The sequence below is a fragment of the Bos javanicus genome, chromosome 15 (assembly GCF_032452875.1).
Source record: "Bos javanicus breed banteng chromosome 15, ARS-OSU_banteng_1.0, whole genome shotgun sequence".
Lineage (NCBI taxonomy): Eukaryota > Metazoa > Chordata > Mammalia > Artiodactyla > Bovidae > Bos > Bos javanicus.
The window spans coordinates 24,510,584-24,581,954 of NC_083882.1; the positions used below are offsets into that span (position 1 = coordinate 24,510,584).

The 71,371-nt window shown below is 45.8% G+C and overlaps 2 protein-coding genes and 1 non-coding gene across 3 annotated transcripts in view; all 3 read left to right on the forward strand.

Annotated features, from left to right (window-relative positions):
• Positions 1-2,086: 2,086 nt before the first annotated feature.
• Positions 2,087-38,211, forward strand: HTR3B (5-hydroxytryptamine receptor 3B). The gene is made up of 8 exons (XM_061440359.1): positions 2,087-2,244; positions 20,789-20,833; positions 21,300-21,409; positions 23,767-23,936; positions 24,446-24,603; positions 35,388-35,598; positions 35,986-36,168; positions 37,603-38,211. The coding sequence occupies exons 1-8, from the start codon at positions 2,101-2,103 to the stop codon at positions 37,833-37,835; spliced, it is 1,254 nt and encodes a 417-aa protein (XP_061296343.1). The 5' UTR covers positions 2,087-2,100; the 3' UTR covers positions 37,836-38,211.
• On the forward strand, positions 36,519-36,622 carry LOC133227231 (U6 spliceosomal RNA). The gene has a single exon (XR_009729783.1). It is a non-coding gene; the product is annotated as a U6 spliceosomal RNA (small nuclear RNA).
• A 22,461-nt stretch (positions 38,212-60,672) lies between the features above and the next one.
• HTR3A (5-hydroxytryptamine receptor 3A) overlaps positions 60,673-71,371 on the forward strand; it is a 13,518-nt gene continuing 2,819 nt past the window's right edge. The window contains exons 1-8 of the mRNA XM_061440360.1: positions 60,673-60,865; positions 63,148-63,314; positions 64,699-64,743; positions 65,871-65,980; positions 67,398-67,567; positions 70,364-70,524; positions 70,832-71,042; positions 71,145-71,366. Coding sequence (XP_061296344.1) covers positions 60,796-60,865; positions 63,148-63,314; positions 64,699-64,743; positions 65,871-65,980; positions 67,398-67,567; positions 70,364-70,524; positions 70,832-71,042; positions 71,145-71,366 — 1,156 coding nt within the window. The 5' untranslated portion in view covers positions 60,673-60,795. The remainder of the gene's footprint in view (positions 60,866-63,147; positions 63,315-64,698; positions 64,744-65,870; positions 65,981-67,397; positions 67,568-70,363; positions 70,525-70,831; positions 71,043-71,144; positions 71,367-71,371) is intronic.

Sequence of the window (71,371 nt, forward strand, 5' to 3'; positions counted from 1 at the left end):
GCCACCCACCTTAGTTCCCGCATGCCTAAAGAGCAGCTGCCTCTTCTGGCGTCTTGTTGGATGAATAGTTAGGGAGTTTAAAACGCTCATTAGATTCCCGGCTCGGATGGTAATGAAAGTGAATATTCCACTGCCCACAATGAGTCTGGAACGTCCCCTCCAGCACCGTCGTTAGCATTTTGGTCACACTGACACTGATAAATCATAGAAATTGCTGCCTGTGGCGGCAAGTGACACGGCATCATTCATAAAGAGATGGGTATAAACAGGATTGTCGCACAGGGGGAAGGTACCTCATTTCCAGTTTCCTGCTGGAGCCTGCGTACCTTCAGCAGCTCATCAAAATAACCATCAAAACCGCTGAGAGTCGCGGTGAATTCACGCGCAGGACACCATGGATAGAGTTCGCCCGCGCTGTGGTGGGGGGTGTACAATTTGCTTCAGTCCAATGACTGAGGGAAGCTTTGAATCCCCCAGGGGCCAACAAAGCTGGTGAACAAAATATCTTTTTGCAATTTCGAGAAAGCTCTCACAGATTTGTCACTTCCAATTGCTGGTGCTCATTTCTCTTGCTTGCTTCCCCCTGGCCTCTCCAGCCTCGACACTCATCACAGTTCCTCCACAAATCAAGATTCCTGGGTCACAGGAAATGGTTGTTCCCTGGAACCTCAGAGAATTTTCCCAAAATGAAGATCTCGTTTTCTGACAAGTGCATTTTAAGACAGACTGAGTGAGAGAACAAATATGAGTTTTGAGGAGAAAAATATGAATAGGATTCTCCTTGATCCATTATTTAGAAATCCACACAGCTCTTTGGATTCAAGTGGTTTGTCCATGTTTCTGCTTAGATTTTTTATGTGATTTTTGAATTATAAATGGAAAAATCAAAAGAAAAATCCAAGGAGGAAGCTGGTTAAGTGCATCAGAAGCTTTCTCCTGTGTACCAGGAGGGGGTGATACAGGAATAAAGAAAAGATGCTGTCTTCAAGATGCAAGATAGCTGTAAAAATGGAAACGTAGAGCAAGTTTGCATCCTCAGAGATGGAGTTGATTTATTTATCTTTACAGTGAGATTTCTCCATTGGGCATTTAGGCCATCAGCTGACTTAATTGTTTATTCTTTATTGAAGTATAGTGATTTACAGTGTTCAGGTGTGCAATAAAGTGACACATTTACACACACACACACACACACACACACACACATGTACAGGCTTTCCAGGTGGCACTAGTGGTAAAGAATCCACCTGCCACTGCAGTGGACACAAGAGATTTGATCCCTGGGTTGGGAAGATCCCCTGGAGTAGGGAATAGCAACCCACTCCAGTATGCTTGCTTTGAAAATTCCGTGGACAGAGGAGCCTAGCAGGCTACAGTCCATGAAGCTGTAAAGAGCTGGACACGACTGAGCACTTTTACTTACACATATATATTCTTTTTCAGTTTCTTTTCCATTGTAAGTTATGATAAGATGTTGAATATAGTTCCCTGAGCTGTATTGTAGGTCCTTGGGCTTTTTTTTTTTTTTAACCTATTTTATATACTGTGTATCTGTTAATCCCTAATTCCCAACTTATCCCAACCCCCTCTTTCCTCAGAGAAGGTGATGGCAACCCACTCCAGTACTCTTGCCTGGAAAATCCCATGGACGGAGGAGCCTGGCAGGCTGCAGTCCATGGGGTCGCGAAGGGTCGGACACGACTGAGCGACTTCACTTTCACTTTTCCCTTTCACGCATTGGAGAAGGAAATGGCAACCCACTCCAGTGTTCTTGCCTGGAGAATCCCAGGGATGGGGGAGCCTGGTGGGCAGCCGTCTATGGGGTCGCACAGAGTCGGACATGACTGAAGCAACTTAGCAGCAGCCTCTTTCCCATTTGGTCACTGTAAATTTGTTTTCTGTATCATCAGTGTATTTTAAATGTGTCTGACAAAATGTCCATGAGTTGGTTGTGAACTTCAGCAGATTGGGGTGAGCTAAAAACTGTATTCTTCCAGGAGCGACCAAGCCCTGGGCAGTCTGAAGTCTCCTGAAGATGCTAAGTTCTTATTTTCACCCTCACAGTGATAGCTTTCTTTTTCAGGAATCCTGGCCATAGGTATGCCTCATTCCAGGAGTCCTGCTCTGCATCATCTCACCAAGCAGCTATTACAGACGTATCGGAAGGAAGTAAGGCCAGTTCACAACTGGACCCAGGCCACCACTGTGTATTTGGATGTATCTGTTCACGCCGTGCTGGATGTGGTAAGGACCATCCCACCGTCTCCTAGTCCCATGATTCTTTTGTAAAACTACCAGCTATTTATGCAAGAGAAGTTTTTTCTTGAGACTCTCATTGAGCCGATAGAGAAGTTAGTGTTAGATTCATCTTAGCAGTGAGCCTGGGGTATCTATTTATTAGGCAAATCATGCTGACTCGCCCCAAACTTACACTGTGAGGGGCAGATAGTCTAGAAATAGGAATTTCACAGAATTAAGATGCTTTCAGAATTGTGGGCATAGGTCACACACATATTTTATGAGTATTGCTGCAACCAGAAATGGTAATAGATATTATTTTCTGTGGTTCGCATTTCTTAGTGGTAACAGTAGGTTTATGAAAACAACTTCTACAACTTACTGCTTGCAATTTTAAAATGAGGGGAAAAAAATGTCTTGGTTTCCTGAGTTTTTAAGGGACTTTATACCTAAGACATTTGCTAAGGGTGGTAGAAAGATTTGTTTATTAAAGTGTGTCTTTCCTACTATGGCTTAAAAATAGGTTATTGTGGGAATTAAATGAGAAAATGCATGTAGTTACTAGAGATCTTAGTAAACCCTCGGTAGATGATAGACTGTATAATTATCTCTGCTTCTTCCTTCTCCTTTTTCTTCATTACAAAGTCTTCAATATTAATAGATTCTATATTTACTTTGATTTCTTTTAAAATCAGACTTTACTGAGCTTGTTTGTTAACATGGTTTAAAATTTTTTTCAATTTACTTTTCAAAACCTTTTTCCAGTTGAGAAGTAATATACAGATATTGAAATGCACAAATGTTAACTGTACAGTTCAATGAGTTTTGATAATTGCATGCACCCACATAATTCATATCCCTATCCATATATCAAACGTTTCCATCACCTTACAAAGATCCCCCATTTCTTTTCCAATCACCATCCCCTCCATCTGCAGGGAAAACCACCATTCTGATATCGGTCATCATAGATTATTTTTGCCAATTCTGGAACTTCATAAGAATGAAAATTTACTGTATGTACTTTCTTGTGTCTAGATTTTTCATTCAGCATAATTTTGTTCCCTGTGTTTATTTATTTTTTAATATTTTTTATTGTGGTAGAAGCCAAGTAATATAAAACATACTATTTTAATGATATTTAACTGTACAGTTCAGTAGCACTAAGGACATTCACACTATTATGCAACTTTCATCATCATCCATCTCTGAAATTTTTCACCTTCCTAAACTGGGACTCTGTCCTCATCAAACGCTAACTCCCCATATACCTTCCCCACCCCACCCCACCCCACCCCCTGGCCCCTAGCGTCTACCAGTGTACTTTTTGACTCTCTGAATTTGGCTATTCTGGGTACCTCATATAAGTGGAATCAAACAATATTGGTCTGAACCTAATGTATATTGAAATGTTTTTCGAGGTTCATTCATGTTGTACATAGTAGCTTTTCTTTTTTATTGATAGGTATTATTTGGTTATGGCTATACCGTGATTTGTTTATCCACTCTCCTGTTGATAAGCATTTGTGTTGTTTCCAGTTTTAGTATATTATGAATAAAGCTATGAATGTTTCTGTACAAGTATTTTGCTGTACATATGCAAAACTTAGACGTGGAATAACCACCACTTCTCATAGAATAGATGTATATTTAATGAGAAACTGCCAGATTGTTTTAGAAAGTGATTGTACCTTATACCTCCCACCCGTCAGCTATGAGAATTCCCATTTCCCCACATCTTCACCAGCATCAGGTATTATCGGTTTTGTTTAACTTTAGCCATTATGGTAAACATGTAGGAGTATTTCACTGTGGTTGTGGTTTTTTATACATCCCATAACTAATAAATAGGGACTCTTTTCTAATGTGCTTATTGACCACTTGTGTATCTTTCCTTGTGAAGTATCTGTTTAAGTCTTTTCCTCTTTTTTATAGTGTTGGTTGTTGTTTTTTTTATTATAGATGAATAGCAATTGCTTGTGTATTCTGAATACAAGTCCTTTGTCATCTATGTATTGTGAATGTTTATTCTCACTCTGGCTTGCCTACACATTTCCCTAATGGAGCTTATGATGAACAAAATTTTAAAATTTAATGAAGTCCAATTTTACCAGTTCCTTTATTTATGGTAGTGTTTTCTGGATATTGTCTTAAGAAATCTACTCCACGTTCATCAAAACATTTCCTATATTTTCTTTCAGAAGATTTATGGTTTTTAGTTCCTTATATTTAATTCTATGATATGTTGAGAATTAATTTGTATAATGGTGTGAAGTATAGGTCAGGGTTTTCATTGTTGCTGATGTGTGTTTTGTTTTTGCATTTAGAATTTGTTCCAGCACCATTTTTTTAAAAGTTTCCCTTTTTCCATTGAATTGCTTTGGTATCTTGACTGAAAATTAAGTTAACTGAGAAGTGTCAGATTATTTGTTATCTTGAAATCAGATAGTATGTGTCCTTGAACTTTATTCTTCATTTTTAAGATAGTTTGACTTCTTAGGACCTTTGTACTTCCAAATAAATTTTATATTCAACTTATCACATTTTACTTAAAAAAACCTGCTGGGAGTTTGTTTGGAATGCTGTGAAATCCACAGAGAAATTTAAGGAGAGAATTGATATTTTAACAATATTGAGTTTTCCAATTGTTGAATATGGTATTTCTCTCCATTTATTTGGGTCTTCAGCAGTGTATTATTTTTAATGTAGAAGTTTCGTACATGTTTCTATTAAACTTTTTCCATAGTATTTTTGATGCTGTTATAAATATTACTTAAAATTTTAAATGTTCTATTTATTTGTTGCTATTATAAAGAAACTGGATTAATTTTGTATGTTGACTTTGTATCCTGGGACTTTGCAAAATTCACTTACTAATCCAGTAGTTCTTTTAAAATTAATATTTTCTATATATGCAATCATTTCATTTGCTAATAGTTTTACTACTTCCTTTTTTAATCTGTGTGCCCTTTATTCTTCTTATCTTGTCTTACTGCATTGTCCAAGACCTCTACCAGTGTTAATGGGAGGGACAAGAGCAGATATCTGTAATCTGTTCCATCCTCAGGGAAAAATCTTTCACCATTAAATATGGTGTTAGTTATAGATTTTTCCTAAATGATCTTTATCAAGTTGAAGAAGTCCCCTCCTATTTTTGTACACTGAGAGATATTTTTAAAATCATGAATGTTATGAATTACACCAATATTTTTCTCAATCAATTTGAATGGTCATATGATTTTTATTTTATGCAGTTAATATGGTAAATTATTTTTGATTGATTTTCAAATGGTAAACCACTCCTGCATTCCTAGAATAAACTTTACTTGATACTGATATGTTAACCTTTTTATATATTTCTGAATTTGAATTCCTACTTATGATAGGTTGCATCTATGTTAATGAGGAGTATTGGGCTATGGTTTTATTTCTTGTAATGTAGTTGTCTGTTTTTGGTGTTGGTTTTATAAAACCAGATGAAAAGTGTTCCCTCCTCAGTTTCCTGAAGGAATTGTGTTAATACAGATAATTTTTTTTCCCTAATGTTTGATAGAATTCACCAGTAAAACCATCTAGGGCTGGAGTTTTCTTTGTGGGAAGGTTTTTAAATATAAATTCAATTTCACTAACAATATACAATTTTTCAAATTTTCTATTCTTGTGTCACTTTCGGAATTTATATTTTTCAAGGAATTTGTCTGTTTTATCAGAGTTGTAAACTTATTTTCTCATAATATTCCCTTTTAATTCTTTTAATGTCCAAAGGATCATCAGTGATGTTACCTCTTTCATTCCTCATATTAGCAGTTTGTGTTTTCTCTTATTTCCCTTGACCAATATTGTCAAATTGTTTATCAATTTCTTTCTTTAAAGAACCAAATGTTGCTTTTGATTTTTCGTTTCAGTTTCTATTTCACTTCTATCTACTCTTATGTTTATTTCCTTTCTTCTGCTTGCTGGGCACTTAATTTGTCCTTCTTTGTCTACTTTCTTAAAATGGAAAGTTGTATTATTGAGTTTAAACCTATTTTCATTCCTACTTTTAGCATTTAAAGTTATAAGTTTTCCTCCAAACACGAATTTAACTGCATCTTATGAAATTTTGATGCATTTCAAAATTTGAGGTATAAATTATACAGACTGAAACTCATCTTTTTAAAGCCAATCCCTTCCCCCGCTGACCCCAGTCTCTGGCAACCACAGATTTTTTTTTTCTCCCTATGTTTTTGCCTTTCTCGTATACATGGAATCATATTGTGTTTTCCTCTTTGTCCTTTGGCTTCTGTCACTTAGAATAACGCCTTTGAGATCCATCCACGTTGTGTTGTATGTGTGTGTGATCCATGTATCAGTAGTAGTATTCCATTGTGCAAATGGACTGCAATTTGTTTATGTGTTTACCAGTTGTTTGACATGTGAGTTATTTCTGAGCTCGAGCAATTTTGAATAAAATCACTATAAATATTTGCATATGTTTTTACTTCTGTTGGATAAATACTTGCGAGTGGGATTGTTGAGTTGTATAAGGCAATTTTAACTTTACAAATAAAACTGTCAAACTGCTTTCCACAGTGGCTGGACATTGTACATTCCACCTGCAAATTATGAGCATTTCAGTTCCTCCACATGATTACCACACTTGATATTGTCAATCTCTTTAAACGGTAACCATTCTGTTAGGTTTGTGGTGGTATCTCAATGTGGTTTTAAACTCATTTCACTAAAGACTAATGATGTTGAACATCTCTCTGTGTGCTTATTTGTCAACTATCTATCTTTTAAAATGAAGTATTCACTCAAACCTTTTACCTTTTTTTCAAATCTTTTACTTTTTAAAAAAAAAAAGTTGTTTGCTTTCTTATTATTGAGTTGCAAGAGTTCTTTGTAGAGTGTTAGTCTATTTCTGGATTCTATTCTGTCCAGCTAGTCAATATATTTCTCCTTACTTACATCAATATATTGTGTCAATTATTTTTTTTTCTAATTTTATTTTATTTTTAAACTTTACATAATTGTATTAGTTTTGCCATATATCAAAATGAATCCGCCACAGGTATACATGTGTTCCCCATCCCGAACCCTCCTCCCTCCTCCCTCCCCATACCATCCCTCTGGGCCGTCCCAGTGCACCAGCCCCAAGCATCCAGCATCGTGCATCGAACCTGGACTGGCAACTCGTTTCCTACATGATATTTTACATGTTTCATTGCCATTCTCCCAAATCTTCCCACCCTCTCCCTCTCCCACAGAGTCCATAAGACTGTTCTATACATCAGTGTCTCTTTTGCTGTCTCGTACACCGGATTATTGTTACAGAAGTCTTGAAATCAGGTGGTGTGAGTCTTCCAAACATAATTTTCTGTTTTAAAATTGTTTTGACTCTTCAAGGTACTTCGCATTTCCATACACACTTAAGAATGTATGTTCACTCATTTACTTAGTTCACTCATTCACTTAGTTCACTCATTTCTGTTTTTAAGACTGACATATTTTTTATTGAGGTTACATGAAATCTATAGATCAATTAAAGGAGAGTCAGAATCTTAACTTCTAATCCATGACAACACTGTATCTCTCCATTTGTTTAGTTCTTTAATTCTTTGTGTAATGTTTAGCATTTTTCAGTTTTGTACTGTTGCTGCTGCTGCTAAGTCGCTTCAGTTGTGTCCAACTCTGTGCGACTCCATAGCCGGCAGCCCACAAGGCTCCCCCATCCCTGGGATTCTCCAGGCAAGAACACTGGAGTGGGTTGCCATTTCCTTCTCCAATGCGTGAAAGTGAAGTCACTGAGTCTTGTCCGACTCTTAGCGACCCCATGGACAGCAGCCCACCAGGCTCCTCCGTCCATGAGATTTTCCAGGCAAGAGTGCTGGAGTGGGGTGCCATTGCCTTCTCCATCAGTTTTGTACATATCTGGTTAAATTTAATCTCTAAGTAATGCACATTTTTGATGCTATCATAAATGATATTTTAATTGTAGGTTTCTGTTTCTTGCTAGTATACAAAATATAAATGATGTCTATATATTGGCCTTAACCCTGCCATTACATTAAATTTTGAGCCTTTTTGTAGATTTTTTTTCAGATTTCCTATGTAGAAGATCATGTTGCCTGTAGATAATGAAAGTTGTACTTCTTTCTTTCCAATCTTTATACCTTTTCTTTTATTGCTTATTGCACTGGCTCAAACCTCTAGTACAATGTTGAATAGAAGGGGTACACTGTTCTATAAATATAAATTCAATAAACATGTTTACAGTATTGCTAAGGGTTCTTAAAACTTCAGTGTTTTTTGTTGTTGTTCTATTAATTCATGGAGAGGTGTGTAAAAATCCCCAACTATAATTGTGGTTTGTCCCTTTCTGTCATGTTATTAGATGCATATACATTTAAGATTATGTCTTCTTGACAAATAGAACCTTTTACCATTATGAAATGCCCTTCTTTACCTCTGGTAATACTTTTTTTCTTGAAGCTTTTTTTTTATGCTTACTTTTTGCATGGCATATATTTTGCCTTCCTTTTATTTTCAGTATCTGTGGCACTGTATTTAAAGTCATTTCTTAGAGCAAGTAGTTTGGTCTTGCTTTTTCCCAACTTTTTATTTTTAAATAATTATAAATTTATTGGAAGTTGCAAGTAAATTTATAGACAGGTTCTGTCCACCCTTCACCCAATGCCCGCTGTATTTATCTTACATAAATTTGGTATAGCAGCAATACTAGAAAATTGACATTGGTGCTTATTCTGATTTCTCTAGTCTTACATATACTTCTTTGTGTGTATGTGTATTTGTGTGTGTGTTTCTCTGTAATTTATTATACATGTAGCTTTGTGTAACCTCCACTACCACCACATCCATCTACATGATCTTCACCACAGGGTTCCCTGATGCTGCTCACTTACAGACACAATCCTTTCTTCTGACAACTCCTGGCAACCCATGGGTCTCTCCTCCATCTTTATAATTGTGTTATTTGAAGACTACTATATAAGTGGAACCACATAGTATGTTCCCTTTGAGGTTGCCTTCTTTCATTCAGTAGAATTCCCTTCAGGTTCACCCAGGTCTCTGTGTGTATATCAATTGTTCACTCCTTTTTGTTGCTGAGTTCCAGGGTACTGCTGTTTTAACCTGTCAATCTGTGCATTTTAATTGGAGTGTTTTATCCATTTATGAATACCATCTTGCTATTTGTTTTCTAGCTGTCTCATCTGTTTTCTGCTCCTCTTATCCTGCCTTATTTGGGATAAACTAAATATTTTTTAATATTTGATTTTAGTTCCTGTAAAATCAAATTGACTTTTTTGCAGTCCCTCTGTGTATTATTTTTAGATGTTATTTTAGGGGTTTCCATACCGATCATTAACTTAATATAATGTACTTAGAATTAATGTTATTATAGTTCATAAAATACACAAAACTTACAACAGTAAAATTCCACATACCTGTTCCCTTTACATTTGCATACATAATGTATCCTACAATACAATGTTATTATTTTAATGTAGTTTGTTAAAATAATTCAATAATTTCTCTTTAATTTATTTTAATGGAGGTGGTTTTCTACGTTAATATTTGAGTGCTATGCTATGAATTACAGACTCTGATTTTTTGACTGAGATTCAGGTATTGAAATAGATGGAAAATAGTTTAAAGTAAAAGTATAAATTATCTGTTATAACAGGGTTCAAATTATTTTTTATCTGATGTAAGTTATTTTAGCATAATTTTTCTCTAGCTTAGATAAACCCCTACTCATTAGTTCCTCATAAGCACGTGCATTTAAATGGAGCACACACAAAAAAATCCCCCATTTAGCAAACAGTTTCACTTTATCCAGCTTTACTTTCCCATTCGCACTAGTAAAAGCACTATATCCAGGATCCTAGAAAATACTTTTTAATCAAATGGCAGAAAATGCCCACTCTTACTCTCCACAATGTAGTCTTACACAATGCTCCAATAGAAAACTCCTTTAAATCTCTTTTATATTTTGATGTTGATCTAGAATTTTAGAGACAATTTTATGGGGCTGCATCTTCACTTACTTAAGAGATATTCAGTTCAGTTCAGTCGCTCAGTCATATCTGACTCTTTGCGACTCCATGAATTGCAGCATGCCAGGCCTCCTTGTCCATCACCAATTCCTGGAGTTCACTCAAACTCATGTCCATCGAGTCAGTGATGCCATCCAGCCATCTCATCCTCTGTCATCCCCTTCTCCTCCTGCCCCCAATCCCTCCCAGCATCAGGGTCTTTTCCAACGAGTCAACTGTTTGCATGAGGTGGCCAAAGTATTGGAGTTTCAGCTTCAGCATCATTCCTTCCAATGAGCACCCAGGACTGATCTCCTTTAGGATGGACTGGTTGAATCTCCTTGCAGTCCAAGGGACTCTCAAGAGTCTTCTCCAACACTACAGTTCAAAAGCATCAATTCTTCAGTGCTCAGCTTTCTTCACAGTCCAACTCTCACATTCATACATGACCACTGGAAAAACCATAGCCTTGACTAGATGGACCTTTGCTAGCAAGGTAACATCTCTGCTTTTGAATATGCTATCTAGGTTGGTCATAACTTTCTTTCCAAGGAGTAAGCATCTTTTAACTTCATGGCTGCAATCACCATCTGCAGTGATTTTGGAGCCCCCCAAAATAAAGTCAGCCACTGTTTCCACTGTTTCCCCATCTATTTCCCATGAAGTGATGGGACCAGATGCCATGAGCTTCGTTTTCTGAATGTTGAGCTTTAAGCCAACTTTTTCACTTTCCTCTTTCACTTTCCTCAAGAGGCTTTTGAGTTCCTCTTCACTTTCTGCCATAAGGGTGGTGTCATCTGCATATCTGAGGTTATTGATATTTCTCCCAGCAATCTTGATTCCAGCTTGTGCTTCTTCCAGCCCAGCGTTTCTCATGATATACTCTGCATATAAGTTAAATAAGCAGGGTGACAATATATAGCCTTGATGTACTCCTTTTCCTATTTGGAACCAGTCTGTTGTTCCATGTCCAGTTCTAACTGTTGCTTCCTGACCTGTATATAGGTTTCTCAAGAGATATGTCAGGTGGTCTGGTATTCCCATCTCTTTCAGAATTTTCCACAGTTTATTATGATCCACACAGTCAAAGACTTTGGCGTAGTTCATTAGTCCTTGCTATTTAGTTGTCAGTAGGTTATTATGTCTGTATTGTTTATTGGACATTGTCCAATGGGAGAAGCATGATTTGAAAAAGACATGATATGAACCATGTTACATGAAACTCCAACACGGGGATAACATCAGCTTTGAGTAAGAGACGAAGACAGGTTTCTAGGTCTTTCCTCATCCTTCTACTTTCTGACTTCATATTGATGAAGGTAAAGTAGAATTGCTCAGACTTTGCTTTACAGGCTTATTTTGAAATAAGGGAAAGGAGTAAAGTCGTTATATTAATATTTTCCCTTGGAACAACCATATCAAATTGAGTTTTGTTTTGTTTTTTTTTTTTAGAAGTTTAGTGTTTATTAAAAAAAAAACAATAATCACCAAAAGAATTACTGAAAACCAGGGCAAATTAGTTAACATTCACCAAATAATTTGACACCCTTAAAGCTTGGGATTATCATTGCTGTAAACTATAAAAACACTAGGCCTCTGCAAGAACTTAATGCATCACTCCATCAATGACAGTGAACTTGGAGCTTCTGGTCTGGCAATGCTTAGCTGCCCACATGACATCTGGAATCCAAATCTGTCCACATAAGTGCAAAGAAATGCCCTGTAGGCCAAAGCTTCGAGAACAGTACAATTCATGCCACTCCACTCCTTGTTGCCTACCCAATACCTCAGGGCAACTGACAATTTTAGATCGCTTACATGACAATCACATCAAGAGATGAGAATTATTAATATCTTTTGAAATAGTGGTTTTTAAAAAAATGTTTCACTTGTCTGAACTAGTTGAAGGTATCGAATTTGAATTTTTGGTCTAACTCTTCCTACCCTAATAAGAGAAAACAAATCATATCCATTATGATAGGTAAGGAGAACACTATTATTTTTCCAAAGATAATGCTTTACTCCACTGTTGTGAAATATACTATTTTTTACAAGAATATGTTAGACATATCCTTTTACTGGATATGGAAAACTTGTCTTCTGAAATATGGAAAAATCTTACATTCCACCCCTCTAGTTTCTTCCCTATCTCCTGTCTTGACTTTATCATTCTACGTGTACTCAATGTTACAATGAACCTGAACTTCTCGGATCCTGTCTGTATGCTGTTCATTCTGCTGTTTCCTCAACTGAATGTGTCTTCTTTATCATTCTCCATCTACAAAAGATTAGAACCCTCAAATCTCAGCTCCTAAAAGAGATTTTACTCAGTTCTCCAATCTGGCAGCAATGTCTCCTTCCTTTGAATACAGTGAAGTATGTGTATTTCTCCATGCACATGGTTGACTGTTAAAATGACACATACTATGCTGCTGCTGTTTCATCACTAAGTTGTGTCCAGCTCTTTGCGACACCATGAACTGCAGCCCACCAGCCTCCTCTGTCCTTGGAATTTTCCAGGCAACAACACTAGAGTGGGTTGCCATTTCCTTCTCCAGGGGATCTTATCAACCCAGGGATTGAACCACCATCTCCTGCATGGCAGGCGGATTCTTTACCACTGAGCCATCTGGCAAGCCCAAAATGTCTCACACCCTAATGTATTAATAGCTACTTGAGGGACTTCCCTGGTGATGCAGTGGTTCAGACTTCACCTTCCAATGCAGGGGGTGCCAGTTCAATACCTGGAGGAGCTAAGATCCACGTGCCTCGTGGCCAAAAAAAGACGTAAAACAGAAGCAATATTGTAGCAAATTCAATAAAGATTTAAACATAACCTATATCAACAGTAATAATAATAATAATAATAACACTATTTAAAACTAGCTACTGGAGGGAAGGGTTTTCAAACTCATGATCCTATTTACCACAATATCCAGGACAATATATCTTACTTCGGGCTTCCCAGGTGGCTCAGTGGTAAAGAGCCTGCCTGCCAAGGCAGGAGACATAAGAGATGCCAGTTCAATCCCTGGGTCAGGAAGATCCCCTGGAGAAGGGCATGGCAACCCACTCTAGTATTCTTGCCTGGAGAATCCCATGGACAGAGGCGCCTGGTGGGCTACAGTCCATAGGGTCACAAAGAGTTGGAAATGACTGAAGTGACTTCACTCACACACACACACACACACACACACACACACACACACACACACATCTTCCTTCAAAGCTAGCTGTGTAGATATTTGCTTAATCAGTTAATTAGGATATGTGAATTCAATTCTAGAATCATCTTTATGAATGACTTAGTCTAATATGCTTTGCAAATATCTATATTACATTCAGGTGGGCTGATCCTAAGGTTCATTCCAGAGGCATGACTGATTTGAAGAACTTGATGAAAATTGCTCACAGATTCTGCTCAGGCAAGGACATTCCCAATGTGAATAGATAACTTGCTGGATGCATCTGCCAGCAGCTGAACTGCTGGCAACTTTTGTTTAGAGTGAAGAGCTTTCAGCCCAGCTTTCATCACTGCACCTCACTTCCATTATAATGTTTTGCCTCCTGTTTTATTTACATGAAAGACTACAGTCTCGTCTTAGAATTTCTGGGTATTATGAGTACCTTAGGGAAATCTGATTATAGAGATAATCTACTCAACAGTGAAGAGTTTCCATTTGTTTCTATTGAGTTTTGTCAATTCCGAATCACAGATACCTTTGTATTCCAGTCCATTGACTAGAGCCTCCCAGCCAGACGTTGAGGCATCTGTTTCTATAGTCTTCAGAACTGGGAAAGATAAATAAGAATGTGCGGGAATTATCTGTATATTTGCTAACCACCAATTTAGATCTAAATAGACTCCCTCTGTTAGGAAGACTAATGAATTCCAATTCTCTGAAATATCCTTTGCTTTTAACAAGCAGGATGGAAGGTATCTAAAGAAAAAAAAAGAGAGAGATACACAGAGGGAAAAGCTGTGAATAATGCCACCAGAGAACCAATTATGTTCACCAGCTGGCATTGAGAAACTTGTGTCTCTTGACAAAAAAAAAAAAAAAAAGACTTCAGTTTTAGCCTCAAACTTCTTTTTGACATTGTGTTCTTTAGGGCTGAATAACCAATCCTCCCAGACACCCCCTCTAAGATGTTAGGAAAAAAAATCCTTAACACTATTATTATGTGTAACATGACAAAGGGCTGGACAGGAAGAGAAAAACAAGCAAAGGCATCAACATGGCAGTTAACAAGAACCAAACTGGGTACAATGACAGTGGAAAGGAAACATTAGGATATGGAGACCTTCCTCTCCAGCCGTGTGACTGAGTCAACAAGACATACAGTGGGGAAGAAACTGGTCCCGACACTTCCTAGATGTAAAAGTGTATTTGTTAGGAGAGAGTAGTGAAAAGCTGTATTACTTGGTAATGGAAACTACATTTCGGACTTTTTCTCCCTATGATGATTTCTCCCTGGTTGATTGGAACTAAGCCTATATACTCTCAGACACTCAGTAGTGTCCAACTCTTTCAGACTCCCTCGGCAAGAATACTGCAGTGGGTTGCCATTTTTCTCCTCCAGGGCATCTTCCCGACCCAGGGATCAAACCCGTGTCTCCTGGATTGGCAAGAGGATTCTTTACCACTGAGCCACGTAGGAAGCAACTAAGCCTAGAACGAAGTCTTTTTGTGCTTTTGTGGGTGAGACATGATCTATTTCAGGCTGTCTCAGCCAGTGGAACTTGGAAGAAAGAGGTGTGCCCAACCCGGAGCTCTCACTAGAGGTCTTATTTTTTTTAAGTCTTTATTGAATTTGTTTCAATGTTGCTCCTGTTTTATGTTTTGATTCTTTGGCCACAGGTAAGCTCTCCACCCTGAGCCTCACAGAGCTGATATTGTCTGGGAGTCCCCTCTGTCCCTCTTCCAAGCTGTTTCTTGGGGAAATGCTGTGAATTCAGTGCTTTCACTTTGTACAATCAGTCCTCCATATCTTTGGAGATTGCAGATATTTGTGGATTGAACCAACTCTGCATCAAAAATATTTTTATTTATTTATTTAGCCGTGCCCAGCAGCTTGTGGGATCTTAGTTCCCTGACAGGGATTGAATGTGGGCCCTCCGAAGTGAAAGCATGGAGTCCTAACCGTTAGACCAAAAATATACATATTTTTTAAATTCCAGAAAGTTCCAGCAAATAAAACTTGAATTTGCCTGCCGTGCACTGACAACTATTTACATGGCATTTATATTGTATTGGGTAATTATGGGTATTCTAGAGACGATTTGGGCTTCCCAGGCGGTGCTAGTGGTAAAGAACCCATCTGCCAGTGCAAGAGACACAAGAGACGTGGGTTCAATCCCTGGGTCAGAAAGATCCCCTGGAGGAGGGCATGGCAACCCATGCCAGTATTCTTGCCTGGAGAGTCTCATGGACAGAGGAGCCTGGTGAGCTACAGCCCATGGGGTCGCAAAGAGTCGGACACAACCAAAGCAAATAAGCAATTACAGCACAGAGATGATTTAAAGTATACAGGAGAATGTGTGGAGGTTATATGCAAATACTTCTCCATTTTACACATAAGGAACTTGAGTATCTGTAGATTGTGATAACCAAGAAGGTTTTGGAGCCACTGGAGCCAATCCCCCATGGATACTGAGGGATAACTGTATACCATTTTAAAACCTGCCTTTCCCAAGTATCTGTTTGAAGTTCATAAAAATCTGTAGAGTAAGTTCACTCAGGCTAGCCTTTGTTGAACAACTATAACAGGGTTACTGTATCTTTGAACCATCCTTTTTTTCTAAAGGTACCTAGAAATATTTATGCAATAACAACTTGCTTTCTTGATTGTAGAAAGGGGGAACTTTAAAAGTTTATTGTTTCTCTTTCAAACTATGCCACCCCCTGTGCACACCTATATAGTATTGAGTATTGCACAATTCCAGGTGCACCCCCTCCAAAGAGCGGAGAAGGTGATGGCACCCCACTCCAGTACTCTTGCCTGGAAAATCCCATGGATGGAGGAGCCTTGTAGGCTGCAGTCCATGGGGTCACGAAAAGTCGGACATGACTGAGCAATTTCCCTTTCACTTTTCACTTTCATGCTTTGGAGAAGGAAATGGCAACCCACTCCAGTGTTCTTGCCTGGAGAATCCCAGGGACAGGGAGGCCTGGTGGGCTGCCATCTATGGGATCGCACAGAGTCAGACATGATTGAAGCGACTTAGCAGCAGCAGCAGCAGCCCCACCCAGCCTGGATTGAGGACAGTGGTAGTCTTGGCCCCATGCACAAACATCATCTATCTTTGATGTGGTTGGATAATTCACTGGATAATTAATTTAATGTATCTTGTTCTAGGGAAGAAAATGGACCTGTTATTTGCTTTCATGCCATAACTCCCCAGCTCCATTGTTTTACTGAAATTGATATTATACTTAATATTACAGAAGTACAAATGTTAGTTAAATGACTCTATACCTTTGAACCCAAATCAGCAGAAGCGTTTCACATTTTATTTTACATATTTTCATCTTGGATTTTCTATATCTCTATTCTCTTTGAATGATGCAACTTTTAATGATGGATTATGAAAGTGAAAAAGTTGCTCATTCGTGTCCAACTCTTTGGGAGCCCGTGGACTATACAGTTCATGAATTCTCCAGGCCAGAATACTGGAGTGGGTAGCCTTTCCCTTCTCCAGGGGATCTTCCCCATCCAGGGATCAAACCCAGGTCTCCTGCATTGCAGGTGACTTCTTTACCAGCACAAGGGAAGCCCAAGAATACTGGAGTGTGTACCGTGTCCCGTCTCCAGGGAATCTACCTGACCCAGGAATCGACCTGGGGTCTCCTGCATTGCAGGCAGATTCTTTACCAACTGAGCTATCAGGGAAGCCCATGGGAAGAAATGGATTTATCTGCAGTCTATATCAGCCTCCTTACTTATACATTCCCTGGAAATGTTTTCAAAGATGGTTTCCTTTTTCTCTATTCATACATTTTTTAAATGGCAGCTCTATTGATGTACAACCCAACTACGAAATGCATGTATTTAAAGTATACAATTCAGTGGTTTTAGTATATTCACAGAGCTGTGCAACCATCACCACTATCTAACTTCAGAGCATTTCATCACTTCAAAAAGAGCCTTCATACCGTTAGCAGTCACACCCTGCATCCCATCCCCACCAGCCCTAGGCAAACACTAATCTAATTTTTACCTCTATAGATCTGCCCATTCTAGACATTTCATATAAATGGTATCCTACAATAAATGGCCTCTTGTGACCGAATTCTTTCATTTAGCATAATGTCTTCAAGGTTCATCTATATCGTAGCATATATCATATTTCATTACTTTTTAGTGCTGGAAAATATTCTATTGAATGGATATATACTAATTTTGTTTATCCATTCATCAGTTGATGGGCATTGGCTTATTTTTACTTTTTAACTGCTGTGAACATTCCTGTACAGGTTTGCTTTTTTTTTTTCTGTACAGGTATTTTTGAGTGTGTGGACTTGCTTTCAAGTCTCTTGATTATTCACTTAGGAGTGGAATTGCTAGGTCATATGGTAACTCTATATTTAACATTTTAAGGAACTACCATATTATTTTGCAAAGTGGCTGCACAACTTTAAAATCCCACTAACAATGTATGAGGGCTCCAATTTTCAACATTCTTCCTAACACTTGTTATTTTAATTTTATTCCTCCTAATGGGGTAGAGTGGTATCTCATTGTGGTTTTGAATTGCATTTCCCTAATAACTAATGATGTTGAGCATCTTTTCAAGTGCTAATTGGCCACATTTGTATATCTCTTTTGGAGAAATATCTATTCAAGTCCTTTGCTCATTTTTTTTTTCAAATTTGTATTGGAGTATAGTTGATTTACAATATTATATTCGTTTCAGGTATACAGCAAAACGGTTCAGCTATACATATACATACCTATTCTTTTTCAGATGCTTTTCCCATTTAGGTCATTACAGAACATTGAGTAGTCATTTGAAAAATTTTTTTGGCCGCACAGCATGTGGGATCTTCGTTCCCTGTTCATTCAAAACCATACCTCCTGCTTTGGAAGTTCAGAGTCTTAATCACTAGACTGCTAGAGAAGTCCCTAAATTATTATTTTTGTTGTGGTAAAATACACATAATATAAAATTTACCATCTTAATCATTTTTTAAGTGTACAGTTCAATGGCACTAAGTACATGCTCATTGTTTTGCAATCATCACCACCGTCCATCTCCAGAACTCTTCATCTTCTGAAACTGAAACTTTATACCCATTAAACACTAACTCCCCGTTTCCCAGCCCCTGGGAAACACTCCATCATTCTACTTTCTGTCTCTCTGAATTTGACTGGTTTAAGTACCTAGTGTATAGTGGAATCACCTTGTCCTTCTGTGACTGGCTTACTTCGTGACTCAGCATAAAGTCTTCAAGTTTCATCCATATTGTAGCATGTGTCAGAATTTCCTTTCTTTTAAAGACTGAGTAAATATTACATTGTATGTATGCACTACTTTTTGTTCATTTATTCCTCCATTGATGGACACTTGTGTTGCTTCCACCCCTTGGCAACTGTGAATAATGCTGCCGTGAACACGGATGTGCAAATATCTGACCTAGTTCTTGTTTTCAGTTCTTTTGGGTAAACGCCAAGGAGTGGAATTGCTGGACCATGTAGTAGTCCTATTTTTAAGTTTTTACGAACAGCACACTGTTGTCCACAGCAGCTGCACCATTTTACATTCCCAACAACAGTGCACAAGAATTCCAATTATCCTCACCAACACTTATTTTCTGCTTAAAAAACAAAGTAGCCATCCTAATGAGAGTGAAATGGTATTTCATTGTGGGTTTCAATTTGTATTTCCCTAGTGATTAGAGATTATATAAGCCAGCTCTGACTCTGACTGCCATAACAAATATCATAGACATGGTGACTGAGACAACAGAAATTTATTTCTCACAGTTTGGGAATCTGGGAAGTTCAAGATCAAAGTTCTGGCCAGTTTGGTTCCTAGTAAAAGTTGTCTTTCCGGCTTGCAGATGGCTGCCTTCTCACTGTGTCTTCATATGGAGGAAAAAGAGATCATTCTCTCTTCCTCTTTCTCTAAGGCCACCAAGCCTCTTGCATGAGGGCCCACCCTTGTGACCTCATTTTACCTTAGTTATCTTCTGAGAGTCCTGTCTCCAAATACAGCCACATATGAATTTTGGAAGAACACAGTTTGGTCCATAGCCGTGATGCTGAGCATATTTTCCTGTGTTTATTGGCATTTGAATATCTACTTTGGACAAATGTCTGTTCAAGTCTTTTGTCCATTCTTAAATAAGGATTTTGGTTTTGAGTTGTAGAAGTTCTTTAATATTTGGGATAATAACCCTTTATCAGCTATATGATTCACAAATATTTTCTCACATTCCATGAGTTTCCTTCTCACTATATTATGTTCTTTGATGCTTGTTTTAAATTTTGGTTACTTATCTTTATTGTTGAGTTGTAAGAGTTCTTTATATATTCTAGATACAAACCTCTTACTAGCTGTGTGATTTGCAAGTATTTTCTCCCACACTGTGGGTTGTCATCGACTTCCTGTCATTTGACTTTAAAGCACAAAAGTTCTAAATTTTGATGAAGTCCCATTTACTTCTTCTTCTGTTGCTTGTGCTTATGGTGTCTTATCTAAGAAATTATTGCCTAATTCAAAGTCATGAATATTTACTCCTATGTTTTGTTCTAAGAGTTTTGTAGTTTTAGCTCTTACATTTAGGTTTATGATCCATTTTGAGTTAATGTTTGAATGTGGTATGAAATATTCCTTTTAATCCCTAAGAACATAGTAACTATAGCATGTTTTGGTTTTTTTACTAGGTTCAATATGAAAAAAATTTAATGAAGAGGATTTTTTTTTTGTTTGGGGGGGTGGTCTTTGCTTTTTTAATCACTGATTCATTGCAGAATGGGGAATCACATCTATTTATATCATCAAAAATATACCTCACTTGGATTAAGCTCATTCAATCTGTTATATAAGCAGAGAAATCTAAACATAAGGTAACAACAGGAAAGGCTGCCAATGGCAATTGAAATATTAATAATACTCATTCGAAATTAGGAATAACATCTTAATTACAGATAAGAGCTTGGTCTCATCTTTTTAGTCCAGAATTGGCTATGACTATATATCATGTTTTAGTCTGATTAATGGCAGAGTAACTATTAAAGTAGGAAAGAGATTAGCAAATCATTTAACATGTCAAGTGTGGTTAAAGCATCATTTTGTCATAGATAATACAGTAAAGCTTATAGCAACAGGTGTATGTAATAAATAACTGGGAATACTCAGATCTTAAAGAGTCAAGGTGATGTTTTTAAAATCAGCATTATTTACCTGGATGCAATTTTCTTCCTCTGAATTGTCATACTGTTGAATTGGGCTTTGATTTACTGACTCTCTAAGATTTGCTGTGTATTTAATTTTTGCTTTGCAGGATACACAGAATCAAAAATTAAAGACAAGCATATGGTATCGTGAGGTAAATGATTATTTTTTTTCCTTCTATGCATGCTGGACTCCTGAAATTGATCTGCTGAAAAATGTAATTATTTGAAAGGATAGATATTATCCTTTTTTTTCTTTTTTTGGCTGCACCATGTGGCATGTGGGGTCTTATTTCCCTGACCAGGGATCAAACTCATGCCCCCTGCAGTGAAAGCTCTAAGTCTTAACCACTGGATTGCCAGCGAAGTCCCAGGAATAAATATTATCTTTCCTTTTAAATTTCCTTACATCTGCAGCAGACCTGATTTATTAGAATCCAAGTAAGATATATGGCTGTTGTTTCTGATTAGGGCAAACATCTTTAGGAGTTGGATGAGAAGTCCTCTCCCCTAACAGATAGTAGCAACAGGCTGATCAATTGAGTTACTCATCTAAATTCCTCTTCAGTTCTTTGATGGGGCTGACATTACCTCTTTGTGACATTTTCTTTTTGGCTACAGGTTTGGGATGATGAGTTTTTATCCTGGAACTCCAGCATGTTTGATGAGATTAGAGAGATCTCTCTACCTCTAAGTGCCATCTGGGCCCCTGATATCATCATAAATGAGTAGTAAGTGTGTTCGGGTGTGTCTCTGTGGGGTGTAGACTGCTTAGAATACTCAAGCCAGTTGCTGCTTCCTTTCAGACATTGTTATTATTTTTTGTCTCTCAACTTGAAGAGGAGCTGTATTGTTGGGAGCATTCAGGTTAGCAGTATCAAAACCGTGAGTTGACATCATTTAAAATACAGTGTGTACATGCATGCTAAGTCCCTTCAGTCGTGTCCAACTCTTTGCAATCCCATGGACTGTAGCCCACCAGGCTCCTCTGTCCATGGAATTCTCCATGCAAGAGTACTGGAGTGGGTTGCCATGCCCTCCTCCAGGGGATCTTCCCAACCCGGAAATTGAACCTGAATCTCTTCCATTTCCTGCATTGGCAAGCAGGTTCTTTACCAATAGCGCCACCTGGGAAGCCCTTTAAGATAAAGATTTGATTGCTAATGCTTGATGTTACCCATGGATTATGTCTATGTTTTAACAGTAGCAAGTGAGTTGACCCATGAGGCTGTCATCGCTGAACCCACATTTGCCAGGTAGGACTGTCTCATGGACAATGTGATTCAGTCTTTGCACTTCTGGGCTAGTCTAGGATGATATATGGTCACTACCGGAAACCAGATGATATATGGTCCATACTGGAGAAATGGTATGGACCTAACAGAAGCAGATGATATTAAAAAGAGGTGGCAAGAATACACAGAAGAACTGTACAAAAAACATCTTCACAACCAAGATAATCACGATGGTATGATCACTCACCTAGAGCCAGACATCCTGAAATGTGAAGTCAAGTGGGCATTAGAAAGCATCACTACGAACAAAGCTAGTGGAGGTGATGAAATTCCAGTTGAGCTATTTCAAATCCTGAAAGATGATGCTGTGAAAGTGCTGCACTCAATATGCCAGCAAATTTGGAAAACTCAGCAGTGGCCACAGAACTGGAAAAGGTCAATTTTCATTCCAATCCCAAAGAAAGGCAATGCCAAAGAATGCTCAAACTACTGCACAATTGCACTCATCTCACACACTAGTAAGGCAATGCTCAAAATTCTCTAAGCCAGGCTTCAGCAATATGTGAACCATGAACTTCCAGATGTTCAAGCTGGTTTTAGAAAAGGCAGAGGAACCAGAGATCAAATTGGCAACATCCGCTGGATCATGGAAAAAGCAAGAGAGTTCCAGAAAAACATCTATTTCTGCTTTATTGACTATGCCAAAGCCTTTGACTGTGTGGATCACAATAAACTGTGGGAAATTCTGAAAGAGATGGGAATACCAGACCACCTGATCTGCCTCTTGAGAAACCTATATGCAGATCAGGAAACAACAGTTAGAACTGGACATGGAACAACAGACTGGTTCCAAATAGGAAAAGGAGTACATCAAGGCTGTATACTGTCACCCTGCTTATTTTACTTATATGCAGAGTACATCATGAGAAAGGCTGGGCTGGAAGAAGCATAAGCTGGAATCAAGATTGCTGGGAGAAATATCAATAACCTCAGATATGCAGATGACACCACCCTTATGGCAGAAAGTGAAGAGGAACTCTAAAGCCTCTTGATGAAAGTGAAAGAGGAGAGTGAAAAGGTTGGCTTAAAGCTCAACATTCAGAAAACGAAGATCATGGCATCTGGTCCCATCACTTCATGGGAAATAGATGGGGAAACAGTGGAAACAGTGGGAGACTTTATTTTGGGGGCCTCCAAAATCACTGCAGAAGATGATTGTAGCCATGAAATTAAAAGATGCTTACTCCTTGGAAGGAAAGTTATGACCAACCTAGATAGCATATTGAAAAGCAGAGACATTACTTTGCCAACAGAGGTCCATCTAGTCAAGGCTATGGTTTATCCAATGGTCATGTACGGATGTGAGAGTTGAACTGTGAAGAAAGCTGAGCGCCGAAGAATTGATGCTTTTGAACTGTGGTGTTGGAGAAGACTCTTGAGAGTCCCTTGGACTGCAAGGAGATCTAGCCAGTCCATTCTAAAGGAGATCAGCCCTTGGTGTTCTTTGGAAGGAATGATGATAAGCTGAAACTCTAGTACTTTGGCCACCTCATGTGAAGAGTTGACTCATTGGAAAAGACTCTGATGCTGGGAGGGATTGGGGGCAGGAGGAGAAGGGGACGACAGAGGATGAGATGGCTGGATGTCATCACTCAATGGGCGTGAGTTTGAGTGATCTCCGGGAGTTGGTGATGGACAGGGAGGCCTGGCATGCTGCGATTCACTGGGTCGCAAAGAGTCGGACACGATTGAGCGACTGCACTGAACTGAACCATCTCATGATCAGTTCTGTTTATGTATTAGAATGATGAAAGCTCACTCTGTAACCACAAGATCTCTTGTGTTTCTCACAGTGTGGACATTGAAAGATCACCTGACCTTCCCTATGTCTATGTGAACTCATCTGGGACCATTAAACACTCCAAGCCCATCCAGGTGGTCTCTGCATGCAATTTGGAGACATATGCTTTTCCATTTGATGTCCAGAATTGCAGCCTAACCTTCAGTAGCATTCTGCACACAGGTAAGTCATGAGAGGTGTAGTCTGCTAGTGGGCAAATACACTTGTGCTGGGTGGGCACGCAAAGGTGAAATTATGTTATGTGGTCCCTCAATTGATTTTATTTTTGCACATAACTGATTTTTTATAAATCTAAAATCTTCTTGCAGTTATTTGGCTCCTGGTGCAATTCAGACTAACCACAATATTGTGCCCAGAGATAGGGCCCTTTGCTGCTGTTGATTTGAAAACACAATATTAGGCCTCCATTGCCATTGAGAACATTATAGAATTCTCATTCTATAGAATGGAGTGCAAACCCTAAGTTCATAGCTGCTTTTTTTTTTCATGACCAGAAAGTTTTTGTTCCTCATCATTACCCCTAATTCAAAATGGTATATTGAACCCCATCTCAGTAAGACTGTCCATATGGGAGCAAGAATTAAAAGGAAGGGTTTTAATTGGGAATTAGAAAAGTGGGCTGTCTTTGGTGCCTGTTTCTATGGGAAATCAACTGTTTCTGTTATTTTCAGTGGAAGATGTAGACCTGGCCTTCCTGAGAAGCACAGAAGACATTACACATGACCAAAAGGCATTTTTGAATGACAGTGAGTGGGAACTTCTTTCTGTGTCCTCAACCTACAGCATCCTGCAGAACAGCGCTGGAGATTTTGCACAGATTCAGTTCAATGTAGGTTCCACCCCCTTCCTGTCCCCATTGCCTGCTTCTCTGCAGTCTTTCACCTTCCCTATCAGGCTGAGCAATCTCTGCTCTCCTGCATCTTCTCATTCGTATCCCCTAAGCACAGCTGATTCAGATGGCTCCAGACATCCGTTTGCATCTGAGACCAGAGGTTCAGCCGTAGATCCTGGACTCCTGCTGGAGTGGTTCCATACATGAACATAAAGAGGATGGTTTTCAGACACAGAGCCCCGAACCAGCCACTGCAGCAGGAGTCCTCACACCTTTCAGCACATATAACATTCTCACTTCTAATTGCTACTGAGAAGGAAAAAGAAAGAAGAAACCCACACACAGCAACCAAAATTAGGAGAAAAACGTCTCTTCAATATGAATGTCCTGTGTGACATTAAGTAATTAATTATTCCAGATGCAAATGCATAAAATTACCATATTATTAACTTAAGTATCTTGAGGGATTAGCTAACCTGTCATCAGGAGGATCCTCAGAGACCACTGGTGGTTTCCAGATCTGAGAAGTACAACTGCTCAGCAAGGACCTGATAAAAACCCAGACTTCTCAGATACGCCACCAGGAGTGCTTTTGGGTGTATTGTTCCTGGGGAAGTGTGTCCACTAGGTGCCTGGAGCGGGCAGTGGGGAGCAGGACAGTGAAGCCTGCTGCTTTGCAGTCCAGAGGCACCGTTCCTCCTTCCCGCCTGACAAACCATCCTGACATGTGGTCTGCAGCAAGTTTCTGCAGCCAGTAGACTTGTCATTTGCGTTCAACCCTGCTTTTCTGCACAAAGTCAGCTAGTGATGGTGGTAGCTGGGGGTGGGAGGGTCCTTCAGACCAGGTAATCTGCCTGAGAGCTAGAGACTACAGACAGGTCAGGATTAAGCACAGCTGAATTCTCCTAGAAACAAACCTTTTGGACAAGAAGGGAAAATTTAGACTACACCAAGGTGCTATGGTTACAATGGATAATTACCTGCTAAGGAGGATGGTGGTGGTGAAATAAGTGATTATTGAGGGCACAGAAACCCTCCATTGGTTAAAAGGTGTGGTATGCAGTTTTCTAGTAAAGCACTTGTTAAAACAAGGCCTCTTAAATACAGCTGTGATTTGAACCTGACTGATGTATAATGCTGGGCACCAGCTAATCCCAATTCACGCCTTCCTTGCGGTAGGGCTTGAGTCCTTGCCTCTTCTACTTGTTTTTTTAGCAAAGCTTACATTGTGGCTTGTTTGTCCACTTTTTTACCGAGGGAAAGGGAGGGGGGTGCGGAAAAGAAAGCTTTTTTAATTTCAATGAGTTTCTTGGCTCAGAGTAAACACCTCATTAATTTTAAAGATATCAGCCTGCAAACATTATTAATGCAGCCCGAATAATGGAGAGCATTAAAGGGAAATGTGAGGGAGTAGCACGTGCAAGGTGGAACACAGTCACCTACCAAGCACTCCGGAGAAGGCTGCACACACCATTACCTACACTGCACGGAAGAGAAAAACAAAGGCGGGAGAAGGGGCAGGTAAGCCAGAGTGTGGGAGGGCGCGCACACACACTCGCTCCCCCTCTCTGCACGGCGCAGCCGCTGTTTGTAGCTACACGCCACCCTCTAACCTAAATATTGTCTTCTCAACGCTGGTCAAGTTTTTCTGTGTCCTAGCTCCATTTTAAATATGATGAGCACAGGCATAAAATATTGTTAAAGGGAGGAGAGGCTTCCCTGAATCACAGGGAACAGGTCCGCGTTTCTTTGCTGTCTTCCGTGCCATGCTTCTTCTCCATTCAGGGTTTACGCTGAGGGCAGCCGGAGAGGGCAGTGAACCGATTTCTTGCTCTGGGAGCTTTTCCCAGGGTTCTGTTGCCGTGGGGGCTACGGTGGGTTGTTTGCTGGGGTGGGGGGAGCGGGGTTGCCTTCCACCCTGGCCCTCGGGAGCAGAATCTTGAGAAGAGTCACAGATCGTGCTTGGTGAGGCAGGGAGCCGAACTCAGGAACATTTCTGCAACTCTGGAAGACAAAGTAGACTGAGTGACTCTCCAGGTCAGTTCTCGGCCCCCTTGACCTCTCTCAGCCTTCACGACTCCCCCGTTCCCACTACGAGCACAAAGATGGCTCATGTTCTCTTACTCCGCGCCAGATATCCAACTCCGAATTGAGCAGTCAAGTCACCTTGGTGTCCTTCAACAACCTTCAGGCAATGATGTAAATTCAGAGCCCAGTTTCCTGCCCATGTTGGACTCTCCAGGGTCCTGACAGCGAAAGGCCAGCTTCCTCTTAATCTAATCACCTGCTGTGTCCCCATCCTGGCTGCCCAGCACGGGGTTGGGGACAGATACGGCAGAAGGAGGAACAAAGATCTAAATACACGTTCCACCTGGGCCTGATGTACATGCTGCTGCTGACACTGAGTCAAATGCTTCGGGTGCCCGTTGGTTCCTGCTAACGTGCAGTCTGTCTGTGGCTCCAGGACATGTATTGTTGATCAGAGAGCACCGCTGACACCTTGGAGTCAGGCTGCATTCCACAGGGAGCCCAGAGCAGAGGCACGTCTGTGAGCAGCCTGGTGCCCAAGCCAGCGGCCACGGGAGGGGAGGCTTCCTTCAATACACTGTTGGAGGGGCTGGTTCCCAGAAACAGGATGAGCATTCAGTTTCTGTACAGCAGTGCTTTTTGAAAAAGTAATTTTATTTATTTATTTATGGCTGTGCTGGGTCTTCATTGCTGCGTGGCTGCTACTCTCTGGCTGGTGTGCGCTCGGGCTTCTCATCGCTGTGGCTTCTCTTGTGGAGCACGGGTTCTAGAGTGCTCGGGCTTCCGAAGTTGCAGCTCACTCACCGGCTCTAGAGCACAGTTTCAATAGTTGTGGTGAATGGGCTTCGTTACTCTGTGGCACGTGGGGTCTTCCCAGACTAGGGATCAAACCTGTGTCTCCTGCATTGGCAGGCGGATTCTTTACCACTGAGCCACCAGGGAAGCCCATGTGTGGCAGTGTTTTGTTTCCTTTTTGTTTTCTAAAGAATGACGGTAGAAGTGTGAGGAGGTAGAAATGATACTTTAGAACTCTTATTGGGTGCAAGGGCTTCCCAGGTGGTGCTAATGGTAAAGAAGCCATCTGCCAATGCAGGAGACATAAGAGAGGCCAGTTTGGTCCCTGAGTCAGGAAGATCCCCTCGGGGAGGGCATGGCAACCCACTCCAGTATTCTTGGACATAGGACTCTGCAAGCTGCAGTTCATGGGGTTGCAAAGAGTTGGACACGACTGAAGTGACTTAGCACACACGCATTGGATGCAAACTGGCAGACAGTTGTGAGAGCTGTAGTGAGGCCTGACCCCAGATATCCTCTCTCGGAGTAAATGCTCATGCAAGCAGGAACTGGGAGACCTACAGGGGCCTCCTAGAAAAATGAAGAGGGGCATTTGTGAAAGGAATATGCCTCATGTATCCTATTTTTCAGATGTAATCTTCCTTTCTATATTAGAGTAGATTAATTTTGTTGAGATATCGATTGAATCCAGCTCATAAACTTGATAGAAGATCCTTCCAAGCTCTACAGGTCACTCCAGAGAGGAGAGAGAAAGAGAGAATTTGGACCCCTAGAAACCCTCCAGGGTGAATCATGGACTTTCTGCTAAAGCAACTCGACCCATGGTCTAGATCCAAGAAGCTCTCACTCTTGCACAAGGATCTTACTTAAATGGCAGCAACTTTCCCGTTCTTTCTGAATTGGGAATGCTGGGAGGGGCTTGGGAGAGGAGGCAAATGGGCTTCTGTATGAAGTGTGAGTCTGGCAGTCAAAATTCCAAGTATGTCATAAAGACGGTCATGCAAAATTGAGTACTGGTGGGGTCTATCATCAAGGAGGCAGTTAGAGGCTAACCTTGGGGCCTATTCCATCTCCAAGGAGCTCTCCACACACACATTCTGAATTAGATTGATCTCTTTCATTAACATCAATAGGCTCCAAATACCTTTGTGTACTTATTATTACCTGGCTTTAATGGATAATGAAATTGTGGCATAATATTGCTAACACCTGAAGGGTGTCTAATGGAGAACACGGACTGAAACTAAAGTGCTTTTTCTTCCCTTTCTGTGGAATTTAAAGGCACCAGCTCCTTTAGTCCATTAGAAATGATGGGCTCTAGGTAGGGGCAGTTCTGCAGAGAGCAGTGTCTTGCCAAGCTGGTGATGTACCATCCCCCTGGCATACGGGGGGTCACTGCCTCTGACATGAGCTGCAGAGAAGTGGCCCCCAGAAGACTGATTTCAAGAGGGGAGCCCCACTTTGGGCTCACTCCACTCTCTCACCCATTGGAACTAAAAGAACCATTATTAGCAGACTCTAATACAACTTGATGCACCTCTTTTGAGTTCTTATCCTGTGCCAAGCTCATTGCTAAGCACCGAGGACACCAGCGTGGATAAAACAAGACTCTAGGTTCCTCTCACGGGCCTCAAAATCTGTCCAAGGAGGCACGATAACAGTGACCACAAAACCAAGCACTGAGTCTATATTAGGCAGCATTTTAAAGGTTTCTGTATTTAATCCTTACATCTCTACGAGATGAGGACTCCACATATCCGCATTTTTACAGGTGGTTGAATTGGGGTGCAGAGAAGTTAAGCAACTTAACCAAGGTTAACAGGTGACCAGTGGAACCAGGACTTGACTGACACACAGCTAAAGAGAAGCAGTATGTTCCAGTCCATTTTGTGGCATTTTCCCACTGCGTGTTACTGGCCAGGTCACCTGTATCAGGTTTTATTTTTTTATTATTTATTTATTTTATTTATTTGGCTGTACCGGGTCTTTGTTGCAGCAGGCAGGATCCTTTAGTTATTGCATGCCAGATCTAGTTTCCTGACCAGGGATCAAACCTGGGCCCCCTGCATTGGGAGCCTGGCCTCTTAACCCCTGGACCACCAGGGAAGTCCCCACCTGATTAGTTTCTTTGGGTTGCCGTAACAAAGTACCACTTTAAGACAATAGAACTGTCTTCTCTCATAGTTCTGGAGGTCAGAAGCCTGTAATCGAAGTGTACGCAGGGTTGGTTCCTTCTGGGCACTCTGAGGGACAGTCTGCTTCTTGCTTCTCTCTTAACTTTTGGTGGTTTCTAGCAACCTTGTCTTCCCTGGGCTTGTAGGATGTACCACTCCAATGCCTGCCTCCATCTTCACATGCCTACAAAGGTATTATCCTTTGTATGTCTCGTCTCTTCTTTTTACAGGGACACTTCATTTGCAATGATCTCATTTCCAAATAAGGTTGTATTCTGAGCTTCTGGAAGGACATGAATTTTGGGGAGCATTATTCAACCCAGTGGAGCTTCCGAGGAGGCTCAGTGGTAAAGAATCCACCTGCCAATGCAGGAGACACAGGTTCCATCCCTGGGTTGGGAAGATACCCTTGAGAAGGAAATGGCAACCCGTTCCAATATTCTTGCCTGGAAAATCCCATGGACAGAGGAGCCTGGTGGGCTACAGTCCATGGGGGTCACAAAAGAGCTGGACAGAACTGGTGATAACAGCAACATTTAACCCAGTAGAGTCTGCCACCTTCTGACTCCCCCAAATTCATGTCTGTCCCACATGCAGAATATAGTCACCCTATCCCAACATCCCCAAACATCTTAACCCATTTCAGTACTGATTCTAAGACCAAAAAGTAGTGAAAGTGTTAGTCACTCAGTTATGCCTGACTCTTGGTGACCCCATGGAGTGCAGCCCGCTAGGCTCCTCTGTTTATGGGGTTTTCCAGGCACGAATACTGGAGTGGATAGCCATTCCCTCCTACTGGGGATCTTCCTGATCCAAGGATCAAGCCTGGGTCTCCTGCATTGCAGGCAGATTCTTTACAGTCTGAGCCACCAGGGAAGCCCTCTAAGATGAAAATATCATCTAAATATAAACTCAGAAAGTCCCAAATGTTATCATCAAATCAAGCATAGACTCTGGGTATGGTCCATTCCGGGGCAAACTTCTGTCTGCAGACCTGTGAAACATCTAACCGTCAGAATCTGGTTCCTGATCCCATAAGATGTGGGGTCAGGAGTCAGGGGCAAGAGCAGGGACCTGTCCTGTCAGCAGTTCTAACTCTAGCATTTAGGATTTAGGATTGTCCCTGACCTCTGTTCATGCTCAATTCATGTTTCTTGAACATGAGCATAAAGGGCTTTGAGGCTCAAATGAGATCATGGGAATAAGACATTTCTCAAAACTGTAGGATAAAATTAGAGTTTCTTTAGGCCGCACTGGGCTTGTAGAGAAAAGTAGACTAGTCCATAGGTAGTATTGCCCCCAAATCATCCTAAAGAAAAAGGTGGGTCCTTTGTTCTTAAGAAAAGCAAAACTACAGGTACTGTTGGACCGAACTTAAGAACTGGCCCATCCTCACTAAAAGGCAGAAGAACGGATGAAGTGGTTTTGGAAGGCCTGTCTAAGTTTATGATTTTATGTCAGCTTGTAATTTATACAATTTTTTGAGTTGGAGAACTTTCTGCTTTATGTCACAGCCCAAGCTAATTGTCTACCCCTGTTTCCTCTCTACTTTCAACTACTCTCGATATCCAGTGAGGAATATCCTCACAACAAGACTGGCTACATAAATTTGTGGGGCCTCATGCAAAGTGGAAATGCAGGGTCCCTTGTTTAAAAATTATTGAGAACATCAAAATGACACCAAGCCAAGCATGGGGCCCTTCTAAGTACAGGACTCCCTATGACTGCATGAAGCCAGCCTGCCTCCCAGCCTCTCAGTTCTTGCCATGCCTCTGCCCTGACACCTTGTGGAACCTGAGGTTCGGTGAAATTGCACTTTCTTGGGAACCAGGGACCCTAAGGGGCCACACTGCTTCTCTTTGGTTCTGACCCAGATTTCTATTCAGCATCAGCATCTGGGTGGAGAGGAATCGTCTCAGCATGTGCTATTTACGTGGGAACTTTATTTAAAGAGTACAGCAGCTGATCTCAATTGTACTCAAGATGCTTGGCGAGGCAAAAGTAAACTGTTCTTTAAAAACGGGGGGGAAATCAAGGCTTGGAGAGGTTTGATACCATCCAGAGTCCCTGAAACCAGCACATGGAATGGAGGGGCTCAGGGCCTCTGCTGTTCCTTTGACTCTAAGTCTGGGCTCTCTCTGCTTAACCAATATGCCTGCTTGTGCTTTTCTTTGGGGTAGCATTCTTATTCTCTTCATCTCCTTTATGTAACATCCACCATGAAGTCTCAGGGGATCTTCTTGCTCCTACCCTCCAGAGACAGCAGACTTGGTCGCCCCTCCATCCCCACAGCCCAGGTGGGGCCCACAACACAAGACTTTGTGTGGACTCTGGCCCTGAACTCCCTTCTCCCCAACCCACCTACCGCGGCCACGCCTGTCACAGCACAACAAAGCAAGGAGAGAGATGCAGGGTTTTGACAGTTCATGGTTTTTCTTGTTGACTGCACTTTGGTAAAAATGTATTTTAACCAAATGATGGCAAAACAGTGAGTGTCACTCTGGTTTAGATGTTTGCAGGCAATTAAGTTTAATGTGGAAGACCACAGTCAGACTACAATTGACCAAATGGCCTTGGTCTACTGAGCTCCACTGAGTCAGGATATGCTTCCAGACCCAAAGGCTGAGGAGCCCTGACTTCCACCAGCAAGGTGACATCTCATCTCATCCAGTCAGGCTCCTCCCCTACCACCTTCTGCTCCGTCTTCCGTCTATGCAATTCTTTTCCAAACAGGGAGGCCAAGGTGAGAGAGAAGACCCTGAATTCAGCTCAGAGGTCTGATCAAACTGAGAGGAGGCTGTCTGGGAAACAGCACAGAGCTTGGAACCAGAAGGTGCATGGGAACATCCCACTTACTCAGTTTACTTACAGGGCTGAACTTTATTTTCAAAAATCTACAGAGTGGGATGCCATACTACCTGCCAACAAACTCACACTGAGTATTAAATAAATCACATCCCATGTGAAAAAGAGTCTAGCACACTTTCTGACATGCAGAAATCATTCAGTTTGGTGAACCAGAGAAGTGGGAGGTTTCAGACATTGGTTTGTTGTTTTTTTTTTTTTTTCCTTCAAATCTAGCAGCACCAGGCCCAGAACATTCATTTGTTTAGTGAACATTTACTGAATGTGTGTGTGTTTTCAGTTCCGGAGTCATGTCCAGCTCTTTGTGACCCCATGGACTATAGCCTGCCAGGCTCCTCTGTCCATTGGGTTCTCCAGCCAAGAATACTGGACTGGGTTGCCATTTCCTTTAGGGGATCTTCCCAAATCCAGGATCAAACCCATGTTTCCTGCATTGGCAGGTGATTCTTTACCGCTGAGCTACTAATCAGTTCAGTACAGTCGCTCAGTTGTGTCTGACTCTTTGCGACCCCATGGGCTGCAGCACGCCAGGCTTCCCTGTCCATCACCAACTCCCAGGGCTTGCTCAAACTCATGTCCATAGAGTTGATGATGCCATCCAACCATCCCATCCTCTGCCATAAAATAGGCATTATTTTTGACCCCATGAGGGATTAAAAATTACTATTCCCACCCTCAAAGGGTCCATAGTCTGATGGGGGAAGCAGCCCTGTCATATCCTGTTTCTCTCCAGGAAAGATGAGAATAGATTTTGTGTTCATTATAGGCACGTCCTATGACCATCCTGGAGAAGGAAATGGCAACCCACTCCAGTATCCTTGTTTGGACAATCTCATGGACAGTGGAGCCTGGTGGGCTGCAGTCCATGGGGTCGCAAAGAGTGGGCCACGACTGAGCGACGAACACTAACACTATGACCATCTCAGAGAAGCTGGGTATAACAAAATGGCAGCGGCTCTCACTGTAATTTTATGAGACTTAAATTCCCAGCTATAAGACTTCTCTCACGGCCCAGTGGTGAAGAATCCACCTGCTAATGCAGGGGACGCAGCTTTGTTTCCTTGCCTAGGAAGATCCACATGCCACAGGGCAACTGAGCCCCTGCACCACAACCACTGAGCCTGCACTCTAGAGCCCGCACGCTGCAACTAACGGAACTCACGCACCCTAGAACCTGTGCTCTGCAACGAGAAGCCACCGCAGTGAGAAGCCCGCACACCGCGACTGGAGAGGAGCCCACACTCGCCGCAACTACAGAAAGCCTGTGGGCAGCAACGAAAACCCGGCACAGCCAATAAAAAAAAAAAAAAAAAAACAATTCCCGGCTACCGGACCAGCTCTCTGCCCAGCCATGCTGTGGGCTCTGGTGGATTTCTGCAGTTGCCCCACTTCACAGCTACTTTCGCTCTTGGAGGCTGGACTGTGGCCTGTAGAGATGGGAGCCCTGGTCCAGTTTGGGAGTAGCGGGCAGGGGGAGCAGTGGCCGGAGGTTGGAGGGAGGGAGAGACCGAGTGAGATGTTTATCTTTCCATTTCTCCCCACTCCAAGGAGCCTCCACCCACGGTCCAGGCTCCTAAGAGGCCACCACACGTCCCCCAGCCTTTTGTCCCCTCAGGTTCAACCACATTGCCGGCCCTGGGCCCCTTCAGGCCTACAGGTAGGAACAGCTCAGCCAGTGCCCCAGTCCCTGGGGGATTGCCCTCCTCCTGTGATCGCCTTATGTCCCACCCACCTCTTGTCAAGCCCGCCTCGGCTTTCCTAGTTTCATTGTGCTATTTGCTCCTAGCCAGTCTCTGACACACACACACAGGTACTAAAGTGTGTGCATTCCAAGAAAGAAGAGACTAAACCAAAACCAGTGTAATATTTTGCAAACTAAGTGGTTTAAGAAGAAAGATTTTGAGTGTGAGACCTGATTTTAAAACAGTTTCTCACTCTCCAGCTATGTGAATTTGGACAAGCCATTTAGTCTCTAGGATCCTCTGTCTCCTGGTTAAAATGGAGGTTATAATACTCAGCCCCCAGCGTTGCTGTGAGGACTGCTGCTGCTGCTGCTGCTAAGTCGCTTCAGTCGTGTCCAACTCTGTGCGACCCCATAGGCGGCAGCCCACCAGGCTCCCCCGTCCCTGGGATTCTCCAGGCAAGAACACTGGAGTGGGTTGCCATTTCCTTCTCCAATGCATGAAAGTGAAAAGTGAAAGTAAAGTCGCTCAGTCGTGTCTGACTCCCAGCGACCCCATGGACTGCAGCCTACCAGGCTCCTCCATCCATGGGATTTGCCAGGCAAGAGTACTGGAGTGGGGTGCCACTGCCTTCTCCGACTGTGAGGACTAAAGAAGACAAATCATATGAAACGCTTAGTCCAATGCCTGGCACACAGCAGGTGCTAAATAAATGGTGGCTGCTTCTTCTTATAATTATGAATAATATTATTAATATTTTTATACAGAAAAGCTTAAAGGATTCCCCTCCTATTTTCTAAACCACAAAATAACCTCCTATTTCTAAGCGACATAGAGGGACTTCCCTGATGGGCCAGTGGTCAAGAATCTGCCTTGTAATGCAGGGGACACAGGTTCAGTCCCTGGCGGAGGAACTAAGATCCCACATGCCTTGGAGCAACTAAGCCCATGCACCTCAACTACTGAACCCGTGCTCTCTGGAACCAGTGGGCTGCAAATACTGACCTGCACACCACAACTAGAGACTTCGTGTGCTACAGTGAAAGATCATGCATGATGTAACGAAGATCACATGGGCTGCAGCTAAGACCTGACATGGCTAAATAAATACATTTTTAAAAAATAAAAATAAATTATGTAGACTTTTCATATTATGTAAAAATGCTGGGACGGCAGTGTTGTTGGCTAGTCCATTGGCTTGGACCCTCTTGTCAACAGACTGTGTGTCCCTGCCCAGGTCGTGATTCGCAGGCACCCTCTGGTCTACGTGGTGAGCCTGCTGATCCCCAGCATCTTCCTGATGCTCGTGGACCTGGGCAGCTTCTACCTCCCGCCCACCTGCCAAGCCAGGATTCTGTTTAAGACCAGCGTGCTGGTGGGCTACACCGTCTTCAGGGTCAACATGTCTGATGAGGTGCCAAGGAGTGCAGGGAGCACCCCTCTGATTGGTGAGCAGCCCCGGGGTCACCAGGCCTTTTAAAAAATTATTCATTTATTTTTCACTGTGCTGGACGTTCATTGCTGTGCATGGGCTTTCCTTAGTTGAGGGGAGCAGGGGCTACTCTCTAGCTGCAGAGCACAGGCTCTAGGCTGGTGGGTTCAGTAGTTGCAGCGCTGGGCTTAATTGTCCCAGGGCATGTAGGATCATCCCAGACCAAGGATGGAACCCATGTCACCTGCGTTGGCAGGTGGATTCTTAACAACTGGACCATCAGGGAAGTCCAGGTGCCCATCTGGCATTACTTCTGTCCAAGATCTGATGTTGCCTTTCAGACAGGGAAGCAAGGGGCCCAGAGACTCCTGCTAACCCCACCTCCTCCGTCTCTTTCCCTCAGGGGTCTTCTTCACGGTCTGCATGGCCTTCTTGGTTCTTAGCTTATCCAAGTCCATCCTGCTGGTCAAATTCCTCTATGATGAGCGGTGCAGCCAGCAGGAGCAGACCCTCCTGTGTCTTCGAGGGGACATGGATACCAACCAGCGTCAAATGGATCTCGGGGCCCAGCTTGCTGGGGTAACAGGTTTGTGAGAAGCCTTGAGGTCCCTGTTTGTCTCGCTTGATCACTCAGCCCCAGTGCCCACAGGTGGAGCCTAGGCCACGCATCACTGTGTGAAAAAATGGAAACATCTGCTTCTTAGCCTCTGCCCTGCATTTTACATCAACTCTCTGGAGACAAGACAGTCTTCTGCTGGCTCTTTGGAAAGCCTAGAGATCAGCCCCTCATCCCCTTAGCTAGTTTTACTTACCAGTTTGGAGCCACCGACCTCAGAGTAGCAAAATGCCTGCACACGCACGCACACACATGCACAAATAGTTTGCATACATTTGGGTTCTAGTTGCCAAATGTGCAGAAATATACAGGTCATCCCAGTGCCCCCTTGCTCAGCACTTACACTAAAACTGGAGTGATACAAAGGTGAGTATGGGCCCTGGGCAAGGATGACATGCAACGTCATGAAGTGGTACATATTTTTACTGTGTTTTTTTTAATTATTTATTTTTAAGGAGAATAATTGCTTTACAATGTTGTGTTGGTTTCTGCTGTACAACAATGTGAATCAGCCATAAGTATACTTATGTCCCCTCCCTCTTGAACCTCCCTTCCACCTCCCACCCCATCCCACCCCTCTAGGTTGTCACAGAGCACCAGGTTGAGCTCCCTGTTATACAGCAACTTCCCATTAACTTTACTGTATTCTTGAAAGTCAACAAGACACTATATTCCAGAAGTTCTCATCACAAGAACAAAAATCTGTAACTGTGTGAGGTGATGGGTGTTACCTGCTGCTGCTAAGTCGCTTCAGTCATGTCCAACTCTGTGTGACCCCATAGACAGAAGCCCACCAGGCTCCCCCGTCCCTGGGATTCTCCAGGCAAGAACACTGGAGTGGGTTGCCATTTCCTTCTCCAATGCATGAAAGGGAAAAGTGAAAGTGAAGTCACTCAGTTGTGTCCGACTCTTAGTGACCCCATGGACTGCAGCCCACCATGCTCCTCCATCCATGGGATTTTCCAGGCAAGAGCGCTGGAGTGGGGTGCCATTGCCTTCTCCGGGTGTTACCTAGGCTTATGATTATCATCTCACAGTATATACAAATATTGAATCATTATGTTGTGTGCTTGAAACTAATATAATGATACATATCAATTATACCTCAATTTAAAGAACCATCCCTGCCCTAAAGCTTTAAGTCAATGAGGGCTGTGCTACCTCAGAAAAATCTCCCAGAAGGATGTAACCTGGACTCATCACCCTGCTTGCTGTGTTCTCTGGGGTTCCTTCAGCACAGCCTTGCCTCCCCTCAGTGGATAGGGAGAGAATCCCCAATCTTCCAGCCCATTGGTCACTTTTGCCCACAACCTTCCTTGAAGGATAAAGCCATTGGCTTCAATGGGAAGGCAGGGGGAGCCATGGTGTCCCCTGGCTCAACTACAGTGTCTTCCTCTCGTGCAGAGTCCCCCGTCTGTCAAGAAGACCAAGCCCCATCAGGGACCCTGAAGGAAGTCTGGTCCCAGCTTCGATCCATCAGCAACTACTTCCAAACCCAGGACCAGGTGGACCGACAGGAGCTTGGGTGGCTGGCCCTCCTGGAACGCTTTGACCGCCTGCTCTTCCAAAGCTACCTCATTGTGCTGGGGCTCTATGCTGTCACCCTATGCTCCCTCTGGGTGTCGTGGAGTGGCTAGGAAGACCCAGGGTTGCTAGTGTCCATCCATGGGCTCTCCTGGCACTTGGGGAAGGCTGAACATTTTTTCAGGAGATATTGGAAGGAGAGGAATGGTGAGTTAAAAAGCTCTCCAGCCCGTTTCTTCTTTTCACTTACCCCAGAACACACATCATCTAATGTGCTATTGAATGACCCAGGAGTAATACGCTCAAGATGAAAATGCATAAACAGTGTGAGGTATCCAGGGAAAAGTAAGCCTGCCTTCTTTCCCAGTTCACTCCCCAGAAGGGACCACCATTAGCAGCCTCTTTCAGAACGTTTCTAAGCACATACAAACATATGTGTATGTTTAAACTGGTTTTTAAAAGGTGTTAAGAATGCACTCCTTCTCCCAGCCCTGTCGTGGTTACTTATTCAGTTAGTAATTCAGCGAAACTTGTATTGAGTGGCCGTGAAGCCCCAGGCATTATGTTAGGCATACCAGAGAATACAGAATAAGTCAGTCTCAGGTTATTCTTCACTTGACTTGCTTCCTGAAGAACCTTGTTCCAACCAGAACACAAAGTTCTGTATCCCGGAGCCATGTCTGTCTCCTGGAGCTCTGGTTCCCACCAGCCCAGGTGAGTCCATCTCCCCTGTGCGTTCCTATTGGAAGGGATCCAGACCTAGCACATCTCATAAACACACACCACTCGTGAGGCGCTGAGCTGGGGGGGAAAGCTTAATGCATGGCCCTTGGGAGTTTCCAGGAGTTTATAATCCACTGTCCGTGCATTAGTCTGCTCTAACTGTCATAGCAAAATACCACAGACCCGTGGGGGCTTAAACAGATGGATTTTCTCACACTTCAGGAGGCTAGAAGTCCAAGGTCGAGGTGTTGACAGGGTTAGTGTCTTCTGAGACCTCTTCCTGGGCTTGCAGACGGCTGCCTTCTCCCTGGGTTCTCATATGGTCTTTCTTCTGTGTGTGCACATATGTGTCCAACCTTCCTCTTCTTCTAAGGACACTAGTCATATTGGAGTGGCCCACCCTAATGAACTCATTTAATCCTAACTACTTCTTTAAAAGCCCCTTTTTTCTATATGCATTCCCATTTGTGAGGTGCTGGGAATTAGGACTTCAACACAAGGATCTGAGTGAGACACAGTTCAGCCCATAACCCTCACTTGACTGTGGAGACTTGCCAGGTCCATAATCCAGAGGGTATTCTGGCAGGCTAGAGACCCAAGCAAGAATTGCAGTTGGAGTCCCAGGCTGGTCTTCTAGCAGGATTCTCTCCACTTCTGGGGAGGTTGCTCTTTCTCTATAAGGTTTTCAAGTGACTGGATGAAGTCCACCCACATTCAGAAGGTTAATCTGTTTTACTCCAAGTCTACTGGTTTAACACTTTAAACATCTAAGAAACACCTTCAAAGAAACATCAAGAATAATCTTTGAACAAATATCTGTGGCCCAGCTAAGGTGACACCTGAAATTAGCCATCAGAGTCTCGATGGCCCCTTAGCTTCCCATCTGTGCCCACAGCCACTTGTCTAGACAGAAGAGCCCTGATCACCTTGCATTGGGTAAGTAACCAACTTCTGATTCAGTCTCCTCAGTAGTCAGTTCCGGATTGGTGAACCGATCTTATGCCATTTCCTATGACCTCATAACCTGAAGACTAAGATTAGAACTGAAGCCTTCCACAGTGTTTGACTTTCTTCATTTCTCATTGCTTTCTTTTTTTTAAAATAATTTTTATTATTTTTTGGCCACATCACATGGCATGTGGGGTCTTTGTTCCCGAGCTAGGGATCAAACACAGACCCACTGCAGTGGATGCATGGAGTCTTAATCACTGGACAGCCAGTCCCTCTTGTTGTTTTCTATTAGAGTCTTCAATCTAGCCAAGCCAGCCTGCCTGTCAGCCTCCTCAGGAGAGGCTTTGCTGCCACCTAAGCCTGTACTTCTAGTCTTCTGTTTCATCCATCTGTATGTCCCTGTGTGAAGACGCTGCTCAAACTCCAGCCTCCTTCTCCCACCCTTCCCACCTGATTGCCCTATGACTGTGTCCGCTCTTCTCTAACTTTGTTGTTGCTAAGTCTCTTCAGTCGTGTCCGACTCTGTGCGACCCCAGAGACAGCAGCCCACCAGGCTTCCCCGTCCCTGGGATCCTCCAGGCAAGAACACTGGAGTGGGTTGCCATTTCCTTCTCCAATGCATGAAAGTGAAAAGTGAAAGTGAAGTCGCTCAGTCATGTCCAACGTTCGAGACCCCATGGACTGCAGCCCACCAGGCTCCTCCACCCCTGGGATTTTCCAGGCAAGAGTACTGGAGTGGGGGTGCCATTGCCTTCTCCGTCTCTAACTTTAGACGTACCTAATCTTATTCTCCTCTCCTTAGATATTTCATGGCCTTGTGTATGTGTGCGTGCGTGTGTGTGTGTGTGCGCAGATGCATCACTTGTCAGATCAATCACACACTCCTAGAACAGAAATCTTGTTTTCTATTTCTAACTCATTCCCATCTTGGCCCAGGTCCATATAGAATTTTTTTTTTCACGGTAATTCTGCTGTAACTATTGCAGAGATATGCATTCTAGCTCACCGCTGATGGTGGACAGATTTCTAGTGTGTTTCCGAAAGTCTGAAGGACTGAGTCTGCCAAGGGTCAGACACCCAGGCCCTCAGCATCCCCCACTCAGAACAGCCACCAGGAGCTGGTGGGTAGAACACAGAGGACTGAGAGACAGGCGTCACTCCCAACACTGCTCACAGAGGACTGCTGTTTGCTTGGAACTTTTTCCAGCACTGAAATTGCCTTTAAAAAAAAAATCTGCCCCCCCATCCCCCCAAAGAAAGAGAATTTAAATTCAAACAGCCTTTACCTGCCTCCTCCCTCTCTCATTACCTCCCAGTTAGTGCTCAACGCCAATTGTCCATGAAATTCCACTGCTGCTGTTAATGAAATGAGGAGCAGAAGAAGTTTGTGAACAGGAAGTGTCCATGCAAACCTCCACCTGTTTCTCTCCTTGCTTCCTACTTCCTGTTCTGGCCTCCTCTGCCTTTACCTGCTCTGTTAGCCTCTAAATTGATCCTTAAATCTCTCTTCACTTCCTCGGTTATTAGAGGAGGCAAAGGCTTGCAGTAAGTCCCCACCACAGGGTTTCCATCCTTTCCATCTGTCTTGGAGAAAGCACCTGACTTTGCTCCTGGCTCCATCACTACCTAGCCAGGGGGACTTGAGACTGATCTCTCAGAGCTTCACCCTACCCTGTTTGACATCAGGACTGTGTATATTTATTCTGCCCATATCACAGAATTTTGAGGATGAGAATGAAGCAATGTACTCAAGCACACTTTGAAAGATAAGTCATATATTATGAAATAAAAAGCCTGCCGGCTATCAGCAGATGGATTCCAATCTTGAATCTTTGGCGTGAGGTTCTCTTCTAACTGTCTGTATCAGAATACAGTTATAGGCTGGATTCCACAGAAGTGTCTTTGTTCCAGAATCCAAAGGCCAAGGGCTGAAGCCACTATATGCCTCCTTGTTGGCAATTCGGGTTGGTGGGGGGGACGCTGCCCAAGGGACTTCCCACTTCATTTCCCATGCAGTTCGCCTTGGCTTCCCCTGCCCAGGGAATAGCTCCCAGGTTCTCAAAGTCAGCCTCTAAGAAGCAGCCCTTCGGGAGTGAAGCCTGGATGCTAAGCGTGGCCCCAGTGTGTGGATCTCCTCTGTCCAATTGCCAAGCGGCCCTGATCGCAACATGGCAGCCGGGGACACATTCTAAGCCCTCAGTCAGGTCAGCATCCTGAAGCAAAGCCATCATTAGCAAATGGCACTAGAGCCCCCCTCCCGGAAGAGGGCCCCTCTGCAGTGGGAGGAAGACAGGGCGCCAGCAGCCCTTACTTACAAAGCATTGTTAGCTCAGCCTCTCCAAGTGTTTATCAATTTCATGATTCCTGTTTCACAGAGGAAGGAAACTGAGGAACAGAGCAAAAATGGGGTTTTCCCAGCTGTGATTGCTCCTACCATCTGCTGTTTCCCAGAATCTCAAGTCTTTTCAGCACTCACCAAGAAATCACAGCTCCAGCTCTTGGAGACGTCACTGATATCTAGAATAAAGAGTTGGTGGAGCACAGCCCCTGGCTAGGCAGGCAGCCCTCCATTTGCCATTCTACATCACTGATATCTAGAATAAAGAGTTGGTGGAGCACAGCCCCTGGCTAGGCAGGCAGCCCTCCGTTTGTCATTCTATCTCAGGAGAACTTCCAAGGGCTTCTGCTATGATCTCCCATAGCTTCCACAGGGGTCTCACTTTCCTCCCAGGACATCCCCACCTCTCCCCCCAGTTGTCCTACAGGAGAGGAGCCCTGTAGTTAAGGATGCTGAGCCCTTGGCCTCTTATATCTCCATGACTCAGCCAGTCTCCCAGGGGCCAGCTTGAAGCTGGATGGTTTAGGTCCTCAAGTGAACCATAGAGCAGCCCTGTGAGCCACCAGCACAAAGCTGCCCCCGAAGGCATCAGCCCTCCCCTGGGTATAGCCCTAAGGGCTCCCAGGCCTTCTCACTTCTCAGGGATCTAATTATACATCTAAAGGCAAGGTTAGTAGAAAGGGGCAGGGTTTAAATTTTTACCCTAGTCTGTGGTTCTGAGGTTCCAGAAAACTTCAGGTCTTCGGGTTTAAGGTAAAGAGCTTCTCTGCCAACTCCCAGGTGGTGAGTGGTCACCCCAGGGCAGAGACTGAACTTACTGTGTCCCCTCCAAGAAGGCAATGCCTCTCTCCCTGCCACAGGGCCCATCCCAGGCTTCTCCCTGTCCCGTTTCCCGGCTCACACGCCATCCCAGCAGCTGGAAGCTCTCAGTCCTGAGTTATTCACCTGCAAGACAGTAAGCGCTTCACAATTAGCTGAGCACCAGCATGGAGGCTTTTATGAGCTGCCACGCCCCCAGCGCACTCCGGTGTGCGGAATTGAAATGACCCACACCGGTGATTAGATTAGGGGCTGAAGCAGCCCAGCATGCCACTCCAGCCCCTCCCCATCCTATCAGGGTTGGAGAGGGGTGATGTAGTTAAGTTCGTGCTTCATTTAGCAGAGACCGTAAAGTGGGGATTGCAGCGCGGCTTCTGCTGGCTGGGAAGCAACTGCTGGGCAGTGGGTGGGCTGGGTGGCAGGCAACAGAATCCAGAGCCAGGGTGGGGGAGCCCCTTATTCACCCCTTACCCTGCCTTCCACTTCTCCCCAAGCCTAGCACCAGGCTCCCAAGACCTGGGGCCCACTTGAGCCTTGTTGGATTTTCAGTCCTAATTGGTGCCACGAGGGACAGACCTCAGGTAGATGACCAGCCCGTGATCAGAGTCCACTCTCGTCACCCTGCTCATCCTCTTTGGAGAGCTCCAGGCCAAGAACCAGGGATTGAGGGCTGTGGGCCGTTCTTTTTACCCCCCACCCTGGTCAATCTTGGCTTCCCTGCTCTTCCCCATTTGCGCATCCCTGTCTCTGTCCTAACTGCCTCCTCCTGGTGCTGACACCACGGGCTTTGGGGCAGAAACGCTCATTTGTCCCACTCTAGACAGTGACTCAGAACTGACATAGCTTTGGTCTCAGTGCAAACCTGAGGCTTAGGCAGAGGCTGCCTGGAGGGCTGTCTTGAGACCGATTTTTGGGCCACAGGCCAGCTCTGCGGGAAAGAATCACAGCTGTACTGTGATCAATTAGTGATGTCTGCCACAGGCAAGAAAAGAGGCAGAGAACAAGCAGAGCTGATTCTGCCACGTGCCAGTCACTATGGTGAGTGTTCAGTGGGTATTATTCTAGGACCCCTAGCACATCAGTCCTGGGAGAGCAGGGGGGTTATTGTGTTCACTGCTGTATTTTCAGTGCCTGATACATTGGAAACACTCAATCACTGTCAAGATGTGTTGTGTGAACCCCACTGGGTTCAAATTCCAGCTCCATCACTTATTAGCTGTGTGATTTTGGGCAGGTCGTGAAAGCTCTGAGCCTCAGTTTTCTCTTCTATACAGTGTGATGAATATTACACCTAGATTATAGAGTTATTATGAGAATTAGTTACTACATTAAGGTGCTTAGAAAAATGTCTGACACAAGCTAAGGCCATGATTAAATGATGATTTTTATCCTTAGTATCCATATCACTGTTTTACAAGTAATTAATATCACTGATTTCGGTGCCAGACACTTCTCTAAGTGCTCTCTCTCTGTAATCTCTTTAGATAGATAATATAAACATTAATAAACAGGAACCTCAATTAAAATAGGGAAGTCAGAAGAGGGAGTTCTCACACCCAAGATGATAGCAGTGTCCAACAGGAAGAAGAAAAAACATTCTCTTCTGGCCTGGCAAGAGCTCAACCAACGAAAAGCCACTCCGCTTAGACTTCTCAATTCCCGAAGTGGACGCTTAGTTTACTATAGCCCCTGCAGCTTCCTTTCCTTTCTATAAAAGAGTTCTTTTCTCCTTGCTGCAGGAGATTTGCACTCGCCATGGTTGCAGACCCCAGATTGCAATTCTTTGCTGACCTGAATAAACCCATCACCGCTGAAGAAGTAACTATTTAAGGTCAACAATAGGTAGATAATACTGTGCTTATTACAAAGATTGTACATATATATGAGATATCATGGTATATACAGTTGTCCCATGGTATCTGAAGAGGATTGGCTTCAGGACCCCTCCCTCAGGGATACCAAAATCTGTAAATACTCAAGATTCTTATAGTCAGCCCTCCATATCTGCAGGTTCCACACCCACAGAGACAGAAAGCTGACTGCATAATCCTCATAAGAACTCTAGGATTATCATCCCCATTTCAGTGAAAGAAACAGGCGCAGAGGGGTTAAGTAGGTTGCCTAAAATCACCAAGCTAGCAAGTGAAGGAAAAAAGTGAAAAGTGAAAGTGTTAGTCACTCAGCCATGTCCAACTCTTTGTTACTCCATGGATTATGGTCCACCAGGCTCCTCTATCCATGGAATTCTCTAGGTGAGAATACTGGCGTGCGTAGCCTTTCCCTTCTCCAGGGAATCGTCTCAACCCAGGGATAGAACCCAGCTCTCCTGCACTGCAGGCTGATTCTCTACTGTCTGAGCCACCAGGGCAGCAAGTAACAAAGCTAGCGTTCAAATCTAAGTTGGGTTCAGACTCTTGGGATCTTTGCTAAAAACAGGCACACTGGCTCCAGAGCTTACATCCTTGACCATTAGTTTTTAAAATAAGCTTAAACTTGCCAACATTATATATAATTAGAGGAGGTACCCAGCATTAGAAGATAGGAATTTGAATTCTAATTCTACCCCTCATGGGGTTTATGACTCTGGGTAAGTTACTGAATTATCTCAAAACATACGTTTTTTTCTCATCTGCAAATTCTGAGAAAGAACTCTTTTGCTGAGGTGCTGTAAGGACTGAGATAGGGTTTGTGAAGTGCTGAGTTCAGTGCTGTGCATTAGAGGCATTGAGAATGATAGCAATTAATAAATATTATCACCATCTTTCCACAGGGTTGTTAGGTGAGCCCAGAGATCATATACATAAAAAAGCTGTGTAAACTCTAAAGACTTCTACTCAAAACGTGGTACCTGGATCAGCAGCAGCAGGGGCCTGGGGAAACTAGCTAGAAATACAAAATCTTTGGCTCTAAACTGGAATCTGAATTCTAACCAGATTCCAGACCATTCACTCGCACTTGACAGTTGGAGAAGCCTGGGTCTAAAGAACGATGAAGGCAAAGCGGGCCAGTCTGCGTTTTGTGAAGGAGACGCTCAGGAGTCCTGGGAGCTGGGGCTTCTCGGGCTGTACAGTGTCACGTGCAGCCCGTTTTTGCTACCAGGACAGCTGGGCCCCGCGGCACCTGCCAATCATCGCGCTCCACTCGGTAATCTGCCCTCCCCACAATCAGAGCAGTGCAGCTGGGTGGCTGAATTATAGGCTGTGGGCAGATGGCGGAGATGGCTGTGTGTGTGCCGTCCAAAGAGAGAGGGGAGTGAAGCCCCTGCCACTGTCCTCCTTCCCCTGACAGCAGACATCCTCGTTTTTGGAGAACCAGTCTGCCAGCACCAGCCATTGGGCGCCCCGCTTTTCCTCCAGAGCACACTTGTGCTGGAGCAAACTCAGTGCAGCAAACTCCTGAGCCCTCCCGCTAGCCAGGTCATGGTCATGTGTCTCCATGCACCTCCATCATGTGAATCCCTTCCCTCATCGGAGGGGCTTCCTCTAAAAGACTGGCCTTCTGACGAAGGTAGCAAAGTTGTTCACCCACATCCTCGCCACTCCCCAGAATCTGGTGCATCAGAACATCCAGTGCCGGCGCACCTGAGACGCTAGCTTGGGTGCTGGCTTGTAGAGCAAGCCTGCACCGAGCATGCGCACTGGAAGTTCGGGATGAGGGTGCTAATCTGCGCTCCAGTTTCCCCGGAAGGCCGCCCGCCAAGCTGCAGTGGGACAAGCGCTTTGCTGCCACCCCTGATCAAACCTCTGGGTATTGGGGTTGGGGAGCGGAAGAACCCCAGGTGAGAGGGTACGCCGTGCCACCATCGCCCCCTCACTGCCTGCCTTCCAGAGGTGCCAGTGCTGGGAGGAGGCACTTAAGTGGAGGCGACGCTCTGTCTCCCCACCCGTGTCTGCGCCACCATGTCTCCGGCCCAGTCCCGGGAGAGATGAGAGCTCTCTTGCCTCCCAGACTTTCTCTGGTTTCAAACACCCATTTGGTTTTATGGGGTACTGCTTCTGGGGCTGCAGGAGATGGCTCTGGGACTGCGATCCAGGCCTTCAGGGCGCCCAACAGCCTGCTGATCCTTTTGATCATTTGGCCTGTCTCCCCTACCCCCTCTGCCCTGTTGTCTATCAGCTGCCTCTCCCTGCTCTCTGAACTTGGAGAACTGAAGGTCACTGAGCAGAGCTCGGGCTTTTAGCTCTGTAGGTCTGGGGTCAACTGTGCCACTTCTTTTGAACAGTAGAGGGTATGTGTGTGTGTGTGTGTGTGTGTGTGTTTGAGGGGGAGGTCACTCAAATTGTGGATGGTGACTGCAGCCATGAAATTAAAAGACGCTCCTTGGAAGAAAAGCTGTGACAAACCTAAACAGTGTATTAAAAAGCAGAGACATTACTTTGCCTATAAAAGTCTGTATAGTCAAAGCTATGGTTTTTCTAGTAGTCATGTATGGATGTGAGAGTTGGGCCATAAAAAAGGCTGAGTGCCAAAGAATTGATGTTTTCAAACTGTGGTGTTGGAGAAGACTCTTGAGAGTCCCTTAGACTGCAAGGAAATCCAACCAGTCCATCCTAAAGGAAATCAGTCCCGAACATTCAAAGGAAGGACTGATGCTGAAGCTCCAATACTTTGGCCACCTGATGTGAAGAACTGACTCATTGGTTCTTCCAAGTGCCCAGAAAAGGAGACAGTTGGAATATTTGGATCATAGTATGAATGGTCACCATATCTGATTTCTAATCACATTCCACAGTATCCTGAACCTGTTTCCTCATTTGTAAGGAGGGAATAATAATTCTACCTTTCAGGACTGTTGTGCTGACTACTGTATAAAAAGCCCTATCCTGGGAACCCTGTATCATGGGGGAATCTGTGTCCATGTGATCTGTGTCCATGGGGGAATCAATACTCAGGGGATGGTCAGCTCAACCTTGGTTTGGTGAAATGACAAGTGGAGCGTTAGAATTTGGAAGGTTCCCAGGAAGTAAGGGGACATGCTATGGAAAGTGCTGCTGCTCTCAGTGTGCCTGAAATAACCTATGGGGACCCAGAGGGGAGGAAATTTTCCAGGCTGACGATCACCAGCAACAGCAAGCATATAAATGTGATTATATCAGCAAATATGCAAAGCACTGTACATTTTTGGAAGACTCTTCATTTAGAACTAATTAGACTACTCTTGCCTGGAAAATCCTGTGGACGGAGGAGCCTGGTAGGCTGTAGTCCATGGAGTTGCTAAGAGTCGGACATGACTGAGAGACTTCACTTTCACTTTTCACTTTCATGCATTAGAGAGGGAAATGGCAACCCACTCCAGTGTTCTTGCGTGGAGAATCCCAGGGATGGCGGAGCCTGGTGGGCTGCCCTCTATGCGGTCGCACAGAGTCGGACACGACTAAAGCGACTTAGCAGCAGCAGCAGCAACAGATACTTGAAGCAGGAAGATGGAGAGGGTCTTCCCAGGGAAGCTTCTCCAGAGCAGCAAAACCTTTGGAAAGCATTTGTAAAGCTCCAGAGGAGGAGAGATAAAAAAGGGATGCGATGGATCAACTGTGAGCAACACGAGGCTATCAGGGCTGCCATCACCCAGGACATTGCAGCATCCTCCCACCCAAACGTGAGTCTGTGAGAGTCTGAGGTTCTATTTGTCGTGAGAAAACATACCTGTGCTGGTGGCTGTGAAGGGAAACTGCCTGTGGACTGATCTGCAGTAGATTCCTATGGCTGTTGTAACAAGTTACCAAAAATTTAGTGGTTTAAGAACATGCAGGTATGTGCTCTTACAGCTCTGGAGGTCAGAAATCCAAAATCAGTTTCACAGGGTTAAAGTCAAGGTGTTTGGGCAGGACTGGCCCCTCTAGAGGCTCTGAGGGAAGAATCTGTTTCCTTGCCTTTTTCAACTTCTCATGGCTGCCTGCATTCCTCAGCTTGCATCCCTTTCCTCCTCCTTCAAGGCTCACCACTCTGGTTTCTGCCTCTGACATCACACGGCCTTCTCCTTTTCTGTCATCACATCTCCTTCTGCCTCCCTCTTACAAGGACACTTGTAATTACATTTAAGGCAGACTGGGATGATCTAGGAGAATCTCACCCTCTCAAGATCTTTAATTATACCTGCAACCTTCCTTTGCCATATAAAGTAACATTCAAAAGATTCAGGGATTAATCCCTGAGTATCTTTGGGGCCATTATTCAGTTTGCCATGTGGAGCATGTGAGATGGGTTGGAAAGCAAAGGGGGCAACCATGAACCCAGTTGTACTGCACAGATCTGCTTGGGATTGGCACAAGGGGCACCCATGGCCATGGAGGCAACCTCTGTGGTGACTGCAGGAGAGCCTGTGTACACATGTCTTGCTTCAGCTGCCTACCCAGTACATGTGCTATAGAACAGCAAAGCTATGTCGTGTAATCAATCAATCCAACTATTAAGAAATATGTACTCAGCCCCTATTGTGTCGTATGGTAGACAATTCAGACCTGGGGCCTTGCTGGGTTCTCTGAGTAGGAGATTCATCCAACAAATATTTATTGAGCCCCTATTAGGTGTCAGGCACTGTTCTAGGTATCTTGGACATATCAGCTGACAAAGCCCCCGAAGTTCCCTCCCTTCAAGGAGGTAACAGTCTATCAGTGGAAACAGAACATAAAGAATCAACATGAGTCGATCCTGTAGAATATTAGGAGGTGAAGGGGCTATGGGAAAAAAGAGAAAGAAAAAGCACAGCAGGGTAAGAGGGATCAGGTGTGCCAGGGCAGGATGGGAGCAGGTGAAGGTACTAAATGAAGTAGTCATGATTGGTCTCACCAAGCAGGTAAAATAAAGCCAAAAGCTTGAAGGAAGGAAGGAGGGATTAGCCAAGCGGGCATGTCGGGGGAGAGAGCCCTGGGCAGAGAGAACTAGAGTAAAGGGTTTAAGGCAGGGTGGACAGGGTGATGGGGGAGGCGGTCATAAGAAGAGGGACAGAGAAGTAAGGACAGAGGGAACATGGGCCGGATGGGCTTGAGGCCAAACCCAGAAAGAAGAGAGAAGACAAACTGAAGCAAGTTCTCTAAACCTTCTGGTAAGGGACTCGGGAGAAAATCCCCTGAACTAGCACTAGTTCTGGTGTGAACGATTGTTGGCCTTGCTGACGTCACATTCTCTCTGAGATGCATTTCCTTGCTCTTACATTTAGACACTTGCACCAATTCTTTGCTTCATCCACTTACTCAAGGGACACTGTCCATTACCCATGGGGCCCCAGGCACACGGCATGGCACAGCCCTGCAGACTCTAAGCTGGGTCACGCACGGCCTCAGCCCTCCCTGTGCAGTGTCCCTTCTGCTCTACACTCTGCTGAAAGAAGTGAGGGGAGGGGCCTAGAGACGGCGTGATGATGGGACGACTCTGACCTTGAAATGGAGTTCGGCTTCCTCTGAGCAGTCCCAAAGGAAGGCACTGGATGGGTGGAAGGTTTTGCTAAACAGATCTGGGAGACAAGAGAAGGAAGGCTTCTGCAAAAATCCGATGGGCTCTGCTCATTGGATGTCTTCAAGCAAAGGCTGGAAGACCATCTGCTGGAGATGCCATAGAGATTTGGGTGTTGGATGGAGGCTGGATTAGATGGTTTTTAAGGCCTGAGGGAATTTTCTCAGGTATCTGCCACTCTGGAGGACATTGGTACAAAGGCAGGTTGTGGCTGTTGGGTTGTGTTGAGAGTCTTGCTTTGATCTGAGGGTCAGACTGCTCTCCCATGAGCACCGAGGTGAATCAGACGGTGGCCTCTGAAGCAGGGGGGCATGCAGGCTTCTCAGTGGGCCTTACCTCTCCACCGGGTTCTGTGGGCAGAATGTTCCTTAACTGAGTTTGCTTCAAGGCCTCACTGCCTCCCCTTGTCGGGGGTGAGGCTGGGGTTGCTCTGGGCCTGGCCTCGCCTTACTGTCCACCTGTCTGTGTTCTCACACAGGACTCCAGGCTCTGGGACCCAGAGTGTTTCCTTCTTCCAGGTAATGGCAGCTCAGGGGGCCCAAATCATTCTCCATTCCAAGAAATGCATTATTGTGTCAATACAAGCTGCTCAGTAGCCAGTTGAATCCCATATGTCCAAGGGAGGAGCAGACCAGAGTCGTGGCAACAGTTAGACCATGACAGTCTGCGCAGAACATCCCCAGAACCAGAGAAGGCTGCCAAGACCCCAGCTCCAGGGCTGGTGACACACTCCTACCTCAGCTGGCAGGCCCCCCACCCTCCCATCCAAGAAGGCCAGGAGGGCTAACGAGCACTGGAGGAGTTTCCTAGATAGTCCCACTTTTCTTCCCTTCTGCTAACACCATTAACTCATTCACCCAACAAATATTTATTGAGCATCTACTATGTCACAGGCAGCCTTCCAGGTTCTGGGAATTCAACAACCAACAGAACAGATGAGAAAAATAATCTCTGCCTGTAAAGGATTGTTATTTAGTCACTCAGTCATGTCCAACTTTTTGTGACCCCATAGACTGTAGCCCACCAGGCTCCTCTGTCTGTGGGATTTCCTAGGCAAGAATACTGGAGCGGGTTGCCATTTCCTCCTCCAGGGGATCCTCCTGACCCAGGGGTCGAACCCAGGTCTCCTGCATTGCAGGTGTGTTCTTTACTGCTGGGCCACCTGGGAAGTCAGTCACCTGGGAAGCGCCTATAAAAGACAGTATCTTCAATAAATGGTGTTGGGAAAACTGGATATTTACATGCAAAAGGATGAAATTGGACACCTATCTCATACCACTCACAAAAATTAACCTAAAATTAAATACTTAAATATAAGGCTTGAAACCATAAAACTCCCAGGGCAAAAGCTCCTTGACGTTGGACTTGGTGATGGGTTTTTTTTTTTGATATGACACCAAAAGCATAATTAACAAAAGCAAAAATGAACAAGTGGGACTACAAAGTAAAAATATTCTGCACAGCAAAGGAAACAACAAAATGAAAAGGCAACCTATGAAATGGGAGAGAATATTTGCAAGCCACATATCTGATACGGGATTCACATCTAAAACATGAGAAACAGATAGAACTTGATAAAACAACAGTCTGCTGAAAAATGGGAAAAGGTCTTGAGTGGACATTTTTCTAAAGAAGATATACAAATGGCCAACAGGTCCGTGAAAAGATGCTCAACCTGACTAACCATCAAGGAAATGCCAATCAAACCACAATGAGACATCACTTCACAACATACCTGTTAAGATGGCTACTATCAAAAGATAAGAATGAAGTGTTGGTGAGGATGTAGAGAGAAGGGAACCCTTGTACACTGTTACAGTCACTATAGAAAACATTATGGAGGTTCTTTTAAAAATTAGAACAGCTTGCTCAAACTCATGTCCATGGCATCACTGACTCAATGAACATGAGATTGAGCAGCTCTGGGAGATGGTGAAGGACAGGGAAGCCTGGCATGCTACAGTCCATGGGGCGGGGGGGCGGAATTAAAACAACTACGGTAAACCTTGGACAGCAAGGAGATCCAACCAGTCCATCCTAAAGGAGATCAGTCCTGATTATTCATTGGAGGGACTGATGCTGAAGCTGAAACTCCAATACTTTGGCCTCCTGATGCGAAGAACTGACTCATTGGAAAAGACCCTGATGCTGGGAAAGATTGAAGGCAGGAGGAGAAGGGGACAATAGAGGATGAGATGGTTGGATGGCATCACTGACTTAATGGATATGAGTTTGAGTAAACTCCGGGAGTTGGTGATGGACAGGGAAGCCTGGTGTGCTGCAGTCCATGGGATCGCAAAGAGTTGGACATGACTGAGCAACTGAACTGAACTGAACTGAATGGTAAGATCTGGGGCTTCACAGGTGGCACTAGTGGTAAAGAACCTGCCAGCCAATGCAGGAGAACTAAGAGACGCAGCTTTGATCCCTGGGTCGGGAAGATCCCTTGGAGGAGGGCGTGGCAACCCACTCCAGTATTCTTGCCTGGAGAGTCCCATGGACAGAGGGGCCTGGTGGGCTACGGTCCATAGGGTCGCAAAGAGCTAGACACAACTGAAATGACTTAGCACGCACACGCACGTGGTAAGACCTAGCGATCCCACTTCTGAGTTATGTATCCAAAGAAAATGAAATCAGACTCTCAGAAAGATATCTGCACTCCCACGTCTAATAACCAAGATATGGAAACAGCCAAGATGTAAATAATATGTGGCATATAGACACATGGAATATTTATTGTTCACCCATAAATGAGGAAATCCTGCCATTTGTGACAACATGGATGAATTTGAAACCATCATACTTAGTGAAATAAGCCATAAGAGAAAGATAAATACTGTATGGTATCACCTATAGGTAGAATCGTCTTTTTTCAAAAAGTTGAACTCATATAAACAGAGAGTAGAATGGATGGTGGCTATTAATTCTATTGATCCCTTTTATTTGTAATGAGAAGGAAACTATACAGCTTTTGAGTACGTACGAGTTCCTTGGCACTGTGCTACATGCGTTACATCCACCATCTCGTTTAATGCTCACGACAGCCTATGAGGACAAGTATGGTTGTGCCTAAGTTAGATATGAGAAAAATGAGGGTTAGGTATCTTGGCCAGGATCATACAACTAGTCAGTTGAGCAACTGACATCTGAGCTCAAGATTAGCCTGCCTTCAGCATCCATGGTTTTTGTAACTCAGACTGGTTATAAATTATGGTTTTCCTGATTGTGTAATGGGGAAGTGGGGAGTAAGTATCAGAATATCTGGGAGAGGAGGCAGGCACAGTTTCAGCCAGGTGATGCTGATACTGCCTTTCCCATTCCAGATTAATAGTTACTGAACTCCGTTATTCTCCAAAAAAGTCCTGTGTGGACATGGAAGCAACTAAATGTCCATCAAGAGAGGAATGGATAAAGAAGATGTGGCACATACATACAGTGAAATATTGCTCAGCCATAAGAAGGAACAAAACTGTGTCATTTACAGAGAGGTGGATGGATCTAGAGACTTTTACATAGAGTGAAGTAAGTCAAAAAGAGAAAAATATTATGAGTTAATGCATATATGTGGAATCTAGAAAAACTGTACAGATGAACTTATTTGCAAAGCAGAAATAGAGTCACATTCATACAGAACCAAGGCTGGGGAAGGGGGAGTGGGATGGATTGGGAGGTTGGGAGTGACATGCATACACTACTGGGTATAAAATAGATGGCTGATGAGGACCTTCTCTATGACCCAGGGAACTCTGCTCAATGCTCAGTGGTGATCTAAATGGGGAGGAAATCCAAGGAAGAGGGGATGTATGTATGCCTGTGGCTGATTCCCTTTGCTGTACAGCCGAAACTAATGCAGCATTGTAAAGCAACTATACTCCAATAAAAAAAGCCTGTGAACTCGATAGACTGGTGAATGTAGTAGTCAGGACAATTATTCCTTATCCTCATTGATAGGTGCTGAAACTGAAGTATAGACAGTTTAGCTGGCTTACCCAAGGTCACACAGTCATGATGGAGCCATGACTACCCAGCTTATATTCCATTCTTCCCATAGCTTCTTTTTAAAACCACATTTTTAAAATACGTAATATATTTACATAGTACAAAATTTAACGGCATAACAGGTAGATACCGAAAAATCTACCTCCCCACCTAGCCTATCCTATTTCTAGATCCACATTCCACTTGCCCTAGAGGCGACAAGCATTACAGTGGGTTGGGGTTCTTTCTTTGCTTCTTACTTCAGTAGAAAAGGTGCAAGACAGCACCCATTTTTCATGAGTGTCACCCTAGCTTGGCTTAGGTTCCCAAGCAGAACTGGCTGCCTATTAGCTGAGTGATCTTGGACAAATTACTAAATATCTTGGTATGGTAGTTCTTCATTTATTAAATGGGGATAATGTCACCTATTTCAAAGAGATCGAGTGCATTTCAAAGGGAACGAGACTGTGCATCAAAGTGCATTGTAATCCATGCAGTGTGGTACAATGGTTGGTATTCTCTGCCTCTGCTTTCTTTTCTCTGGAAGAGTCTGGAAATGACCACTGTGTTCTCACCACCTCTCAGAGACAATGGAGAAGATGGATAGAGATGCAACTCATTTCTACAGGATGGAAGGAAATGATACAAACTGTACGAAGTGCAATTAAAGTAAGATATTGGAAGAAACTAAGTTTCGGAATCCCAAAGGGGTTTGTGAGATTTCTTTGAAAATTTCTCAGAAAATGCTAATAACAACATATTAAGACTCTAATTTTCCAAAAACAAAGGCATGGATAAGAAGGCCACTCCTGGCTGCTTTTATCAAATTCCTTCCTGGATAGGAATTCAAGTAAGGGAGAAATTTAAGCCAAATCATCTTTTGTCCCCATGTCCAGCTCTGGGGTGGCCAGATGGATGAATGGCCATTCACTAGGAATAAGATGTGCTCTCTGGTTCCTTCCTCCCTGGAATTATTCCTTCTTTTGAGTGAGAGAGAAATTGAAGCCAAACTTAAGCCTCTGTCCCAGGTCTGGTTCTGGGGTGGCCAGGTAGACTAATGACCCATCACCATCGCCATTAAGGCTTGCCTTTGCTATCAGCTTGCTAATTCTAGATGCCCTTTTCAGGATGACCTTCTACCCTGGAGACCACCCTAGAAATGACTTTATTCGCAGGGGCGGGGGGAGCGGGTACAGAAGATGAGCTTTGAGCTCAAGGAAGTAAAAAGGCTGGAATTTGATGGAGGTTTGGGGAGAGGAGAAGTGGGAAAGTTTCATCTTTAGGTAGGAGACATATTCAAGAGGCTGGGCCATCCCCTTCTTGGATCCTCGCAAGGACTTGAGTGAGACCTCCATCCTTCTGTGCCAGACGACGCTGCCTGCTCTGCTGTTTCTCACACCCACGACCCACCCCCGCACCAAGGCTTGTGGGAAGGGTTACCAGCTCCCTTGTGAAAACGAGTCACTGATCTCCGAAGATGAGAAGCAGAAAGATCTCCAGGCAGGGGACTCAAGCAGCCCATCATGGTCCCTTGGGCTTCACTGCACTCGGGGCTTCCTTCTCAGGCCATTGCTGCTGCCACCACGCACACGGAGCGACGTCCCTTCCTTCTCCTCCTCTTAGCGTGGAGGAGTCCCAGATGAGTGCGTATTAAGGGAAGGGATGAGGGAGGCAAGCAAAGGGGTAGGTGAAGCCTGAGACACTGTGCTGTGGGCACAGGGTGCTCAGTCCTCCCAGACCTAGTGCCCCGCAGTAGCTTCACAGGGTCCCAGAGAAACACTAAACTTCACAGGCCTCTTGCCTGGTTTCTTCATTCCTATTTCTTGCCTGTCTGCATGTGGAAGGTGGCAAATACGAGCAGCCACCTCCTAGGAACAAATCCTTGTTCATCTTGACCTTCGGGGATCAAGACAGAAAAAATCCCCAGTGTGCATTTACTTCAATATCTCCATCCTGTCTGATTGGAGGGCTAGAAAAAGCCTCTTCCCCAGGTGGCAGGACCCAAGTAATAACCGCATCCTTCTAATGAAGCCTCACTCCCATTTGCCCATACTCCACAGAATAATATTAGACTCTAAGAATTCTAGAGACTTCCCTGGAGGCCCAGTGGTTATGAATCTGTGCTTCTACTGAAGGGGGCACAGGTTTGACCCCTGGTCAGGGAACTAAACTCCCCCATGCCATATGGCTTGACCAAAAAAACAAGTAAAAATAAATTTAAAAACTCTAGCATTGGGCTTCCTGGGAGGCTCAGTGGTAAAAAATCCGCCTGCCAGTGCAGGAGACACAGGTTCAATCCCTGATCCGGGAAGATCCCCCATGCTGCAGAGCAACTAAGCCCATGCACCACAACTGTTGAGCCTGTGCTCTAGAGCTAGGGAGCTGCAGGTACTGAGACCAGGCGCCCCAACCACTGAACCCCACAAGCCCCAGAGCCCATGCTCCGCAACAAGAGAAGCCACCACAATGAGAAACCCACACACCGCAACTAGAGAGTAGCCCCATGGACGGAGGAGCCTGGTGGGCTGTGGTCCATGGGGTCATGAGCAGTCGGACGCGACTGAGAGACTTCACTTTCACTTCTCACTTTCATGCATTGGAGAAGGAAATGGCAACCCACTCCAGTGTTCTTGCCTGGAGAATCCCAGGGACGGGGAGCCTGGTGGGCTGCCGTCTCTGGGGTCGCACAGAGTCGGACACAACTGAAGCGACTTAGCAGCAGCAGCCACGACTGGAGAAAAGCCCGAGCAGCAAGGAAGACCCAGCACAGCTAAAATAACTAAAATTATCTATATGTAAAATTCTCTAGCATCACATTCATACCGTGAGGAGGAACTGCAGAAGTCACTAGTCCCACATTCACTGTGCAGCCCACACCTGACATTTGCAGAAATGGGCTTTGCTGGGACCTGAATGGTAGTGTGTGGTATTTTTGCATCCATTTTGTAGTGGTGAAAATGGTACACTTCACAGTCCATTAAGTCATTATATATTCTTACTTATGATACTCCTCAATAAAAATATCTTTAATTAGTAGACTCTGGAGCTTAGCTTTTCAACAAAACTCATCAAGGTAAGAATGAGGATCCCCATCCATTCCAGGGATTGGAGCCAGAGTCCCATCAGCCTGTATCTCAAAGAGATGCTCTGGGACCCTGTGCAAGCAGGTGGTTAAATGCTCAGGCTTTTGAGTCTATAAGACTTAATACCACACTCTCCATTTAATTGCTATGTAAGGTTGCTTAACTTCTCTGTGCCTCAGTTTCCTCACCTGCAGTATGGGAGTAATATTTTCTTCACAGGAAGTAAGGATTAAATACGATAAAGAGCTTAGCACAGTGCCTAGCACATAGAATGCTTGATAAATAGCAGGTATTGTTGCTGGCGGCCAGGCCCAGGCCATTCCAAGGATCAAATCGGGTCCTTATTAGGGAACAGGTCATGGCGGGATGGGATGGGACATCGAGGAAAGAAAGACCAAGACAGAAGAGACCCTCCAGTGTCTGAGAATGCGATTCCTCTACTCTCCTCCCTATAAAGGCCACTGCTGCCTCTTTGGGCAGGGGGACTAGGGAAACTGAGGCAGGCATCTTCCCATCCTCCTGGCTTCCACCAGGAGCAGACATGGAAGCCATGAGCAGACAACCCCTAAGTGGCCCAGCCTCCATGCCAAAGTATGTCAGGTCCCCAGAACTGGGTAGTAGAAAGGCTGCCCCCATGCTATAACCAAAAGTGGGATCCAGCTGTTCACCGCTTGAAAGCCAATAAAGAGGCAAGACTGGTGGAGAGGAAAGTTTGCTTTATTTTGGATGTGGCACCTGGGGAGAAGGGCAGACTTCCGCTCAAAGGCTGAGCACCCCCACCCCAGCCATCACAACCAATGGGCAAGAGGTTTTTATAGGCTGGGGTGGGGGCTACATGTAGAAACCGCACAGCCAGCTCTGACAGTCATCTTGAAATTGGTCATCGGTAGTCTGACCAGCATCAATCATCTTGATTGTTTTAAGTACAATTAATCTTCAGTTCTAGGGTCCATTTGTTCCCATTTCCTTGAGGCCAGTTCTCAGAGTTGTGGCAGTACAGCTAGCAGTCTGGTCATCGTGTAGTTAACTTCTTCCACCTGGTGGGGGTTTCAGTAGCTATAAGCCAGCTCATGGATATGGCTCAGAACATCATCCATAGCTCTTGGTATCGTTGTTGTTCCATTGCTATAGCCCTTGAGGAGGAACGAAAGGTCATTGACTATGCTTAACGACTAAGCTATGACTATTTCTGCATTTTCTCGCTTTTTTGATTAAATTTATTCTCTGGGTGAAGCTTTTTCACAGTCAAAACGCAGGCTGAGGACATGGTGGGCAAGGCCCATAGGGTTCCACTCGTTTCAATGCTCCCCCAGAGGAAAGAGGGGTGGGTCTCGCAGGGACTCAGTGAAGTGCCAAGCCTGAGTGTCCAACCAACCGTGGGGCTTCCTGAATCTCTCTCCTCATGGCTATGGGGAGTAAGAAGCTGTATCTCCCACTTAGGACGATGGTGAGAAGCCACACGATTGCCCCAGCCCTTCTCTAGCAGGTGGGCCCCTAATGGGGCCAGATGTTATAGTTTGTTGCAGAATTTGTATAGGTTTATAGGTGTTAAAAGGTCAGGCTCTTTGGTGATAAAAGTTTTACAGACCAGTAAAAAATCTACTGGGGAAGATGGGAAACACGCAGCTGTAATGGGAAAAGCTGAATCTCAGCTCCATCCGTAACTAGCTTTAGGAGCTGAGGCAAGTCCTGGAGGCGCTCTGGGCTCTGGAGTGTTTGAACCTGGAAACTAAGAGCAAGAAAAGCAATCAGGGGTAAGTCATGAGACAGTACAACAAAGGGTGGGAAGCTCCAGACACATGTGTGCAAACAGTCCTCCTTCCCATGGTGCATGGAGCAGCCGGACTCAAAGGAAGCCCGGGGCTTTGGGCCCTGCAGCCTCCGAGCTTTTCATGACCCACGCTGGCCAGCTGCCATCTGCGTGTCTGCCTCCGCTCCCTGGGAGGAGCCTGGCCGTCTACTGGCAGAGCTCAGGAATCAAATTAGCCAGGCCTCTGTTTATCCCTCATCGCCACTGGCCAAGGAGAGTTCATCAAGGCCTCGCACTAATTCTTATCTTGTTTAAAAGGGGCAAAAGTGAGTCCACGGTTTCATCGGAGGCAATTTACACCCCGCCACTGGCCACGGCTCCAACTCCCGTTGTCTGGTGCGCCATCAAATCCATTAATAGGAAATTTCTTCAGGGGAAACCTGATTGCTGCTCCATCAGAGAGAGACGCACGGGCAATACATCTCCATCGGAGGCTGTGGCCTGCCCAGCTCGCTCTAATCCTGTTACCTAAGAAGCTAATTTTCAAATGCACACACTGTGCCCATGACACGCTCTCCCCCGCTCCCAACACAATAGGGCAGTCTCGGAGGGTCCCAGGAGCTCACTGCAGCAATGTGGGCTCGTGGGACGGGGTCTCCAGGCTTCTTCACTGTCCCGAGGTGATCCACACCCAACCCCCAAGAGCCAGGGTCCCATTCCGGAAGGAACAGCTACACTCAGGCCCCCCTGGGCTCAGGGCTCAGCATCTTCCTGCTGCGTCTGATTCCTCCTCCTCCTCCTCCTTTTTTTCTTTTCCCCTTTTTGTCCCCCTCCTTCTTGCCTTTTAATTCTATTTTCCTCTTCCTTCTGTTTCCTACAAATTTCCCCATCTTTTCCTTTTCTCCTTCCTTTTCCCGCTTCTTCTCCAGGTCTTTTCTACAGTTTTACCTTCTGCTTCTTTTCATCTTCCTCTTGCCGTATTTTCCCTCCAGCTTTGGTACTACCCCTTGTAGATCAAGTTTAGTGTTTGATGCTCCTACCTTCCCGGCTCTGTCTCCGGGGGCGGGCGGCGGGGGTGCCTGACTCGGTGGAAGGCACGGGCCCCCAGGACATACAGGCCAGGACTTGGAGCAAGAAACAGGGGAGTGGGGGTGCCTCACCGATTCATACAGGGAGCCCCAAGGACACAGAATGGGACATTTAGGGACAATGGTTAGGTGTGTCTGGGGAGCAGTTAAATGTATATTTGGTCTTTACTGATGATGCGCAGTCACCTGTTTAGCTGGGGACACGGTGTCACCTGTGGAGGAAGAGCATGGTCCTCCTGTTTCTCCTACCTTACCCCATTCTGTCCCAGTTCAATGCTGCTGCTGCTAAGTTGCTTCAGTCGTGTCTGACTCTCTGCAACCCTATGGACTATAGCCCACCAGGCTTCTCTGTCCATGGGATTTCCCAGGCAAGAACACTGGAGTGGGTTGCCATGCCCTCCTGCAGGGGATCTTCCTGACTCAGGGATCGAACCCGGGTCTCCTGCATTGTAGGTGGATTCTTTACAGCTGAGCTACCAGAAAAGCCCCGGCTCAATGCTAGCGAGGGGCATAAGCGAAGGCAGCAGCCCAGAGCGGCTCCCAACAGACAGGCTGCCCCCTTGCTCCAGGGGCTCCTGCAGCCCTCTGTCCCCAAGTTACTCCTTGGGGAACTTGGCCAGGCCACCTGGCTGAACGGGAGGACTAAGCTACATTGGCCCCGTGACATCAGCCTGGCGGGCTTCCTCCCCTGCCCTCCCCGCCCTGAAACCTGATCCAGCGGAAGGATTGATTGCAGGAAAACTTGGCGGCTTCCCAGCCCTGGTGGCCAGAGGCAGCGTAAGGCTGCAGCCTCAGGAGGTGTGGGAGGCTGGCTGATATGAGGCTGGTGGAGCGCAGTGGGCAGGCTGGTCCTCCGCAGCGCTCACCCTGAAGGCCGCTCTGAGAGAAGCGACTATGCTGCCCTGGCTGCCACGGGCGCTGCTCGGCTTGCTTCTGCCCACGCTGCTGGCACCACGGGGAGAGGGTAAGGAGACGGTGGGACAGCACGCAGCACCTGGCAGGCAGAGGACAGAGGTGGGGCAGGGGATGCTTAGCGCCTCCAAAATTTGAAGGAAGGAGGGTTTTGGAGTGGGTGAGGCAACAGGAAAGTCAGGGACCTTACCGCATGTGGGCAAGAGGGAATTTCCACGCCCTGGGGATACAGCTAGAAAGTTGTGCATCTCGAGCAAAGGGTGAGAGCAGAGCTTGCAGAGTGGGGCGTGGCACAGCCTGCTGTGTGGGAAATGCTTAGCAGGCGCCTCTCCTCTTTGCTCGGGCCCCCAGACTCATCGAAGGACAGCTGTAAGGGAAGTTGGAGCTGTCTTGATCCCCTCTCTCTTGTTATAAACGGGAATGCTGCAGTCCAGGGTGGGTAGATTTTACCCAGGGTCACACAGCTCCGCAGCAGTAGAGACCAGGACAGATGTCATCTTCCCTGACTTCACTGCTTTCATTGCACAAGCTCTCTGGGCCTTTGTCTTCTAGAAAAGTTCCTTCCAGGGCTCAGCTCAGATAGCACCAAACTTCTCTCTGCATTCCTTCACCCATCCTTTCCCGCCTCCTGGGGATACAAGGAGTTTTAGCCACAAAAGAATCTATTTCCTTTGTTGCAGACAATAGTCATCCCCCACCTCCACCCTTCGTGGGAAGGTTTTCTCTCCAGCCAGAGCTCTTTGAAGCCAGGGCGGGCACAGTTTAGGATGTGCTTAAATGGACAGCTCTGAAGGGCTTAGGGGCACGATGGTTTTCCTCGTGTCGTTGCGGGTAGCTCAGTGGGACGAGCAGGCCCGGGCTGTGAGTGACGACTGTGGTCTGGGGCTTGTCTGGTTGAGGGGAGCTCTGTCCCTCCCAGCACTGGTCCTTGGCCCTGAGGTCTGCGGCGCCCAGTCTGGTCAGAATCCCAGACGATAAGACCTGGGCTGTTGCTGGTGCAGTGAAGATACGCAGGGACCTGGGTCTGAATCCCAGCTCCCTTGCCTGCAGGGCACAGTACTTGCCTGTCTGAGCCTTGGGCATCTTCATCAGTAACGTGGGCTCTGGTAGCAGCCGGCCCAGGGGGCTGATACTGAGATGAACGATGTGCTCATTGGTATTATTCCCAAAGGGGACGCTCAGTAAACATCCTCTCATCTTCCCCTCTCTCTCTGCTCTTGTTTTTCTGAAAGTTTATTGGGGAGTGGGGGGGGGGGTGGGCAGGAAAGGGAACCTGCAGGACCAATTTCCTGTAGGCATTGCACGCAGGGTAGATGAGGTGGGAGAAGAAGCAGGCTTGAGGTGGGAGAAGAAGCAGGCTTGTCTAGGGAAAGCCTGGCCTGCCGGGCTCTGGGCTGTGAAAGGCCCCGCCCCCCACCGCCCCCAGCAGCGCCCTGTGTACTCCAGAATGCCCCCTAACCCCGTCTTTCCCCTTTGTGTTTCTGGCATCTTTCAGGAAATGCTCTTACTGTTTCCCAGAGAGACAGCTGAGGTGCTCCTGTGAAATCGCCGCAGAGCGGGGCGAGGGCCTAGGTGTGGGGTTTCACGATTTTATCCTTGCAGGCCTCTGGATCTGGGAGCAGCTTGGTTCCTACTGGCTTCCTCCACACCCCACCCCAGCCCTCTTCCCAACCCCATCAAACCAGCCCAGAAAGCTAGACTAAGAAGGGGGCCCAGCAAGGACTCCTCGGGAGTTCGCGTGAGCGTGCAGACGGGCTCTCCCTGGGGTGGGCTTTGCAGGTCGGAGAGGGAATGTCTGCGTTCGCTGGGTGCCCACCCTTCTCTCCTCGTCAGCTGAGGGCTGGGGTCCTGGGGACCGTGAGCTGTGCAGACACTGAGCTCTGACCTCTGCTGAGGCTGACACCCTGCAGACCGCTGGGCTTAGAATCTGTGCACTTGGGGCCACACTCTCTAGGATCTCCTGCCAGGGCCAGCTTCCCTGGGCTCCCAGAGCCCCTCGTCCAGGCCCCAGAGGCCCACCTCCTCTGGGCGGGCAGCAACTCTCAACCCTTCTCATCCTTGGCCGACTCGAGACCTCACCTGCCTTGTGCCACCTGCTCTCACAGCCCAGCTTCCTTTCTCATATTAACGGGGGCTGGGGCTACCCTTGTGAATACCTTTAGGTTTTGGCAGGAACCTCTGTAGGCAAAAAAACGCTCCGGAGATGGGAATTTCAGTCTGTGGGGGTATCTGGGAGTTCTGGGAGGTGGGATTAAGTGGGGATACATTTACTAGCTTCGAAACCAGGGCCAGAGATCTGGGGCAGACTCAGGCTGCGCTGTCTGTCCTTCCCAGCCAAGCACAGGGGGGACCCCCAGCCCCCCAACGCCTCCAGGCCGGCTCTGCTGCGGCTGTCAGATCACCTGCTGGCCAACTACAAGAAGGGCGTGCGGCCCGTGCGGGACTGGAGGACACCGACCACTGTGTCCATCGACGTCATTGTCTACGCCATCCTCAGCGTGGTGAGCGCCCGGCCCCACTGCCCTGCTCCAGGGTGGACCTTCTGAGTGGGAGACCATGTGAGACGCAGTCCATGGTGGGCTTTTGGTTGCCCATAGCCCCTGAGCCCTGATACCACAGCTCAGGATGCTCCCCAAACTGAAAACTGGGGTCACCTGCATGGCTGCCTCTCCCACACCCTCCGGCCCACGGGTTGTGCGTACGTGTGGTTCTTCACACATCACATCTCCCTAGGTGAGCTGGGTGAGGGTGCAGACCATCCTATTCACCTCTACACCCTCACTGTCTTACACACGTCTCTGGTACATGGCAGGTGTTACTAAATCGTGGTTGAAGAATTAATCATAAATAAAGCAGTTAATCAATTGCTGAAGTAGGGTGGGGTACACTGCCCAGCAGAGGGGGTTGGATGCTGGGCTGAGATAAAGAAGAAGGCAACTTCAGAGATGCAGGTGCTGCCCTGGGGTAGGGTGGGCAGAACTGACTTCTCTGGCCATCTCTACTAGAGTCAGCTGGCTGTTTCCAAAAGGGAGATTGGGAATTGGATGGAAGGGAGGGAGAGTGATGAATTCTTCATTTTATGTGGGTCTGTACCTTTTGACTTCATGCTAAGGTAGGAAATAGGTGTAGATACATACGTACAGATATAATTGTACAGACATACATATATATGTTGTTGTTATGTTGTTGTTTAGTTGCTAAGTTGTGTCCGACTCTGCAACCCCACGGACTGCAGCACACCAGGCTTCCGGAGTTTGCTCAAACTCATGTCCATTGAGTCGGTGATGCCATCCAACCATCTCACCTTCTGTTATCCCCTTCTCCTGCCCTCAGTCTTTCCCAGCATCAGGGTATTTTCCAGAGTCAGCTATTTGCATCAGGTGGCTAAAGTATCGGAGTTTCAGCTTCAGCATCAGTCCTTCCAGTGAATATTTAGAGTTGATATCCTTTAAGATTGACTTCTTTGATCTCCTTGCAGTCCAAGGGACTCTCAGAAGTCTTCTCCAGCATCACAATTCAAAAGCATCGATTCCTTGGCGCTCAGCCTTCTTCACGGTCATTATATATGTCTTCTATTATTATCTTTTATTATGTTATTATATTATATATGTTTATGTGAAATATACACAACTGAATAGAAGATAATAGAAGACATATATGTGTGAACACACACACACACATGTTAAAAAAGAAATCCTTGAACTTCTTCCTAGGTGTGTCCTAGTAAAAGGCCGATTTTTTCCTGGCTGGCCCCTTTCCCCACCCCATTTCCTCATTCTCAAGGGAGCAGGCTCACAGAGCAGCAGCTCCTGTTGGGGTTGGTGTGTGCAAGGCGGGCTCCCAGCCCACAGGGCTGCCTTTGCCGAGCTCCCGTTCCTTCCACAGGATGAGAAGAATCAGGTCCTGACCACCTACATCTGGTATCGGCAGGTGAGCAAACCAGCCCCTCCCCCATCCCCATTTCCTGGGACTGGGGTGTGGGCAACCCTTGCTGAGGGCGCACCTCTGTCTCAGAGGAGCTGGGAATCTAAGAGGCCTTGGGCAAGGGAGGGAGGGGAAGAAAGGGGAGAGGAGGGGAGGGGAGAGGCATGCTCATGAGATCTGGGGTCTCCTGGATCTGGGCCCCTCTAACCTCAGGACTGCAAAAGGGAGGCGGCTTAAAGATCAGCGGAGGAGAAATCCCCCAACCTCCCCGGTTTCCAAGGTTTTTCACAGCCTCTCCAGCAAGCGCTTGTCCCGCTTCTCCTGATCAAACACCTCGGTGACTGGCAGCTCGGAAGGCAGCCACTTTGCTTTCAAACAGCTCTGATTGCTAGAAAGTTCTTCCCTCTATGAAAGCCAAATTGGATGACAACCAAACAGGGTGACTGAAACAGGATGATCCCATCACTTAATCTTCCTATCCCCAGCCATTTCCCCACTCCTCCAGCTTCTGATGGGCACCGCTCAGGCAGGGTGCAAGGAGGACTCAGAGGCAAAGGAGCCACACGGTGGCATTTACATTTTAGACCAGTCGTTCTGGCAAGAGAGTGGGGGAGGCATTGATCAAGATTTAGCTATAGCCATACCTTACCCTGTGAGGTGCATACCATTATCCCTGTCTATGTATGTGTACATCAAGACCCAAGAAGGGATTTGTCTAAGAGAAAATGACAACCCACTCCAGTATTCTTGCCTGGAAAACCCCATGGACAGAGGAGTCTGGTGGGCTACAGACCATAGGGTTGCAAGGAGTCGGACATGACTGAAGTGACTTAGCACACATACCTCAGTTGATGGCTAGGTGGTTTATAATATTAGAAATGACTGGATACCTTCCCCAGGGAGAGGCTACATCTGCCTGTGTTGTATATATTCACATGTAGGGATGTGTGAGTGCAGAGGGGAAGGGATTCTTGGGTACCACTGAGTAACCTGGGTGCCACTGACACCCAGATTCTCCCAAGAAGATGCCCCCCTTGTTGCTTGGGCTCTGAGCGGTGAAGTTGGCCTGAGTTGCAGACCGCCCTGCCCATGACGGACTGGGTCACCCGTGATCATTCCTGTTCCTCTCCTAGTACTGGACAGATGAGTTTCTCCAGTGGAACCCTGAGGACTTTGACAACATCACCAAATTGTCCATCCCCACAGACAGCATCTGGGTCCCAGACATCCTTATCAATGAGTTGTGAGTACTGTCATCAGATGCGTGGCAGCCAGGGGCGGTGGGGGCGGGGGGGGGGAGGTGCTGGGGACGGCAGGGGGTCAGGAGACAAGATCACTGATGTTGTATTTGAGATGCTCCACCAGACCTGCAGAAATGGAGGTAAAGTTGCACTGGGCCCTCGTTCCCCTTTATCTTTTTCTCCCTTTCTTTTCTTTTAAAAACTCCCCTTTTTCTATGTCTGATGCTGAAACTTTGCTCTTCTCCTTGACCCAAGGATCCCTTTCCAGGGAGAAAGGAGGCCAGTGAATGAATCCACATTGTCATAATAGTCTAGTGGGGAACAGTGTTTTTAAAGGGGACAGGAATATTTCTGAAAGGAATAAAGTGCCAGCGATGGTTGGCAGAGGAGACTTGGGGCCAGGAGACACTCAAACTTTCAAGCCACACATGTGCCTGAGTGGGCACAGATTGCACCCCGGGATGAAGTAGGTCCCACCAGCCTTTATTCCCAGCAGCCAACATTCCTTCTCCCCATCCTTCAGGCTCCACTGCCTGGGCTTCTGAATCCAAGGTCTGGGAAGATGGCTGGGGAGACAGATGGAAGGAGAAGGTGGCGGGGGCCAGCTGTCCTCCACCCAGTACCCACTGCATCGCCTATGTCCAGGGGGTGCTGCTCACAATTCAGGGAGGCAGCTGACTGAGAGCCTCACTCCCTGCAGAGCTGAGTCTGGAGGGACTGGGGATCTCTAGTTTCAGGCTGGATCGCCATTTTCAGCACTGAAGTAGCCTTGGCCTTGACTTCTTGTCTCTCAGCCTGATGCCACAGAAGGCCACAGGCTCAGGACCCCAGGCTTAGCTCCAGGGCTCCCTTGGGGGAGCTCGGCCTGGGGTCTGCCCAAAGAGAGTGGGATGAGCTCATACAGGACTTCGTTACTTGCCCTAATTCTTCTCAATGATTTCTCCAGTTCTGTTCCCACCCCCACCCCTGGAAATGATTGTTTTAATTTCAAGGATTCCTAGGGATGGAACCCAAGGGTCTGCTCTCCCACCAAGCCTGCCTGTTGCCACCAGGCTGTCGATCCTGGGAACTGAGCTCTGCCCATCCCGGGTGGGCGGCATGTGGGGGACAGCTGGGTGTTCTCCTTATGGCCCGGGGCTTTGGGGTCCATGGACTCCTGGCTTGCATTTTGTGGCTAGGTTGCCAGGGGAATAAAGGAGAAATGCTCTTTACCTGCTTGAAAAGTGGCCTTGGCGATGGCAGGTAAGGAAGCCTAAGATAAGAAGCTTGGACACGCCGAGGCCAGACAAAACTGCCAGGTTGTCCTGTTGTCTGGACCCTCTCTGCATCTCTTCCCCTGCTGAACTGCTCAGAGACCTTCTGACATCCAGGGCTTGGCCTGCTTCTTGAGCCCCAAACCCACCCCTCTTCCCTGGCCAGTGTGGACGTGGGGAAGTCTCCAAACATCCCATATGTCTATGTCTGGCATCACGGCGAGGTCCAGAACTACAAGCCCCTCCAGGTGATGACTGCCTGTACCCTGGACATCTACAACTTCCCCTTCGACGTACAGAACTGCTCGCTGACCTTCACCAGCTGGCTGCACACCAGTGAGTCCAGGGGCTTTGGGAGGCGGGAGAACAGGTAGGGGCCCAGGGATGCCTGCATGAGGAGCACCCCTGGGGATGTAGTCTCCCTTCTCCAATTCGCTCACCTCTTATTTGTTCATGTTGCTCAGCCTCTGTTTCTCCATCCTCTAAATGGCACTGACCGTGTAACCCTCGTCGCCTCCCTCAGCTGTCCTAAGGATGGAATGAGACGGTGTAAACTGAGGGCAAGATGCTTGGTCAGGGATGATGCTTTTCCCAAGTCACAAGTAGGATCTGGCAGGAAGTGTCTTTCAAATCTACCCACTTCTTCACTGATGGACCCTCCCCCCAAGTGCCAGCTACCCTCATCTCCCGCCCAGGTTACTGCAGTAGCTCCCAGCAGTCCGTCCCCATTCATTCTCATCCCCTCCAGTCCCCACCACCACACCAATTCATGCTCCTCACAGCAGCCAGAGAGATCTTATGCAAACGCAAATCTGGGGACTTCCCTGGCAGTCCAGTGGTTAAAGCTCAGAGCTTCCAACGCAGGGAACTCAGGTTCCATCCCTTGTTGGGGAAGTAATATCCCATGTGTGTGGCCCCCCTCCCCCCAATTTTTTTAATTGAAAAGTCCTGCAAATCTGATCATGTCTCTATCGACTTAAAACTCTCAGAGTTTCGCCAGCCCTCCTGAGACATGATCCAGGTCTCTTACCTGGTCTACAGGCCTCTGCGCACAGACACCACTCGGGCTTCCCCTGCCACTCAGTCCCCAGCCCAGCTGCCTGCCTTCCCGGCCCCAGCACCCCTTGTTTTTCCCTTACTCACATGCTGCTGCTTCTCCTTGGACACCTTGCCCCTCCCTCTCCTTTTCTCCTTCTGGCACCCCTCCTGCCCTCTGACACCTGCAGCAGGACTAGGGACAATTCCCCGACTACGGATGGAACTCGTGGCCCCTGCATTGGAAGCGTGGAGTCGTAACCACTGGACCTCCCGTGAAGTCCCTCAGTGAAAGAAAGTGAAAGTGAAGTCACTCAGTCATGTCCGACTCTTTGCAACCCCATGAACTGCAGCCCACCAGGCTCCTCTGTCCATGGAATTCTCCAGGCAAGAGTCCTGGAGTGGGTAACGATTCTCTTCTGTCCACTCCTTTCTCCAGAGGATCTTCCCAGTCCAGGGATTGAACCCAGGTCTTCCGCATTACAGGCAGATTTTCACCGTCTGAACCAGAGAGAAGCCCAAAGTCCCTCTGCCTCTGCTGCTGCTGCTAAGTCGCTCTACACAACTTCTAATCACAGTGTCCGTGTCAGTTACTCAGTAAACCCCCATTCGTCCCCCAAACAAGTCACCTCCATCACCCAATTTTATAGGCTCTTGTTTTCTCTCTACTTCTGTTCATTTGTAAAGACTTATTTCAACGTCTACTCCTCCACCAGATGGAAACTTAGAGAGGGCAGGGACAGGATTTCTGGCCATGATTAGCTCCCCAGGCAGTGCCTAGCACAAAGGAAGATGCTTGGCAAACTTCCACTGAGTGGACGCATGCTAGGTGCCTTCAGGGTCTAGTGAAGTGAGCCTCTCTCTGCTGCATAAAGGCATCCTCCAGTGCTATCCTGATTTTATTAACTGTAAATGACAAACGTAATATGTAACTCCCTTGAACAAAAGTCATAATTGCAAATAATCTTTGACTTTTGACCTCTACTCTCAATCTCAAACTCTTACCAACAACTCCCTACACCGAGACTTAATTTTTATCAGTATCATGATATACATATATATACTGATATATATTTTATATAATATGTTCTTCTAGATCCTTCTCCAGCCTTTGAATACATACACATACATACACATCTATGGAAAGTGTCCAGAAATGTTTTATGGGTTTTTATTTTACATAAATGTAAAATGTTTTGTGTTCCAATATATACTTGTACCTGAGTCTTTTTACTTAACAACCACTCTTGGGCATTTTTCCTGTTAGTATAGATTTAGTTCTTCCTCATCAATGTTGACTGCTGTAGAATAGTTCAAGGTTTGGACTGCATAAACTTTATTAAGCATTTCCCTGATTGGTGGGAATTTAGATCTTTCGCAGCATTTTGCTGCAACGGATACTGCTGTCTTCTGCTGCACATGTATATCTGTTTCGCTAGTATAGATGCGGAGCAGTGTAACTGCTATTCTGTAAGAGAGGATTCTGCTTATTTTCCTAATTCACCTTTAAAGACAGGCAGCTCAGGGACTTCTCTGGTGGGCCAATGGCTAAGACTTCACACTCCCAAAGCAGGAGGCCTGGGTTGGATCCCTGATCAGGGAACTACATCCTGCGTGCCACAGCCATGTGTAAGATCTCTCACATGCCAAAGCAAAGGCACGGCGTAGCTGCATAAATAAATAAATATGAAGGCAGGCAGCTCTGTCAAGGCAAGGATGAGAAAAGCTGCCTCTTGCTCACTGCCTACATGAGAAATTCTAACAGGAAACCTAGAGGAATGCTTGAAAGTATGAGTGTGCGTGTGAGAGAGAGAGAGAGAGAGGAGACAGAGACAGAAAGAGGAGAAGGCATTCTAATAAATAGTTTGCCCAGCTGTTTGCATTTTGCTGTGTCTCCATCCAGGACCCATCCCCTCTGTACAGCCCCCCTGCACAGACAGGTACAGGGTGCACTATGACCTCATCTTACAGCCAAGAAACAGGCTGAAGATTACGAGCTGAGACTTGAGTCGTGCCACGTGGGTGCTGCCCCTCCCTCACAGGGTATGGCATGCCCCTGGCCTGGGCTCCAAAGCTGCCCCGTTTCTCCTGTCTCAGTCCAGGACATCAACATCTCCCTGTGGCGCCTGCCTGAAAAGGTGAAGTTCGACAGGAGTGTCTTCATGAACCAGGGCGAGTGGGAGCTGCTGGGGGTGCTGACCCAGTTTCAGGAGTTCAGTATAGAAAGCAGTGACAGCTACGCAGAGATGAAGTTCTATGTGAGTGGGGCACACCCCGGCAGACTTCAGGAGGCATATGGGAAAGAACCTCCGTAGCCCTTTCCCAACTCCAGGGTGCCCTGCAGCCTAAACAAAGTGGTTGGGGAAACACAGCTGCGTTGTCTCCTAACTTTTCCTGAACAGCCATGAGCTTTGATCCAGAGACAGTATATGGGATTTGTCTACATTTTTCAGCAGTCCAGGCTGAAAGCTCCATGAAGCAAGAAGATCTGGGATGGGGAGGGGGGGTTCCTGGGGTTCCAGAACCTGTCTGCCCCAACTCCCCTGAGCTCCTCTCTCTATCCAGGTGGTCATCCGCCGACGGCCCCTCTTCTATGCGGTCAGCCTGCTTCTGCCCAGTATCTTCCTCATGGTCGTGGACATTGTGGGCTTCTATCTGCCTCCAGACAGTGGTGAGAGAGTTTCCTTCAAGATCACGCTCCTCCTGGGCTACTCGGTCTTCCTGATCATCGTGTCCGACACGCTGCCTGCCACGGCCATCGGCACGCCGCTCATCGGTAAGGCGGGCTCCTGGGGGAGAGCTCCCTGGGGCCGAGGGACCTGAGCCTCTCCTACCTGCCGTGTGTGTCCCCCGCCCCGCCCCGTCCCGGGGCGCATAGGTGTCTACTTTGTCGTGTGCATGGCTCTCCTGGTGATCAGCTTGGCCGAGACGATCCTCATTGTGCGGCTGGTACACAAACAGGACCTGCAGCAGCCGGTGCCCGCCTGGCTGCGCCACCTGGTTCTTGAGAGAGTCACCCTGCTCCTCTGCCTAGGGGACCAGTCGACAGCCCGGAGGCCCGCAGCCACCTCCCAGGCTGCCAAGACCGATGACTGCTCAGGTGAG

What these genes read in the sequence shown, in the direction of transcription:
- HTR3B (XM_061440359.1), top strand. Translation starts at nt 2,101, where the DNA reads ATGCCTCATTCCAGGAGTCCTGCTCTGCATCATCTCACCAAGCAGCTA. An exon ending in GATATCATCATAAATGAGTA is followed by an intron (nt 21,410 to 23,766) that starts GTAAGTGTGTTC and finishes TGTTTCTCACAG; the next exon opens with TGTGGACATTGAAAGATCAC. An exon ending in AGGGAGCACCCCTCTGATTG is followed by an intron (nt 35,599 to 35,985) that starts GTGAGCAGCCCC and finishes TCTTTCCCTCAG; the next exon opens with GGGTCTTCTTCACGGTCTGC.